General features: G+C 36.6%; 9 protein-coding genes, 2 non-coding genes and 2 pseudogenes across 16 annotated transcripts; 7 read left to right on the forward strand and 6 right to left on the reverse strand.

The window, feature by feature from the left end:
* Positions 1–4596: 4596 nt before the first annotated feature.
* Positions 4597–7333, reverse strand: LOC125219099 (uncharacterized). Of its 3 annotated transcripts, XM_048120969.2 has the most exons (7): positions 6976–7332; positions 6644–6685; positions 6438–6575; positions 6122–6380; positions 5244–5423; positions 5005–5160; positions 4597–4926 (listed from the first exon to the last, which is right to left on the reverse strand). In XM_048120969.2, the coding sequence occupies exons 3-7, from the start codon at positions 6518–6520 to the stop codon at positions 4747–4749; spliced, it is 858 nt and encodes a 285-aa protein (XP_047976926.1). In that variant the 5' UTR covers positions 6521–6575; positions 6644–6685; positions 6976–7332; the 3' UTR covers positions 4597–4746. The 3 variants fall into 3 exon arrangements, with proteins under 3 accessions (XP_047976926.1, XP_047976924.1, XP_047976927.1); XM_048120967.2 differs by having other exon boundaries at positions 6438–6685; positions 6976–7333; XM_048120970.2 differs by lacking the exon at positions 6644–6685.
* Positions 7334–13668: 6335 nt separating this feature from the next.
* Positions 13669–14630, forward strand: LOC125185594 (cyclin-dependent kinase inhibitor 1-like). Its single transcript, XM_048082157.2, has 4 exons — positions 13669–13921; positions 13988–14037; positions 14110–14235; positions 14413–14630. Exons 1-4 carry the CDS (start codon positions 13832–13834, stop codon positions 14489–14491), a joined length of 345 nt encoding a protein of 114 aa, XP_047938114.1. The 5' UTR covers positions 13669–13831; the 3' UTR covers positions 14492–14630.
* Positions 14631–22280: 7650 nt separating this feature from the next.
* Positions 22281–25232, forward strand: LOC125219275 (B3 domain-containing protein Os01g0234100-like). Its single transcript, XM_048121205.2, has 8 exons — positions 22281–22510; positions 22611–22649; positions 22740–22823; positions 23299–23336; positions 23413–23575; positions 23652–23858; positions 24196–24280; positions 24358–25232. Exons 1-8 carry the CDS (start codon positions 22463–22465, stop codon positions 25065–25067), a joined length of 1374 nt encoding a protein of 457 aa, XP_047977162.1. The 5' UTR covers positions 22281–22462; the 3' UTR covers positions 25068–25232.
* Positions 25233–25236: 4 nt separating this feature from the next.
* Positions 25237–25821, reverse strand: LOC125221259 (uncharacterized). The gene has a single exon (XM_048123385.2). It carries the CDS (start codon positions 25782–25784, stop codon positions 25368–25370), a length of 417 nt encoding a protein of 138 aa, XP_047979342.2. The 5' UTR covers positions 25785–25821; the 3' UTR covers positions 25237–25367.
* A 1972-nt stretch (positions 25822–27793) lies between these two features.
* Positions 27794–27866, forward strand: TRNAR-CCU (transfer RNA arginine (anticodon CCU)). The gene has a single exon. It is a non-coding gene; the product is annotated as a tRNA-Arg (tRNA).
* A 406-nt stretch (positions 27867–28272) lies between these two features.
* LOC125223585 (EKC/KEOPS complex subunit tprkb-like protein) lies at positions 28273–30067 on the forward strand. The gene is made up of 6 exons (XM_048126789.2): positions 28273–28463; positions 29018–29084; positions 29179–29301; positions 29370–29453; positions 29537–29623; positions 29739–30067. The coding sequence occupies exons 1-6, from the start codon at positions 28390–28392 to the stop codon at positions 29823–29825; spliced, it is 522 nt and encodes a 173-aa protein (XP_047982746.1). The 5' UTR covers positions 28273–28389; the 3' UTR covers positions 29826–30067.
* Positions 30068–31696: 1629 nt separating this feature from the next.
* LOC125217885 (disease resistance protein RGA2-like) lies at positions 31697–37367 on the forward strand (annotated as a pseudogene). The gene is made up of 3 exons (XR_007175833.2): positions 31697–35291; positions 35417–35525; positions 36753–37367. The product of XR_007175833.2 is annotated as a disease resistance protein RGA2-like (transcript).
* Positions 37368–41843: 4476 nt separating this feature from the next.
* On the reverse strand, positions 41844–43895 carry LOC125219713 (cold-regulated protein 28-like). The gene is made up of 4 exons (XM_048121758.2): positions 43678–43895; positions 43005–43151; positions 42702–42900; positions 41844–42350 (listed from the first exon to the last, which is right to left on the reverse strand). The coding sequence occupies exons 2-4, from the start codon at positions 43137–43139 to the stop codon at positions 42253–42255; spliced, it is 432 nt and encodes a 143-aa protein (XP_047977715.1). The 5' UTR covers positions 43140–43151; positions 43678–43895; the 3' UTR covers positions 41844–42252.
* A 4187-nt stretch (positions 43896–48082) lies between these two features.
* DJ1C (Class I glutamine amidotransferase-like superfamily protein) lies at positions 48083–51203 on the reverse strand. 2 transcript variants are annotated; one of them, XM_048119503.2, is made up of 8 exons: positions 50931–51203; positions 50630–50830; positions 50333–50482; positions 50073–50252; positions 49662–49739; positions 49327–49527; positions 48949–49086; positions 48083–48676 (listed from the first exon to the last, which is right to left on the reverse strand). In XM_048119503.2, the coding sequence occupies exons 1-8, from the start codon at positions 51150–51152 to the stop codon at positions 48470–48472; spliced, it is 1377 nt and encodes a 458-aa protein (XP_047975460.1). In that variant the 5' UTR covers positions 51153–51203; the 3' UTR covers positions 48083–48469. The 2 variants fall into 2 exon arrangements, with proteins under 2 accessions (XP_047975460.1, XP_047975461.1); XM_048119504.2 differs by lacking the exon at positions 50073–50252.
* Positions 51204–51266: 63 nt separating this feature from the next.
* Positions 51267–51339, forward strand: TRNAR-UCU (transfer RNA arginine (anticodon UCU)). The gene has a single exon. It is a non-coding gene; the product is annotated as a tRNA-Arg (tRNA).
* A 3173-nt stretch (positions 51340–54512) lies between these two features.
* On the reverse strand, positions 54513–55723 carry LOC125220123 (transcription factor bHLH95-like). Its single transcript, XM_048122260.1, has 3 exons — positions 55442–55723; positions 54803–55159; positions 54513–54614 (listed from the first exon to the last, which is right to left on the reverse strand). Exons 1-3 carry the CDS (start codon positions 55721–55723, stop codon positions 54513–54515), a joined length of 741 nt encoding a protein of 246 aa, XP_047978217.1.
* A 4985-nt stretch (positions 55724–60708) lies between these two features.
* LOC125218675 (E3 ubiquitin-protein ligase MBR1-like) lies at positions 60709–65797 on the reverse strand. Of its 2 annotated transcripts, none has more exons than XM_048120395.2 (6): positions 65614–65797; positions 62873–64561; positions 61848–61904; positions 61534–61617; positions 61298–61435; positions 60709–61029 (listed from the first exon to the last, which is right to left on the reverse strand). In XM_048120395.2, exons 2-6 carry the CDS (start codon positions 64535–64537, stop codon positions 60898–60900), a joined length of 2076 nt encoding a protein of 691 aa, XP_047976352.2. In that variant the 5' UTR covers positions 64538–64561; positions 65614–65797; the 3' UTR covers positions 60709–60897. The 2 variants fall into 2 exon arrangements, with proteins under 2 accessions (XP_047976352.2, XP_047976354.2); XM_048120397.2 differs by lacking the exon at positions 65614–65797 and adding an exon at positions 65287–65561.
* A 1964-nt stretch (positions 65798–67761) lies between these two features.
* The window catches only part of LOC125217554 (small ribosomal subunit protein uS9-like), a 3726-nt pseudogene continuing 2636 nt past the window's right edge, over positions 67762–68851 (forward strand).

Raw genomic sequence — 68851 nt, forward strand, 5'->3', positions numbered from 1 at the left:
CTTCTCTTCATCCTTATTCTGTCCTCTGTCTTGAATAAGTTTTGGGGGGTTTCTAACGTGGATTGGTTGCCCTCTTTCTCCACTTGCTAATGATGTGTACTTGTGTTCTTGAGACTATTTCTTTTTTGTGTTTTATTTGGTGTCATTTGGTGTAAGTCCCGCCTGTGGGACTCAAATTCGAATATGGATGAATGTAAGATAATTGATGCTAAGTACGGGGTTGATGGCTTATGATGATAATTGTTTTTGTCTTAAAAATTGGGGTTAGAATGGTTAGGGACTGCGTGATCATTTCATGATTTAATTGCGAGTGAAGTGCTTGTTTGCTTGGTCAATGCTAATCCCGGTGAGATTTGAGCCATACTTTGTTCATGTGTGATTTGATTGGGTACTTGCTTTTGTTTCTAGAACTTGCTCCTCGTCATGTCGAATCTATATAGTGGTTGTGAACTTAAGGGATGAAGTTAGACATTCTTTGATCATATGCTTATAAAATCCCTAGTTAGCCTTCATAGCCAAAAATGTGTTTGATAGTTGAAAGAGAATGTTCGAAAAACCTATAAGAGGGGAGAAAAACACAATGTTACAAAGGATGGGAAGATATATATAAAAAAAAAAGAAGAAAAAAATATATATTTGGAGGTATAAGCTAGATGAAGTCTAGAAGAAAAAAAAAAGAAGAGAAAAGTATTGTAAATAAATAAAAAGTGTGATGGGGGCGTTGAATAAGGGGGTCTTGGAAGGAAGCTTGATAAAGCCAAGTATTGAGAATCATTTTGGGGAATGGTTGTTGTGGAGATGTGTGCTTCAATTATATTCTTTAGTCACTATAGCCTAAATTCACCCTACCGTCCAAAGAGCCTACATTACAACCCAAATAAAGACCTTTCTGATCTTAGGTTCACTTTCACATCAGAACAGAGGAGACGTTTGACGTTGAGCAAGCCTATGGTAAGCATTACATGTTACTTGATTTGAGTGCTTATGGTACCTCTTATACACTTGAGTGAGAGAGAGAATAAAAGGGAGAAAATCACACTTCCTAAACCTTGTGAGAGCATTGATACCAGGTGATATACGAGACAGTAGCTTCAATTAATGTTTGGTTGATTCTTGTATATATCCTACATTCGAACTTGTTTGAAAAAATTTCTGAAGCAAAACATCAATCCCACCTCTATGCATGAGCTTGTTCTTCATGATTTCTTATTCTTATTTGAGGACAAATAAGAGTCTAAGTTTGGGGGAGTTGACAAACTCGTATTTTAGTGTCGTGATCGGTGTGTTGATATGCTTAATTATTGAGTTTTTATGCTCAAAATGGTTATTTCCAGCCAATTACTATATGTTTTGGAGTTCATGTGTTTGTTGAGTGTTTTAGGCAAAATAGGCAAAAAAAATGGGGCGAAACAGGGTCTACCCGACCGGGTGAGGTTATTGTGCAGAAATGACACCCGGCCGGGTGGCGTTTAGATGCCTTGGAGAGTCCAGAGAGCTCGGAAGAAGACCCACCCTGCCGGGTGATTTTCTAGTACAACAACTATACCCGGCCGGGTGGAGTAATTAAGCCTTGGCGAGTCCAGAGAGTGCCGAAGAAGTCCCACCCGGCCGGGTACGTCATTCTAGCAATTTTCTTATTGCAAACGCGATTTTTTGAAGAGGGGAATAAGAAGGAAGGTCTAGGGCAACTCTACTCATTCAATACTGCCGTAAAACACACAACCCATCTCTCTCAAGCACTCTTGAAAGAAGATTGAAGATTCAAGCTTCAATTCCTCCGCCAATTGTACTTTGTATCATATTTTCCATTGTTTTATTTAGTTTAGACTTGTTTTCTTCCATGAACATGAGTAGCTAAACATCTTTCATGTAGAATTCTTGGTGAAGATGCATTGACTCATAGTTTTAATCCAATTGATTTCGTTTTTATCTTCCTCTTGCAATTGTTTGAATTAGTCTTGTGCTTTTTCCTAACAATTGCTTGATCACCAATTGGGAGTGTAGGGTTTCTTAGAATAATCGAGAGATGAAATATTTAACCTTGAAAGAAGAATAATTCACACCTTAATTCAATAAAATTCGGGAGAGTTGAGGTTTTGAGTGGGATCTTTAATCTAATTGAACTATTAGGAGTTAGGTCTAAGAATTAGAAGGGGACTTCAATTATTACACCTAATCTACGGATTTCTCATCTCGGGAGGGGGTTTAATCTATATTTGTGATTGATTCAACAATTCTGGAGACTACAAATGGTAAATCGGTTTCAATTGGGTTAGGCTATGAGTTGTGCATCGGATCCTTGAATTCTGCATATTTCTCTATCATTTTTCTACAACTTGATTAATTGTTTTCTTGTTTAAGTGCTTATTTTAATCTTTGATTTATATGCTTTTAGTAGTGTTAGTTTCAAACCCAAAATTTCGATCGTCTGGATAGTAGTTGAAATTTGTTCGTGGTACTTAGGTTTACACTAAATTGTCTCTGTGGGATACGATATACTCTTACTTGTTGTTTGCTACGATAACCTCGTACACTTGCGGGTATTAATTGGGTAAAATAAAGTTGAGTCACCTAACAATGCTTTAATTACTTTTTCTTTCTACATCTCTCTTACTTTACCAATTTTACATTAAAATTCGTGTCGAATCCAAAGTGCATATTCATTATAAAAGGATGGAGTATTTGAGTTTATCTTATCAAGTTTGTTATGAACTTTTACTATAAAAATTTGAATACACTTTTAAAATATAAATCAATTACTTTGAATGATATTATTTCATCCCCCTAAAATTACTTGAATCGTATTTTATTTCGAATTATTTTAAATTATTTGAATTATTTCTTTCTATGATAAAAATACTAATACTATATTTAATTTCTCTTACTTTATTTTGTCATATGTTTTATTCTTCTCATCTCTTAATCGATGTAATCACGATACTATCAAAGGAAAGGAAAAGAAAGGTAGGTCACAAAGATTTATTGAGAGTTGGTGCGATTGGGGAGAGGGATAGGTGTATTGGGATTTAGTGCGATCGAGAGATAAAGAGTGACAGAGTGAGAATTATTCTAATGTGATTTGGAGAGAAAGACATGACAATTTGGGAAAGAGTGAATATTTTCTCATATAACATAGGCCACCTAGACGCCTCTTTCGAGCCGAGACAACTCTCATATTAACTTTAGTATCAAACAATCCTTATTTGCTTTGATGGAGATTGAACTCTAAAAACACCATTCTCACCATGCTCGACCATCTCAAATGGAATCAACCATTCAGTTTTGATTATAATTGTTTTCTTGGATAACAATGATTAAATAATCTATTTTGAAAAAAATGAATAAGAAAAAATTTGTAGAATGCGTGACCACTTTTTCATACTTTAGTTTCTCTTTTATCTATTGTACTTTTTCTCATCTCCTACTTTATTAATAATATCATTTTTCTTAAATCTCATTCCTAAAAGAAATCAATTACTTGGAGATGACATAATATATAGTTTAATAGGAGTGTGTTATATTGCTAACTACAACTAAATGATAGACATTAAATTTTTAAATTAAAGGTGGAGATCATTCAACCCTTGAGTATTAATATCATGCACAAAAAATATCAATAGGGTATTAATGTCAATTAACTACAAAATTAGTTATAATTAACTTTTAAAAGAAATCCCAAAACTTTAAATTCATACTATAACATATATCAAATTAAAGATAATTTTATAAGGATTCCAAGGATATCCTACATGCATATGTTCCGAGGTTAAAATTTGAAAAAAATTTCGAAAATTTTAAATTTTTTCATACAACAGAAATGTCAACATACTATATAAAATATGTCAATATAATACATGTAGAATGTCCATATAAGCAATGAGTTAACATTATCAAAGCATTGTGTTGATATTTTCGAAACACTATATTGACATTTTCATCCAAAACCCTAATTTGGAGTTTTTTTTTATTTTTTTCGATTTAATTAATAAAAACAAAAATTACACGTGGCAAATTGTAGACCACACGTTTTTTAAAATCCTATGACCTTAAATTAGTTGTAGTTAACAATTAAATGATGAGTTAGCAATTGATCACTCCCCTAGTTTTATAATCCATTAGAATGTGAGAGAGGGGGAGTGTTAGGGTGCCACCACCTCTTAAAATAACACCATACCACCATTCCTAGCCAATCAGTACACGTGGACGAATAAAAAGCTGCCACGTGGCAAAAAAAATCTGAAAAATACGGTCAGCAATATGTTGTACACTATACAACAATTTTTCTTGGCCAGCAATATCCAACACGCTATACAACAATCTATAGATTACTGTGTAACGTTTATAATATTGTTGTGTATCGTTTATAATATTGCTGTATAAGTGGTGTCACGGTGTTACTTTAAGAGGGGTTGTCATTTTAACACAAACATATGAGAGAGTTTTTATTTTTAGCATACCATGCTGAAAATTTTGGACTGAATAAGTAATATTCTAATTTACCAAATCTCCAATTGTTTTGTAAATTTGTCAAGATAAAGCTTAAAATTTTAAAATGATCAGTTTTAGCCAAACCAAATCATACCTGTCCAGGGAAAGGAAGACAAGTAGAAGCAATAAAACAATGGCCAAAATTTTGTCAATGGGAGAAGCCCTGGTGCTACCTTATATTATATGCCTATCTGAATCAATCAACAAATAAATAAAGCTAAGCTAAACGCGCTATACATTCATACATTGCACCTCACATTACATATCTACCTTGTAATCGTCTTCTAGGAAATGTTCATAACGCGTTCCCTTCAATGTCCTCTCAACCTCCTCCCAGTTTTCAATCTGAGAGGATAAAGCTCCTTTGTGTATCTTCACTTGTCGACTACTTAGGTTTCGTTGTGGAACCTTCAAGAACTCTTGAACATCCACCAGTTTCTGAAAAAAAGAAAAGGAATTGAAGCAAGCATTCGAAACATAGGAAATACAATGCAAATTTTTAACCACAAGCCTTACTGTTTGGTTGTTTCTTATGTTCTCGTAGTAGAGGATTATATGTCGAGTGCTGTTAAAATACTGCAATGATCTCGTAACCAGGTCTTCCACTTGCTCGAGATCAGGTATAAGCAGCTTTGTATCTATAGTTGGTTTGTATCTAGCCAGTATCTCAGCCTGCACCAGTTTAAATATATTTAGGATCTACAATACCCCTTCGATTTATTACTAGGAAGAGACAAAGAGGGGGAGAGACGGACCTCCTGGGTCGAGTGCACATGAGATTTATGTGTCCCATTCAGAGGCTTGGCTTTCTGGTCATATGAATTTCCAAGTATGGAAACCATACGACGTAAGAAATTCCTCCTGAAAAGAAAAATTGTTGAGACACCTTTGGAGTTGAAGTAGTCAGCTATTTCTTCATGATGCTGCATCAATCCCTGCAACAAGCCTTACAACGTCAGAAATATGTTGTTTGCTTCGTTCTTCTGTACGCTGGAAATCATTACAGAGTGTAGGAACATGAATAAGTGTAGTTTATTTGCTAGACACATAAACGGAGTCATTTCCAGGCAAAAAATACAGTCCTAACAGGCCAAGACCTAAGCAAAACTGCATAGCAAATTGTAAAAAAACAAGAGATGAAACAGAGTGCAGTGAATTGGATTAGTCGTAATGTACAAGCATCACTTCGTTGAGGTGATTGTTTTGTCTCTAAGGAAAATCCTTTGGATTCACTCATCAGTGAAGACACTAGGTTTCTTACTAACGCAATCATGAATCTTGAAAGCCTCTAGTTCAGATTCTTCATTCATCAGTCTTGATGCATACGAGTCACATGACTAACCTCTCGCACCCACCGTCCAAATAATATAAACATAAACAGACAAACTATAAGGCCAAGAGCCATTGAAGCGAAAATGTCAAATACACATGATGCTGATTATGATGTCTAATTGAGTGATTTGGTACAGAAAGAGGGTAGCAAGTCCTTGTCATTGAATCATTAATATGAGAGGTAATCATAATTATGTTTATAATCTATAATAGGCACCAACTCTAACTGTAGTTTGTACACAGCTAAAGACAAAAATATGAGATGCAGCATTGTTAGTTTAGACAATAAAAGCAGCCTAACCTGGTTGAGCATCCACTTGAGCCCAACAGCAGCTGTACATTCATTCTTTGATGCACTCGAATGCCAGTCAAGATTATAAACTCGGTCCAAAGTCTCTAGAATTGTCGATATGTTACTCCTCCGGACCTTCACTGAGAATATCTCCCCATTGGAGCTTATGTTGACATGGCTGTTCAACAGCGTCTCAAACCACCCGCTCCCAGACCTCTGAGTGGACAGAATTGCAAAGTATCGAACAGGATTGCACGCACATTCCTCCCTATCAATCAAAAACAGTTACAGATGTCCACCCGGATAAAACTACAATCAATCTAACCTGCTGAAAGTGTTTGGTTTGGGGAAATGAACATAAGGCTTCTCAGAAGGGAGGATATGATCATTGGCTTCTTCACACGACATCTGTACGACTCGAATACTCGGAGAAGAACTTCCAGCTGAACGTCCACCAATTTGCCTAAGACAGATTGAGCATATGTAAATACTAGATGCCACTGCGATAATCAAAACCACCATCCTCAATACCAGGGGTTTTTTCTTAGAAGGTCTGATAATCATCAAGCTATCCTGAAATTTTAGGAATTTATTCAATATCAAATAGAGTCTAATCCACAGCTAAAAGTAATGAGGCCACAAATTAGACATTTTGACAAAATTAGGTCACAAATTCAGCAGCAGAAAATTGTATTAACAGCAAAAAAGAGCCCCATTTATATGAAATGAAATTACATCACGCAGAGATCCAAAACGAGACACATACATTTAGATAATTGATGATAACATTTACTTAAAATACAGAATCTTGAGTGTGGTCAAAAACAGAGGAAACAAAAATAGGGGGAAATAGAACATCATACCAGGGCGTCTGCCATTAGTTTTGCGTTTACGGCATAAAAAGGGCAGCTCAGATTGAATCAGCACCATTTTCCTATAAGCATATTCATACTGCGCTTTCTTCTTGCTCCACTAACTCTCGGCATGCAACAGCACATATATAATTACAGATTGACATGTGTATCTATAGGTAGAGAGAGAAGGGCAGAGCAGAGGTGTGGACTTTTTCTCGTGAAAATCACAATGATGATGTGCTTGTAATTATAAAGACCGTTGCCACGCTCCCTTTTCGATTCCCAAAAGTCTGAATATACGCTAATAAAGTACGATGGCGATGACGGAAGGAGGATTGGGTCGGTGCATATCCACACTCCACCCGACTCTCAAACCTAAAATGATGTATATATATGGAATTTTACTTTTATTTTTTAGGGGATTTTGTACTGTATATAGAGATTTAACTTGGCTACAAATGTGAAAGCTACTTACCACAACTTTGGAAGAATGGCATGAATGAAAATTAGTTTCAGTGATAAAATGGAGACACTGTAAAACTCATTTTAGTGAAAGTTTTCAGTTTAATCAAGGTGTTGTACATGGTAATTTTGTAAATAAAAAAAATTGAGGAAGAAAGATAGGGAAAATTATTTAATACTAGAACGTGAAATTTCATAATTAGACGTACTATTCCCTAAAATTACAATAAATCCTCTGGACAGTATAATCGGTTAAGTTAACTTGAAAAGGTTTAATTAGTTCATTTCGATTTTAGAGCTATCATCTTCAATAATAAAATGAAGAGGTTTGGCAATCAACAACAGCAATTAGGCATGGGTAGGTTTGACCTCGTAATTAAAAGGGACATGGAGAATTAAACACAACACTTATGTAGTCTACAGTAAAGCAAGTTCTCAACTATCATTTTCATCGTTTTAAATCTACTCAAAAATACCAGTTAAGTATAAGTTTGACCTTGTTGGGTAAAAAAACAACCTTGTAATCTTGTTAAATGCGAATAAATTTTTAATACTGTATAATCATCTTATGGTAGTATATGTTATGTGTAATCAACTGTAGTCGTATAAAAATAATTTCATGCATAAATTGCTCATCACAAAAAAAAAATATGGTCGTGAAAAGTATAATTCGTTAATTGAAATTTAAGTTTTAGCTATCCATCAAAAATAAAAACTAAAGTCCATTCTTGTCCAAATATTGTCCATTTTTGAAATTTTGATATGCATCAAAAATTTGACTCAAAAAGTGATATTTAGGTTCTAGATAGGCTTCGTCTATAAAATAGGTAAACCACTTTTGACGCTTATTTAATTTAATTTGAGGATCTGTATTTTTGTAAATTAACTATTGTCAAGTTGATGTACTAGCAAAGTCGCAATAATTACATTAAGCTCATGTGCTCCAAATCATTCAACGACTTAGTTTCAAATCTTAAATTTATAAATTCACACGATCACTCTTTTATGTTCAATTCACTTATAGATCTTGCATTACTCTAATCTCTTATCATTATCATTATAATCTAAAAAATTGCTGATGGTTGTATAACTTCAATCGGCTTTTCTTTACCAATAGGTTAAACATACGTCTAAAAATGCAACCGCACAAAGTAAATTAATCGAAAGCTAAAGAAGGACAAAGGAAAAAAAAATCTAATTTCAATTGATTGGCCTTTGGCCTTTCATAGTTGAAACTATGAACGACAAAATAAATCAAGTACTCCCTCCGTCCCGCTTTAGTAGTCCCTTTGGTTTCTATATTATTCTCTCTCTTAATTTATCATTTCTCTTCTTTTACTATTTTTTTTATCATTTTTACAAAAAGATGGCAGAAAAGTCAATGGGACTGCTAAAGCGGGACGGAGAAGTATATACTAGTATAATATAATAACGCCTACACATTTAAGAATTGAATGAGTTTACCTACCAAATCCATTTGAGTTAGAATTACACACAAATACAGGTCCATATAAAAAATACTTAAATTCAGTAGCTTGGTCCATAATATCATAAATATCATAAAATCAGTAGCTTGGTCCATAATATCATAAATTCGGAAGTTTCTAAAATTTGTTTTCCCTAACTCTTTTTTGACACGTGAAGATGTCTTATTTGCTTAAGCTGGTATTCGAATTGGGCAAATTGTCCATCAAGTTAAATAGAGGGATTCAATCCAACAAATAAAATCCCAAAATGATTAGCCAATAACCACGACGAAATGTTTAGGCCCAAACCCAATTAACAAACCAAAATAACTAGGCATCTACATTTGCAAGCAATTGTGGTTTTTGCATCTAATACGCTTTTCAGCCAACAAGAAAATTTGTAATCCGTTTTGTGTCACATATAAAATTGATTAAATTGGACTACGTTTTCGTGATTACCCCGTCCTCTCAAACACTTAACAAATTTCTACTTAGAAAAAGCCATATTAGAACATTTTGATTTTTACTATAATATAATCATAAATTTCGAAAAATACTACTCCATATGCTTAGGATTTTCAAGTAATTCTCGTAAATCAGTACGCAAGCATGAGATTTTATGTGGGGATAAATAAAGTAAGGGTGCTTTCAATCCATTGTTGCTTCAAAACTTTTGTCGATATTTTGGTACCCCCTCCGTCCTATAGTAGATGTCGCACTTTCCTTTTTAGTTTGTTTCACAAAAAATATCACATTTCCATTTCCTGAAAAAGTTCTCTCTCATATGAATATAAAAATTATATTTCCTCTCTTCATTTAACACACAAAACAAAACCTCCTAAAATCCCGTGTCATCCCACAAGTATGACATCTTTTGTGGGACGGAGGGAGTACTATTTGCTAGATCCTCCGCGCAATAAAAATATGTGTACTTGAAATTACACAAAAATTAATGTATAATTGGTAAATTAAGATAGATTAGGAGAATGATAGTTAAAACAGTGTTAGTGGATAGTGAGACCCACATTATTATTAACTAGTATCAACCTCGTGCGTTGCACGGCCTATTGAATTTTCTCATATAAAATTGAAAATATAAATTAAATAAATTATGATAAAAAAATTAAATTATATAGAGTGTTTAATCACTAACAATATAAACCAATGATATTTAATTAAGAAACAATTTTGATTATGTTATTAATAATTTTTGGTAATGTTGAAAAATCAAAATAACTTCCCGTATTGTCTTGTGGATTTTTTTAATAATGTTGAAATTTTAGTTTAATACTTATGTTGGAATTAATTACAGTGTTCATCAATCCATTTAATTACCCATCATATAACATTCAATAATTTCACTAATAGAAAATCGATTAATAAAAAATAATAGATCAAAATGCAACCAAGAAATGAAAATTTCAAATCCAAAATCATTTATGCTCATGCCGCTATGCCCCATCGCCCATGGGCCCTCATCTATCTCCAATAGCTTTCATCTTTGCCGCTTATCGTTTCCAACACTTTCATCTGCGTCGACACCATCTTCTCAGTCTGGCCAGTTTGCTCCCATATGTAGATAAAAACTTCAAACATAGTCAACTATAGACCTCCCATATTGCAATTTCGAAAAATATTTTCATTAGTGAATAATGCGAACACAACTTATCATTTGCATTATAAAATTTCCTAAAATACTTACCAATTTCAAAACCAAAACCAAATTTGGCAAGATGAATGCGTCCATGATATCAACCTTTGATTGATAAAGTTATGGTAAATTGCTAATAGAGAAATTCCATTTCCATGGTTTCAACTATCCTCTCTGGTAAGAACATAACAATAAATATCAGTAACATAATAATTACACTTAAAGAATGTGTAAAATAGAGAAATATAAAAAGATACTAATAATAAAAGGCAAGAATCATACTTAAAACAAATTCGTTTCGTAGGAAACTCAGTGATGTAATAGATTATAGGTGAAGGTAATGAGAAAGTGAGTAATAAGCTAGTGAATGACACATATATATAGACAAAATATATAGAAAAGTTATACTGTGTTAAAAATTTACATTGAATTATTATTAATATAATTCCTAATAATGTGTAACAATGTGGCGGTTACAAAGTTACAAATCTTCTAATCCGTGTAACCCCAATTTCATAGCTAATCAATATGTAGTGCTTGAAATATTAATCAATATGTAGTGCTTGAAGATTAAGTTATAATTATTAAAAATTTATAACGTCCAAAAATTTATAAAACTTTATTAAGAACACTTCCAAGCCAAAAATTTATAACGGCCGACACTTAAATAGATGAATTTTGATCCAAATAGTTTTTATAATTGTTGATCAAATTTGTAACAGCCATATTTATAAATTGAATTAATTTTTTATTGGTCAACCAAAATATCTAAATTTTAGTAAACAATCTAAAACTTATAAATATTTGTAATTAAGGGCAAAACTCGCTTTTTATATATGTATAGATGTTAATTAGTATCATGGTGAGCCATAGTGAAATGGATTATATTGTAAGTAGATTGATGTATATGGGTAATGACTTTTAGCCAATTTTTCATAAATAGAAATGTCCATATTTTTATGACACAGAAATGGAAAGTGCACATAATTCAAATGAGAAAACAAAAAACACACCGATGTTTGGTAGACATGTTAATTTAACACAAGACAACTAATTAAAATGAGGCTTTAAGATAAGGATATGCTATCTCAATATTTTGGGCTGTTAAATAATCCACATTTTTGAACTACTCCCTCCGTCCGCTATTAGGAGTCTCATTTATGGACCACATGAGTTTTAAGAAATGTTAAGAAAAGTGGGTGGAAAAAAGTGAGTGGAATATGGGTTACACTTGTATATACTTCTATTAGTTTTAAATGAAATGTGAGTGGAATGAGTTAATGGAAGGTGAGGACCATTTATGGTAAAAGTGAACCGTGACTCCTATTCGCGGACGGACTAAAATAGAAAAACATGACTCCTATTTGCGGACAGATGGAGTAACTTGCTTCGGGCCTCAACAAGTCGAGATGGGCTTTGATAGCTTAACATGACCTTATTTTATCTACCAAAGAGCTAAGAGCATCCACAATAAGAATAGGTCAGCCACTCTCTCTCCCTGCTACGTCATCAGCACTAAAAATCCACCTGCCACATCAGCTTTTTACTCAAATAGGCTAGCCTTAGGCCAGCCATAGGCTAGCCGCAATAAAAATAATTCAAAAACAACTACATTTACGGAATACAATTTACGATTAAATTACGGAATTAAATTTACGACACATATACGGGAAAAAATTGTTAATTTTATTTAAATAAAAAAAGTACATTAACTAAAAATAAAAAAAATTACATAATAAAAAAAATCCGGGCTTCCACACACGAGCCACCGCCCACTCTACTCCTCACTAATTTATTAAAAAAATACATTAAAAAATGTTAGTATGCCTTGAATCCGTTATAGTTTGCTGCTAGCCGAACGGATGCAACGGATATAATGAAACTAAAATCGCGTTTATATAGTTTTTCAAAAATAAAAATAAAAAATTAAAAAATAGCGCTGGCCGATCGGCACGCCACAATGGCAGCCAACGCATCGGCCAATGCCCTCAAATCGGCTAGCCCACGCCGATTTCTTCGCCGATTTTGCGCTGGCCGATTCCATAATTCAGCTAGCCGACCGGCTAGCGACGCGAGTCGGCTAGCCGGTGGGCTAGCTGCTATTGTGGAGGCTCTAAATAACTCATTAACTCATATGTGCCAAACAAGCACGATGCTTTGGCATTATAATGTATAAATGAGCTTAATTTTCATTCTTAGCCTTCCTTCGTATTGAGTCTATCTAAATAAAATTATCTAGCATATTATGCTCATGACGTGATATCGATTTCTAAAATTTAGGAAGTGTATTTGCATTGACAATTTAAAATTGAACATAATAAGGTAGCAGTGACTGTACGATGATGAGAATAATGGAACAGCTTCGGCCCAGAGATAAAAATGGCTTCTCAAAGACATATTCGTGGGAGTAAATCCTGACACAAGTCACACAGCTATTTCTGGAGACTCACATCTCACTTTAATAATATTTTATCCGTCCCACAGGAATATGCATTCTTCTATTTCTAGTCCTTCCCACAAGAATATGCACTTTCTAATTATGAAAATTTTCTTCTTTGTATCGAGGGAAATTCATTCTCAATTAACAATACTTTAATTATTTTTTCTCTCTACTTTATCTTAGTTTATCAATTTTATATTAAAACTCATGTCGAACTCAAAGTGCATATTTTTTGGAGACGGAGAGAGTATCTCCTAATTTAATATACTAATTTTATTACTAGTAGTCTCTCGTGATATTTGTATTGTGTAGACATTATACCGTGTTATAAAATTTACGGAAAATTGAAAAAGTAATGCAACTCCATTACGGTTGCGATTTGAGAAACTGTATTGTCATTCCTTGTAAAGGCATCTTTATGACCATGTGGCTGTCACCCTAACGGAGTGAGGACCACCACATGCCCCAACGTTACCGTCTCCGCATTCTTTCCTATTTCCCAATTTACCCCTGCCCATCTTAGCCCAACAACTGAAGTACTACTGCTACTAGCATTTGTTTTATTTATTTCCACAAAAAGATGGAAATATAAAAAACATTAAAAAATAAAATGTTACTAGTATGGTTTAATCTATCCGACGTTGATTTTATTTACAAAGAGGAAAGGTAAATTAAGAAAGAAGGTAATATAATAAATAGAGGCAAAAGAAGGCAAATTAAATTGAGGTTTGATGGTTGGCATGATCAGCACATAATATTCACATAGTATAAACGAATAAGGTTGTGTCAGAATACACATACACATACACATACACATACACGTATGTTTGTGTAGGTGGGGTTGAAATGCGGAAGAGCATACCTAGGGAAGATATGCAAATAAGCTTGTACTGCGTGTTCGGGGATGCAGAATTGGCATCGTCTCCAGATCTGGAGGTATGCTTTTGAATTTCAAATTCAAATAACTACTTATTGATTTCTAAAACAATGCTGGTTTTTCAGGCTGCGCGGTCCGGAAGGGAGATTTCCACGTCCGCCTGCGTTAATTTTAGGTAAATAATTTAAATTCTGATACCCAAATTCACCGTTTCATCTTCTGTCTGCAACTTGATTATGCAACGCAGTGAGGCAACAAGGCAAGTTGTGGTGAAAGAGAAGCTAAAATCAGTGGGAAAAACGCCATCGGCGGCTGAGCTGGAGGACTTCTTTACGGAGGCAGAAGACTACGTCCAGAGGCGATTTGCTCAAAAGTGAGTAGTGCATGTTCGAATTAGTCTTTTCAAATATGTTATGTTCCTCACTTTTCCATCTCAAAATTAAACAAATTTCTTTTTCTTTTTACTAATTTCAATAGCATTACACATGTGCATGCTTAATTTGGTCGATGGTGTATTGCATAAAATTAGGCGTTTTACGGTTGTTTTCAGGTACAACTATGACATAGTGAAGGATGCTCCAATACAGGGAGGGAGGTACCAGTGGGTTCCTAATCCTACTCACATTTAGTGCTGATAATTAGTACTACTTTAAAAGCTATACATAATTTGTTTGCGGTGGCGAAAATGGAGTGTTAAATGTTTTATTTGTCTTGAATGTTGTGTGTCGCATCAAGAGAGTTTAATCGATCGCTGGTGTCTATTTTTCATTTTTGTTTCTTTGCATGTGTTTATGTGGTAGGATTGAAAACTTTGTCTCTTGCATTTAAATGAGTAGGTGAAGACACCATGAGAAGAAAAGTACATGTAGATCGCGAACATTCATACAAATCGACAAATTCATTTTATTCGACTCTTTGTAAGTTTAAATGTATACTCCGATGAATTCACGATCTTCTTAAGGAGTAGAGCTAGAAGAGTATTTTTTTCATCTGATAATTTAGTGGGAGGTAGTGCACGTGGTGTGATGCAGTAGCTGTCAACTGAGCTCCATGTGCTTTGGATCTGATGCAAAATTACTTTTTATCCTAAAATTACAGTCACAGAATGTTCCTGCTTCAAAAATGTTGCTTTCCCGCCTTTTTCTTTTTCTGCTCTTCTTCCTAAACCAGATCGATTTCTTTTTTATGTGGTAAATGTAAATGAAATACTCTACTACTCCATATTGCCCAACGTAGCTCTTGCAATTCTTTTTTACTGTGGATACGAAAATGATCCCATTTTCATTATCCTAACTCTTACCGCATGCACGACGTTGTATTATACATTTATACTCCTTCCATTCTCTCGCAGTTGAGTCATTTTTTCATTTTAGAAAAAAAATTTCATAGTTGAATCATTACATATATAGTATTCCCTCCGTTCCATTTTGCCATTTTAGAATGTTCACAAAAAATAGTCTCTTTCCAAAAATGAAAACTTTTACTTACACTTTATTAGAGCATTAGCAATGGGAGCCGATCAACCGAGCCCATGATCGGCTTTCCCATCGGCCCTCCCCCATGCAAACACCCCAAAGAGCCGTTGTATCGGCCTTGGCAGATCCCATAGGGCCTTTGATCTGCCATCCATTGTGAAGATAGGGCCGATGATCAGCCCTATGATCGATTTTTCATTTTTTTTAATTCATTTTTTTACCTTCTATATGTACCTCCATACCTCATTCTTACATTTCACCTCATTCTTCTCACTCTATACTTCTTTTCCTCTCTTTACAAAATGATTTTCGACAACATTCTTATTTATTTATTTGTCTTGAATTTTTTTTAATTAAGAACGTTTTTCATAATTTATTTGTCTTGAATTTATTACTCCATCCGTTCCGCGATAGTTGAGTCATTTTATTTCATGCACTTGATTTTAAAAATAAAATGATAATAAATAGTTAAATAGTAGAAAAGGTAAAGTAAGAGAGATAATAATGTAGATATGACTCTTATTTACCTTATTTTGTCACTTATTTTACTTTCTCTTCATTTTAACTATTTATTACTCCTTCCGTCCCATTCAAGATGACCATTTTTCCTTTTTTGTTTGTCCCAATCAAGATGACCATTTTCCAATTTTAGAAATATCATCCTCTCTCCTCTCTCCTCTCTCCTCATTAAAATATTCAACTACCTTTTTTCACTTTACTTTATTCCACCTTATAACATTTCCTAAAATCCCGTGCCACTTAAGAATGTGGTCATCTTGAGTGGGACGGAGGGAGTATCATTTTTCTAAAACGAGTGCAGAAAATGAAATGACTCAACTACCGCGGAACGGATAGAACATTATTTATCATATTTTATTTGATACCAACAATGAAAAATGAAATATACAAATGTTGATGATGTGGAAATAAAATGAAAAGTGAGATAGGCCATTCAGTTACTAGAAGATAAACCCTTAATAATAAGTGAGAGTAAAATGCTTATGTGGAAATAATAAAAAAAGAAGGGCCATTTAGGATGACCCTTCCATTGCTAAGAGTATCCACAATAGCGGCTAGCCGAACCATTGCAACCGGCCAGCCGTTAATCGGCGAGAAAATCGGCATGGGCAAGCCGATTCGCGTGCGCTGGCCGATGCGCTGGCCGCCATTGTGGCGTGCCGATCGGCCAACGCCAATTTTCGTTTTTTTTTAAAAAAAAATTTGAAAACTTATATATACGCGATTTTAGTTTCATTTTCATTTGCACCACTTGTTTTAACGAGTTTTCTCTCTCTCTAAATTTCTGTACAAGAGCAACATCGAGCGATGGACAACAACAACGAGTCCAGTCCGGCGACGAGCAGCTCTCATACTCCCACGGTACCCGTGGGATCTGGATGGGACCAGATGGGCGGGCAGATGGGCCTAGGGTTTAACGTCCCTTGGCAACAGTTGATGGGGATGATGGCTGGAGCACCGGGGGGGGGGATGCAGGGGGGGAACAAGAGGGGGATGCCGGGCGGGATGCAGGCGAGCGGCGGGGTGGGGAGGTATGCCCCAGATGCAGCAGCAGATGATGCAGCAGATGATGGGGATGATGTGGCAGGGAGGGATGCAGGGGCCACCGGGGGGGGACACGGTCTATCGTCCCTCTCTTGATTTTTTGACGGCTTCGTCTCACACGTCGACCCTAGTGGAGACGCAGTTCACTGGCGATGACCTTTTGTCATTGCAGCCCGCTGTTGATGACACCCCCACGTGGAGGAAGTGGACGGAGGATGAGTACGCCGGCGTGGCCAAGGGGTGGTTGTCGGTTTGCGACGATCCGCTGGTTGCGAACAACCAGCGGGTCGTCAACATGTGGGCGAAGATTAGAGCAGCCTACAGGAGGAACTGCCCGCATAGGAAGGACTACAGCGGGGAGGAGTGCCGGAAGGGGTGGGAGCGGATCAGGGCCGCGATTGGCCGATTTTCGGGGTTGTACGCCAACGCCCTCCGCCAGCTGACTAGTGGGCAGAATGAGGAGGACGCCCGGAGGATAGCGGAGAGTCAGTTTCCCTTGCCGGAGAAGTATAAGGAGTTCACCTTCTGGGAATGCTATGTGTTGCTGAAGGACTCCGAGAAGTTCCGGGCGGGGTGCGATGCTGGATGGTCGAAGAAGCAGAGGCTGAACTATTCCGGCGACTACAGCGGCAGCAGCGGCGGATCCCACGACTTCCCTTCAGATTCTGAGGAGTTTCCGTCCCCTCCATCCTCTACTCGTCGCCCTCGCCCGGTTGGCCAAAGGCGGGCGCAACGGGCAGCGAGGGGAGGATCCCCCCTATCGCCCCAGGAGGTCATCTCGGCACCCCCCCCCCCCCCGCACGTACACCTTATTCTCGCGTGCAAAAACGGAGGAACGGATGTTCGCGGTCTTCCAAGAGTGGAAGGCCGCAACCGACCCCACGGAGAAGAGGTTTCTCTACTCGATGCTCGAGAACATGCGGGTGGATTTGGATGCCTCGAGGACACTGGTGGGGGGTTCAGACGCGGGCTCAGATACCCCGGGTGGCGGCGGCGGCGACGAGGAGTAGAGAGTGGCGGAGCTCGTGTGTGGAAGCCCTTTTTTTAAAAAAAAAAATCATGTATTTTTTTTATCTTTGTACTTTTTTTTTAATGAAATGAATGAATTTTCTCGTATATGTCTCGTAAATTTAATTCCGTAATTTAATCGTAAATTTAATTCCGTAAATGTAGTTGTTTTTGAATTATTTTTATTGCGGCTGACCTATGGCTGACCTATTTGAGTAAATGCTGACGTGACATGTGGATTTTTAGTGCTGTTGACGTGGCAGGGAGAGAGAGTGGCTGGCCTATGGCTGACTTATTCTTATTGTGAATGCTCTAATGCTCTTATCCACTACTTCTCCTTGTTTCTCTTACGGAGTACTCCCTCCGTTCTCCATTAAGAGTTCCATTTGAATGCGGCACGAGTTTCAAGAAATATTAAGAAAAGTGAGAGAAAAAATAGTGGAATGTGGGACCCATTTATATATATTAGTTTTATAATAGAAAGTGAGGTGTACCTACTATTTATAGTAAAAGTGAATCGGGACTCCTAATAGCGAACAGACTAAAATGGTAAATCGGGACGGAGGGAGTACTACTTTTTATCCCCTCTCTCATATACCCATTTTTTCTCCCTTTCTCTCTTAATTTACCAATTTATTATTAAAACATGTGTCATCCAAAAATTGAGATATTTTTCTCTCCTAAGTTACTACTCCCTCTATCCCATAATAGATGACATAGTTGGAGAATGACACGGGATTTTAGGAGATATTGTTTTATGTGTTAGGTGGAGAGAAAAAATAGTATATTTATATTAATGTGAGAGAGAACTTTTTCTAAAAAAAGAAATGTGACATCTTTTGTATGACAAACTAAAAAGGAAAGTGTGACATCTATTATAGGACGGAGGAAATACTCTTTTCCACTAAAAATGAAATGTTTTTCTTTTTGGGTAAACTCATTATAACGTTACCTAAAAATGGAAACAACATTATCTCTACCGTTTATCCTTTCTTATTTTACTCTTTCTCCAAAATATCTAGGGAGTATTTCTTAAATCTGATGTTCAAAAGAACTGTCTCATTTATGATTGAAAGGAAGAAGTAGTAATTATGATTGGAAACGATTTTGTAATGCATTAGAATTAAAACAATAATTTTGAATATTTCGCTTTTTTGTTATTTTATTTACCAATAAAAACTGCAAAATGTAAGGAAAATTAGGATTTGAACTTGTGGTTCCCTCCGTCCGCGAATAAGAGTCCCGTTTTACCATTTTAGGTCGTCCGCGAATAAGAATTCCGGTTCACTTTTGTCATAAATGGTAATAACGTCTCACCTTCCACTAACTCATTCCACTCACATTTCATTTAAAACTAATATATACAAGTTAGACCCCTATTCCACTAATTTTTTTCTATCCACTTTTCTTATCATTTCTTAAAACTCGTATCGCCCATGAATGAGACTATTAATGGCGGACGGAGGGAGTATATAGATACATGCATTGCATCATGGCGTTGACCGATGAGAACACAAAAGTATAGAACTATATTCGAAGTTGGCATTGTTCAGTGAACGTGCCAGGCACAGTTCATAAATCAAATTTATTTATATTGATGTAGTACAACAACGTTTAGGAATGAAACTTCAAATTAAATTTGTCAAGTCACGTTAATCTGGTCAAATTAATTGACGTTACTCCCTCCGTCCCTGATTATGTGTCTTAATTTTTCATTTTGGTATATCTCATATTAGTTATTTCACTTAGAGATGCCCAAGGTTTTCGGTTCGGGTGGTTAACCGTGGAATCGGAACCGTGAGATTTAAATCGAACCGAAACTGTCACTTTTGGAACCGTGGTTCGGTTCAAGTTCCAAAATTCAGGAACCAAAACCAAGCCGGAAGCACCGGTTCTGGGCCGGACGCGAAAAATCGCCGAAAAACCGTGAAACTGAGCCGAACCGCCGGTTTTCGGCGGTTCGGAATTGTGAAAACCTGTAAAAAAATCGGCAGAAACCCGGTGATTCCAAACCATAACCGCCGGTTCCAGAACTGGGGCATCTCTAATTTAGCTTCATTTTTACACTTTTAGTATTTCACTTCCTATTACTCCCTCCATCCAAAGGAAGATGACCCCTTTCTTGGACGATACAAAATTTGTATGTAGTTTTATTTCGTGTGTTAGATGAAGAAAATAAAATAAGAGAGAAAATAAGTAAAAATAAATGAGCTTTTACTTTTAGTACCGAGTCATCTTAGATGACACAGATTAAAAAAAAAAAAAGTAAGTCATCTTCGGAAAACAAAAAGAGTATATTTTTTAAAATTTGTCGAGTCAAAGTGGACACATGTTAAGGAGATGGAGGGATTAAACTTAATAGTCGTCTTATATTGAGATATTTATACAGTAACGAAAATAATGCGAGGAAATAAGATGAGAATCCACATAGCCAAAACCTCCCACGTGTGGACTGACGTGGCAAGCTCATGAGATTAAAAATGGTTTTGTTATCGATTAGTACCCCCTCGATGATAAACTATTACTAGTATTTCTTGTTGAAATGGTTCTATTTTAAATGAATCATTTTTTCAAAAATAATTATTTTTCTTATTTTATTTATTTATTATTTTTTTTTTTACTTTTTCTTCTCTCGTACGTTACTCTCTTTATTTTAATTCTTTAAATATCAATTTCTTAAATGTTGTATTAAAAGAAATACTTCACTTATCTCGGGATATATCTTGGGACGGAGGGAGTATTTATTAATTAAGAAATCTATCTATCTATAAGTATATAAAAGGGGAGTTTTGGTGATATTTACAATAATGCCATTTTAATAATAAATTTATTTATTAATTAAAACTAATTTTTTTTAAGTAGCTTATGGTTTGAAACGTCAAAAATAATAGACATTTATTATTGATATAATTTGTAACAAATGACATTAAACTTGATATTAAATGTCTTTTTAATAAAAAAGTTATTTATTGGTTAAAATAGTTTGGCTTTCCACATTCCAAAAACCACCGTGACCTTTAATTAGCATTTCTTCTCTAAGCATTTCACCTACAAATATTAAATTTTACGTAAATTTTAGTAAACGTTTCATATGTAAATATTAAAATTATGTTGAAGATGGTGGATACTAAAAGGTCTTTTGCTCATGAATTGTGGATCTTTTGCTCCCGAACCTTGTCGACGCGGAGGACACATCGATGCAGATGGCGATCGACTATTTCATGTATGTGGCAGCGATAGAGCCATAGATCTAAGGGGTATTTTTTATGTTGTTTTACGTGATTTCACCATTAGGGTAGTTATATTCGAGCTGTCTATAGTTGCTCGGTTAGGTGCTTGACACTGATAGAGTATCTGTATTTTGTGCATGGTAGTAAAGGCATGACAAATTTAGGATTTGAATCTATATCTTTTCGCGGAGTCTCTCAATAAAACAGTTGTATGTACATTAAAATAAGGTAGAAGGATGATGGAATAGGGAAGAAGGAAGGTTTAGGCTTTTTCGGTATTTGAATTATTAGTGTGATTACTGATTAGTCGTAGTCTTTAGTTGATTAGATTTATTCTTTTAGGTGGTGTTCGGTTTGCAAGATAAAATAACACAAAGATACAACCTAGGATTGAGTTGTGAGATTATTTTAGTCATAGGGGGTTAGCTATGACTAATTATCCCATGATTATCCATCTAGGATTGAGTCATGGGGTTGAATCTCATGAACCAAACACACTACAAATTTAATCCCGGATACAATCTTGTCAACCGAACACCCCCTTAGTTAATTGGGTACTAAACTATTTGACTAATTAAGTACTCATTTTCGTTCCATAGTAATGAAGACGTTTCTTTTCAGCATAGAGATTAAGAAAAATTGTGTGTGAGTTAAGTAAAGAGAGAATACAGTAGAAAATGAAAAAGGTTGAGAGATGAAGAGAAAAAAAAGTAAGAGAAAATAAAGTAGGTGTAGAAAAATGTGTTGACTTTATTAAAAAGAGAAATGACTCTGTTACTATGGAACGTACTAAAATGACAAAATGACTCTATTACTATGGAACGAAGGAAGTATTTTTTTATTGTAATGAAGTCTGTACTAATTTGTATATCCACCATTTTAGTTAATTTAAATCACGGTAATTATATTACTCTTGTGTACTTTACGTTTGTTAGTTTAAATATTTTTTTTATTGCGTTGCAATTCGTACTAATTTATATAACCACCATTTTGGTGAATTTAAATGAGAGTAATTATATGTTAATATGTGTTATTTGAAAATATCTTAATCCATGTATAATACGGGTGTAATAGTAGCCAGTATAGGAGTATACTCTATAACACTAAATACAGTATAATGATTAAAACCTAGTGTCTAGAGATTGAACTGAATACCAATTTACCATTTCCCTTTGTCTCTCACATTGTCCCAGAAATGATGGTCTGACTGACACATTGTCAAAATCCCATTACTCAAACTAGCAACCTATTTTGAAATCAACGGCACGATGATCAGCAACTCTGTATAACACTATCGATTTTTCAAAACACAAAACAACCAACTATGGCCGTCTCTCCCGTCCATGATTCTACTGGAGCTATTATTTGCAAGGTCACCGCCTCTCTCTCTCGCTATAAATTGTTGATTATTCATCATATTCTCTCAAGGGCTTTTATTTTTTTTATCTGATTTGTGTGTGAATGTTATGCAGAAGCTTAAGCGGAAAATTGCTACACCGGAGGAGTCCAAGGTGATTCTCTCTTTTCTTAAAATTGATGATCATTTCAACTGTATTCTATTTTTCTAATTGGGTTTTGGACTTTTGTTTTACTGAATGTAGGCTAAGCACAATAATGCTATATGGGAGAACAAGAGAAGGCTGGTGGAGCAGAGGCTTATGAACCTTGACCATACACACCAAACTGTAAGATTGTTTTTTTTTTTCTTCCTGATTTTTCACTATTTATAAATGTGTTAAGCAGTGGTGAGATCGTGCTACTTTCTATTCCTATTTGATTTGTTTCTCTTCTGTTGAGGGTTGTGTTTTTGGGCCTTGCTAAAATTACTTTACCAATTAGGTGCAGAAGAACAATAGTAGTCCACAGCAAATTGCTCAAATAATGTTGCAGTGCACTTCTTAAACACTCTGTTCAATTGCATAAGCACACAAATCATTTTTATCTGAGCAATGGTTTGACTTCTTCTTGTAGTATCACTCCACCACCCTCAATAAAGTATTACTACTATAATTTGGAAGCATTACCACATTCTTACAACTTGTTGTACAATTGATATTTGCTCATCTTTTCCAAAATATCAATGAATTCTTGATATACTCTGTTGGTATTATTATGTTTTTTTCGTAATTGGCTAAATAGAAATTCATTTTATTACTCCAGCAGGAAGAGTCCATCCCCGACGAAACAGCTATTGTAGTGTAAGTGATTGATGCTGCATATTCTTACAAAGACTACATTCACCCTTTTTAAATGACTATTTTTTTAATCTTATAGTCACAGACCCAAAGATAGTCCTACTAATGATGTTAACACAAGTGTTGGAGTCTCGAGCTCTGCAATGGAACGAGCTCAAGAGGTTAAAGCGAATCTGTCACGGAAATACCCTAGTTTTATAAAGCTAATGCTCAAGTCTCATGTATCTGGTGGATTCTGGTTGGTGAGTTGAATTCAATAAGGCAAATATACTTGTGTAGGGTACATAAAATGCATTAAGTATACTCTTTGAAATGCAGGGCCTACCAAAGAACTTTTGTGTTGCACATCTACCGAAACAGGATGAGATAGTAGTTTTGGTAGGTGAAAATGAATATGAATACAGTACAAGGTACTTGATGGAGAAAACTGGTCTAAGTGGTGGATGGAGAACCTTCTCGATTGCACATAAGTTGCTTGCTGGAGATGTTTTAGTTTATCAACTGATTGAGCCGCGCAAGTTAAAGGTAATTTTGTAAGGCTAATCTTGGTTCACAGCGTTTTATATTTGTTTTTCCATTTTCTTGTCGGAGTTTGCATCTATGTAATGTTAGCAAAGTCTAGACCACTTCGCATTTGAGAAGCAGACTATTGTTTCTTCAATTATATTCTAGCACATTATCACATGGTAATAGAAACATGATCCTAACCTTGGTCAATTGTGGACATTGGATCTGCATCGTGATGCGCATGGAAGTACGGCATATTCCTCTTGTACTATGCTAACATTTTGTCTGGTTTGAAGTGTAAGACCATTTGGTTAGAACTCACATCTGACTCTCTCTACCCTTTGCTTTTCTCAAGGTACATATTGTGAGAGAAAGTACAGAAAATGTTGGAGTAGCAAGCCTTCCAAATCTAAGTTTGAATGCAGAGCCAATCAAAGAAGGTATCCTAATTCAACCTTAATCTTAATTTGTTGCATCCTAAAACTTATCATTTACATGATCACTGCAAATGATCTAGTGAAACAGGAAGAAGAAGTGTTGATCACCAAAACTGCAAGGAAATGTCTGAAGCTCATTTGTGCTGAAAATGGTAATAAAATTAATGATATTCATCCTAGTGAGGGTGCATCCGTAGATGACAATGATTATTCAAGTACAGAAAGCATGAATGCCATCAGATTCTCAGAATCTGTTGTTAGTTTCAAAGAAATAAAGGGCTTCGCAGATTTCAGTATCCACGTTGATGGCCTAATGATTGACTCGGAGATACCTTTACATCTCAGAACTAAGTATTACGAGATCTGTCGCAGCCAAAACAAGTTTCTTCATGAGAATCTCATGAAGGGGTTCAACGCGAAACTAGCTGCTGGTATGATATCCGAGACAATCAACATAGCCGGTGCCATCAGAGCAGCCACAGATGCTGCTGCTGACCACTTACATAACTGGGATACGACTCTGAAAGCTTTTGAGGATTTAGGCATGGAGGTGGGATTCCTTCGTGCCCGTATAGACAAGTTGCTTTCTATTTCTCGCGAAGCCCAAGCTGCGATTAAGCTGAAGAGGCAGGAAAGAGCTGAAGCCAAGGAAGAAACTCGCCGCCTCAACATAAAGCTCTTGGATGTCAAGGTGCGGATACAGAATCTTGATGCTGAGATCGATGGTCTTGTAAAGAAAAACGAAGAGCAGAGCTATATTTTTGGAGAGGTTGCTGCTGCTCCATGGTGAAAAAGGCCCTCTTCTCTTATCCCGTAGTATTTATGTTTTGCTAATCTCGTTATGAGAATCGCTAGGCCCGTTTTGTGTTTCAGTCTCGTGTTTTAGTGACTGTTGAACAATTCTACATGGTGATGTTGAAATATGAAATATATAAATATTGGAATCAGTAAGAAACATAGGATTCAAATTGTTAGATTAGAGAAAAAGAGATCAACATCTACATCGACTTTTCGAACTCGAGCAGCAGCAACATTCAAAAACTCAAAGCTTTACAGCCAAACAAAAATCAGACTACTTTTACAAAATGCATTATTTCTTCCTGGCAAAAGCACCAATATCTGAGGCCTTCATCTCATCTATACTTCCCAAACTCTTTTTAGGCACCACATTGTGTGATTTCTTCAGCCCAAACCTCTCCCTCCATCGGCTTGCACCCTTCACCAGCCTTAGCGATGAGACATCCTCATAATCATCGTCACCAGCAAGGAGCTCATCTCTGAGAGTTTTCGTCTTGGTGAAGCTCTCCCTCGATGGCAGCATTTTGCCATTGGAGAAAACCTCATCTGCAGAGATCATAGAGTAGTTCCGGACAGAGAACTCGAAATCGGAGGAAACAGGAGCTTCTCTGTAGCTCTTATCTAGCTTGACGGGCTCGAGAAAATCATTTGAAAATGAGATTCTTGGACCTGTGATTGTGTTGTACAAGGCTTGATCGTTACTTGGCATGTTTAAGATGCCATTGCAGAATAGAGCAAGAGCAAAACTACATGTATTTCTTTCTTTTGCTTAATTTACTGTTGGAGTTGGAATGCAATGTGTCTTTATATAGGGCTTCTTCAAATTTTTTTGAGTAGGTATTAAAAAATGAAACTGCCCCTTTATGGCGATGAAGAAATGGTATTTACTTGTTCAAGACAAATGGCCTCAATCATGGCGTTGTTTTTGAGCTAGAAACGTGATAAACATATAATAATGTTTACATAGATCTGTCTATATCAATATTCAATCTTATAGGATGCCAAGTTTTATGTCTTTTTCTCTTTATTTTTCTATGCTTTCTCACTAGTAAAAGCTGGCTAGTATATATACATTGTGGTGAAACGAGCCCAAGGGTTACAGGAGCATCTTAATCTTGGAATAAGCTATAACTATAACCCTACTAATGTTGAAGGAATCATAATATTCATCCATTCATATAGGGTATTCTTGACCACATGGTAAATCACTAAATCAGACAGATTTACTGTTTTCAAAGGTGGACATGCCTTTCTCATGTGAAGTTTCAGATTCATTTTAACTTATTATTCACTTTAACTATTTATTCTTATATTTTTAAACACGTGCAAAAAAGAAATGTTTCATTTTTAATGGAACATGAGTCCAATAACCACACTTAATCTTTTTTAAAACTAAGTAACTTCATATCATAAGGGACAACTGCAGAGGTCCTTTGTATGCCTGAAAGGTAAGAAAAGAAAAAAAAAATACTAACAATTATCGATAACATGCATGGTGTTATTTAAATTGAGTTATTCTTCAGAGTTCATATTGCTCATTTTAGGTGCAAGTGCATGTGATATTATTATTATCTTTGTGTGTGGGAAGACGAAATTGATCATAATAGTGATTAAAACAATCAGCTCATAGCACATAATTAGACTTCACCACATATCATGTGTGCATGGACACCAAAACGGGCAACAAGCCTCATGACATTTTCACATGGGAGTTAATTTATTTTTAGTTTTGAATCTTGACTATAAATAAAATAAAAATCTTTTTCCCCTTTTTCTTCTCTAGTAAGTACATAAACAAGGTGAAAAAGATTCTCATTCAAATGAGTGACCACAAGTGAGCCTCACATGATTAGTCCTTAATTAATATTCTACTAATTTGGATTAGTCAAATTATGGGTTGTTCATAGAGACTTGATTCCCCGTAGTGTAGACTTGCTAAAAACAAATCACAAGGCAAAAAATGGACAAGAAATCGTCAAGAAAAAGTGGAGGAAAAATAGGTTTGTGTCTCTTTGGTCTCCTATTAAGTAAACAGCCATTGTTTTTTAACTCCTACATCTGTTTGTCTTCTCTTTGTTCATGTAATCTTTTAAGACAGTTTAATTTTTAATTTAGTTCCTTTTATCCTCTATCCTTTATTACCCATAAATAATACTCACGGACTTTGTCCAATTATTGCTTGAGAAGTGGGAATTTGCATTGTTAATAATGGATGTAATTTGGTTCAAATATGCATGCAATCTACAAAATTTTAAATTGCAATGCTCATTCTTTGCGTTAATCAACTATAGTTTGGCACTGTAGCAGTCTAGCAGTGTATCATAACTGACTAAAAATACTAAATTCGTCTAAAAGGGAGGGAACCTAGAACACCACACATCAAGAATGTGAGAAATTTGAAATAAATATTTGCAACTTATATTGAAGTTGTGACTGAACAAATTAATCTATGAGAAGAATGAATTACCCGGATACAGAAATCGGGAGAAGGGACTGTCCATGTATTTAGGTAAGTGAATGAGATAGAAATGAAGATTATCAATTTTACTGAAGCACTATAACATGTGCAAGGGTTTATGTATTTTAATTTAGAAAAAATTAGAGTAATATCCTGTGAGCTAGTTAAAAATAAACCAAATTATTCATTACTTTAAATTTAATTACAGAGCGATCTTCAACTGTTGTTCATATTAAAATAACATCAAATTCAAACAAGAAGCGCCTGTAGCTCAGTGGATAGAGCGTCTGTTTCCTAAGCAGAAAGTCGTAGGTTCGACCCCTACCTGGCGCGCGATGTAATGCTTTTATTGGTTGTATTTAAGATTTTCTCATTCAAATTATTTTTAAATTTTGTTATTGTTTTATTTTACTACTAGTATGTAATTTTCCCACATTTTTGTACCACTTTTATTTATGATTTTCTCATTCAAGTTTGTATTAATTTTTATTTTGATATGATTATATGACCATACATTTTTGTACCATTCTCTTATTCAAATATTATTTGCTTATATTTAATCATTTAATTTATGTATTTCGTTGTCATTGAGTTTCTGTTTTGTTAAATTTATATTATTTTCCCACAGCGACTTTGACAAAAAAAATGTCTTATTTAATTTCCATCATTTCCCCCTACAATTTTGGTACCAGTAGTGGAGTATAGTTTTTTTATTGTTATATTAATATGATTTTCTCATTCAAATTTGAACTGCCCATTTAATAGAAACCCTAGCACAGTGAAGCTCGTCGTTGAAATCGTCTCCTAAAACCCCAAACCCCAAATCCACTATAATTCTTCGCTTACGAACGCATAAATGAAGAGCTTCGAGATCGGGATCGGTGGTGTCTCTCTTTCTCTCGCTCTCTTCGTCGATGTTACTAATTCCAAGTACGTTACTCCATTTTATCTTTCCTCCTAATTTCATTAATTTGCTTCTCAATCTATTAGAGATACTTAATTTGGCATCTTTTTTGTTTGCATATAACTTCCATAGAGAAGAAGATAGAAATTTGCTGTTGTTTCTAGCCAATACCTGACTGCTTCTGAGATAATTCGAAGATAGAATTTTGCTGTTGTTTCTAGCCAATACCTGACTGCTTCTGAGAGAATTCGAAGATAGAAATTAACTGGTGTTTCTAGCCAATACCTGACTGCTTCTGAGAGAATTCGAAGATAGAAATTAACTGGTGTTTCTAGCCAATACCTGGTTCTCAGATAATTCATTGATTAGCCAGTTTCTGGTTCTGAGATAATAATGACTGAGTGTGTATAAATTTCTAATTGGACATAATGTCATCCATTAATTTGGTTAGAAAGGTTTATGAAACTCCAAGACATATAGTGAGAGATTGTTTGAATCTGCCATTTGAATTTTTTATTGAGGAGATGCAGATTCTAGCTGCTGGTAACAGGTAATGATGAAACTTGGTTTTCGTGTGCAGAGAGCTTCTTGAGTTGATGCAAGCAGGGACTTTGGAACCAGAAGTAGCATTTCTGAATGCTTCACTTGTAAGTACAGATTGTTGTATTATTGATACTTGTGGACTTGTGGACTTGTGGACTTGTGGAATATCTGTGATATTCATGACTTGCAATTGGACAGGTGCCCGATGTTTTCCCTGTTCTTGCTGCTGCATACAAGACGCTTGTAGCAAAATCACGAGAGTCTCTCACTACCCGCACTCTTCATTCGGAGCTTGTCTACAATTACTCGGGCTCCAAACATGTAAGAATGCTGTGCTTCTTTGTGTTAGTCTTCTGGAACTCCGCTTGAGTTATTTTCTTTTGAACCAGATATCAGAGTCCTTGAAGAGGTGCGGCATATCAGACAGCACCACGTACATCCTCGCAGCTCGCTTTGGTGCTTCATCTGATGAGGTGAGACCATTGGAATGAAAATTAATGGATCTTCAAACTGTCATTCTCTTTTCTTTGTTAAATGATAGCTGTTGTTTTGGCAGATGACAGCCATAAATGGACTTATAAAAGGGACAGAAATAGGGTTGGAGGAATTGGAAACACGAGCTGACCGAGCTCAGATACACAAGGTTTGTTCATCACATCTGCTCATCACATCTTAGTTTCCATAATTTATTGCTCCAGAAAACATGATTGTTTAAACATGTTGTATTGTTGTTGCTCATATGCTGGTTTTGATCTCAGCACTACAAAATATCAGTGCCGGAGTTGGGGATATCTTCAGTGTCGGATGCTATTGTATGCAGGATCTCTGCGCGTGATGCTTTGTAAGAAAAGCGCTCAGTTTGTTCTGTGATTGTAACATTTTCTTCCTTCCATTGACACTCAATTTGTAACAAGATTACAAATGTAAGTTATATTGTTTCTCTCCCCAGATTTACTGGTTTCTATAGCATATTGTGGAAGAACAATTACGTAATGTGTTTCCTGATGATATAGTATCTGGTAGTGCCACATTACTTGGATTTGTTAACCAAATTTTGATATAGTTATTAATTTCATGTCATTTTTAATTTTTTATGTTTTAAAAGTTGAAGAGAAAGAAAGATGATTTGATATAAAGTGATTGGAAAAGTGAAGTAAAAAATTTCATCTCAGACTCTTTTGTTTACTGTAGTTTGCATTTGAATATTTGGATTTTGTGAATATCTATGCAAGTTTGTTTTGGTTTAGAAAAGAGTTTAATATATAAAAGTGAGACTGATGCTCTAGTAGTAACATTTTCTATCTAATTTCCTTCACATTTCTTAAAACTTGTGCCGATCAAATGTTAATATATTTCATGGATAGTAACATTTTCTATCTAATTTCCTTCACATTTCTTAAAACTTGTGCCGATCAAATGTTAATATATTTCATGGATGTAGGGAGCATATATATGCATATGTGAATTTAAAACTGTAATGAATTCCCTATCTTTTTTTCTTCCTATATATTCCATTAAATTTTTCTCAATCTTCTAACTTCTTTTCTCCTACAAATTTTCTTGACTTTCTCCACTAAATTTGTCTAATGGTTTGCATAACTTTGTATAGACACTGAAACAACGATTCCTATGTTTAGAGGCTGTAAGAGCTCACGATGTTCGTGTATAAGACCTTGATTGGGGTGGCTGAAGTCGCATTTTTCTAGAACATATATTGGATTTAAACTTTGATTAACTTCGTTTACGTTGCAGTCTTGAAGAATGATAACTCTCTGTGTTAGAGAAGTTGTATAACATTATTTGTATTTTTGTTTTTGGCAACAGGATGGCGTATATATTCAACTCATTGTTTTATCATGACAACATGTGTTATAAATAAAAGCCGTGTTATTTTTTTTATCACTAATTGAATAGATAAATCATTCTTAAATATTGGTACTCTTTTTGTCCATATCTTCTATCATGCATCTCACTCTTTATTACTATTATTTTTTTAAATAAACCTCATATTTCACTAATTATTTAAGTTTTATTATTTAAAAATAGAAGTCACATTCCATTAATTTGTTTTTATTTTTCATCTAATTTTGTATTTCTTAAAACTCGATAATCTCAAAATATTTTAGATAATTTCTTTTATATTTCTTGAAATTCATACAAATTAAACTGAAATATATATATTTATTTTATTTTAATCTAACTTACGAAATCGATAACATAGAACGAATTACTGCAAGTCGAACTAAATTAGTGGAACAGTTTTACTATTGAATCGAAACTTAAATTGGGCTTCAAGATAAGAATTGAAATATACTTAAACTGGAAAATGGAAAAGAAATCCCCGTGATCAAGGAAAATCAACACAAGAAAAGAATTAATTGATCACACTGTGTATAGAATATGCTACTCCAAAATTCTAACTTACTGTAGTAGTCTAGTCTAAAATTGTAATTTACCATAAGTAGCACATATTACACCTATAAGTGCATGTTAATCAGTAGCATTATCCATTCCGTAATAGTATATAGTATGGTACAATTCTCGATCCTTTTATGAACAAATTTTAAAAAAATGAGTTGTCGGCAAGAATTAAAATGATAGGAGTAGTATGAAAATGAAAGCAGAGTATCTTGAATGGAAGGCTACACGTAAAGTGTAAAGTATAAACTATACTGCAGCTCACCTCAATTATTCTTATAACTTTCAATTGCAGCTCTCTCTTTCTCTCTATACCAATTCATCCATTTCTCTTTGACTCTTTCTGAATCAGTTACAATCTCAAACAATGGAAGGAGAAGCTGTCGCCGCAGTCATTAAAGTTTTAGTTCAAAACCTCATCGACCATTCTAAGAAAGAAATCTCACTAGTCCGAGGTCTCGAAAAAGATGCAGCAAAGCTAGCTGGGAGTTTAGATACGATCCAGCAATTGTTGAACGATGCTGAGAGCCGTACTATTCCCGGTGGGGCTGTCAAAAGCTGGCTGAGGAAGCTCGAAGACGTGGCCTTCGATGCTGACAATGTTTTGGATGAACTCAACTATCATCTTCTCTCCAAACAAATCAAGTCCATTAAGCCCATGAAAGAAAAGGTACTCTCATGCTTCTCATCCTTGAGTCATATTGAGCATCCCAGAAATATAGCTCTTAAAATCCAAGAAATCAAATGAGAATTTGGAGTATGTTCGAAAAGAGGGAGCTGAGCTTGGCCTCAAAGAGAGGCTTGCCAACGATGTGCCAAAATTGCCTCATGCTGCTTTTGAAACCGATTCCTTCTCACATGATCCAATTTTCATTGGAAGAGATGAGTTGGTGTCAGAAATAGTTGAGGTTATTAACACTCGTATCACAACTGATGAACGTATAATTTCTATCATTGCCATTGTGGGAATGGGAGGATTGGGGCAGACAACCTTGACTAGGAATGTCTTCCATCATCCAAAGATAAAAACTCACTTTGGTTCACATATTTGGGTGCATGTTTCTCAAATTTTTGATTCAATCACTCTTTTCAAGAAAATCCTTAAATGCTTAATTTCTACTGATAAAGTTGAAGTTGAGAGTAGGGCAGATATTATGAAAAAGCTTTTAGAAGCTTTGAAAGACAAAATTTATCTTCTCATTCTTGATGACATATGGAATCAAGATCGTCCAAAATGGGATGATTTTATCAATTCTTTGGTTGGCGTCACTTCTACCAAGAGGAATGCAATTGTTATTACCACTAGAAATATGGAAGTCGCTTCAACTGTGCAATCACTTCATACACATGAGCTCAAAGGGTTATCACATGAAGATTGTTGGTCGATAATCAAAGCAAAAACTTTTGGAAAAGTGGATATTCCGTTAGAGTTTGAGGCTATAGGGAGGAAGATTGCAACAAGATGGCAAGGTTTGCTATTAGCGGCCAATGTAGTTGGTGGAGCACTATGCAATAAATCTGAAGGAGAATGGATCTTGATCGAAGAGAAATGACTTTCGTACAATGAAGGGGATCATATCACAAAGATTTTGAAGTTGAGCTTTGATAATTTGTCTCTGCCGTCACTCAAGAAATGTTTTGCATTTTGTTCAATTTTTCCTAAAGGTCGCAAAATCAAAAGTGAGGAACTGATTGAGTTTTGGATGGCAGAAGGATTTCTTGAACCTAATGGAACCAATGAGATAGAGTTCTTCTGAACAACTCTCTACTACAAGTTGCAAAATTAGATGATTATGGAAATGTAGAGAGTTGTGTGATGCACGATCTTGTGCATGATCTCGCATGTTCAATTTCAGGTTCTTCTAATAATACAGAAGGCGGGAGCCGAGTGAGATACATGATTCATGATGAAGAAAGTCGTATTACAAAAGAAGTGGCAAAATATTTGCGTACGTTATTGTTCGAGGGACACATTTATCGTAACAAGTTTGTAGATTTCGAGCGTCTACATACTTTAGTTCTTGCAGATGATTGGTGTACTAAGTTGCCAAGTTCGATAAGGAAGTTGATACATTTAAGGAAACTTGATATTTCGTCGACGAGTATCAATTATTTGCCAGACTGGAACTGGATTGGAGAACTCCATCAGATGCAAACAATAAACGCAAATTTAAGAGGATTGGAACTGCCTAGTGCTCTGAAGTACTTGATTAATTTAAGGCATCTTTATATCGATTCCTTTGCAAAGTTGCCTGCTGAGATTGGGAGTTTAACTTCTCTCCAGACGCTAGAGTATTTTAGAGTTGGCGACAAGAATGGATGGAAAATCAAAGAGATCGGGAGTTTGAATGATCTCAAGGGGAAACTGAAAATTTTTAGCCTTGAAAAGGTTGAAAACAAGGAAGAGGCTGAGAAAGCAAGTCAATCTAACAAGTCAAAATTATTGAAGTTGCATTTGTCATGGAACATGTATGGAGGTGGTGATACTCCAAATGATAAGAATGTGTTGGAAGGTCTTCAACCACACTCAAATCTAAAAAAGTTAGCGATTGAAGGATTCAATGGAAAAAAATTTCCATCATGGACCCAGAAGATGGCAGTTGAAAATGTACCTCAAGGTTGTTGGGTACCACTTAACAAGTTGATTGAGATAAAACTCTACGAGTGCTCAAAATGTGAAGAAATCCCAATGTTTGGGCATTTGCCAAATCTCAAGTCTCTCTGGTTAGAAGGATTGACAAATTTGAAGTTCATAAATTCTTCTTTCTATGGATTAGTGAATGAGGAGACACATATTGTTTTTCTAGCTCTAGAAAAACTCGTATTGCATAACATGCCTAATCTTGCAGAGTGGGCAGAAGTAGAATCTCCATGTGCAACTGATGTCACGGTATTTCCTAACCTTCAACACTTACAGATCTCTTGGTGCAAGCAATTGACGAGTTTTCCTAATCAATCAGAGTCATGCCTCAAAAGTTTGGTAGTCAGGGAGACTGGGAGCATGCCATTAACATGCATATTCAAGACAAAATTAAAGTTACTAATAGAGCTTTGCATAGAAAGAATATATGGTCTAGAATATCTCCCAAATTGGTTATTCTATAACAATCCCAATCTCTTGGAGTTAACTATAAGAAGGTGTTCCAATTTGAGAGAATTACCAGATGGTCTAGGCACCCTCAATTCTTTGGAGATGTTGAGTATAAGCGACTGTCCAAATTTGGAACGAATAGCAAATATTGGTGCACAACATTCACAAGGAAGCCTCACATGCCTTCAAAGGATGAAGATTTATGAATGCGAAGCTTTGCTGTATTTTCCATGGGAAATGGTAGGATCCTTGCTTGAGGTACTGGAGTTTGAGAATTTAAGTAGCCTAAAGAATTTACCCGAAATAATTGACTGGCTGCCGAAATTGCCTCGTCTATCACATTTAGATATTATTGGTGTTTCTCAATTTATGGCCAAATTTTCTTGTAATAGGTTAACAATAGATGTTAGTATGGGGGGATCTGTGGAGACCGTTGATGGCTTATTGCAAATATGCAACTTCCACTCAACTGAGGAATTAGAATTGAAAGGGAGGGAAGCTTGGGGAAATTTGCCAGAATCAATTCAACATCTCACCTCTACTGGTTGGTTAGAGATAGAGAATTATGGAATGGAAGAGTTGCCTGAATGGTTGGGGAACCTCTCATCTCTATGGAGATTGCATATATTTAATTGCAAGAAGTTAAGGTGTCTACATGCGCTGCGGGGCCTCACATCACTTGTTTTCTTATATATTAAGGGTTGCCCTGAAATAAGTTATGAACAACAAAGTGATGCAGATGATTCCCAATGGCCCAACATTTCCCATATTTACTACATTGAGATTGATGGACACAACATAGGTGAGTATGAATACATTTTCTTGTTTCATTTTATATAAACAGTTGCATTTCTATCTCCTCATCACCACATTATATTGACATATTGATTTAACCTTTTCTCCATTAAATCTTGTTGTGTTTGATAGTTGAAGAGAGAATACTTGAAGAGAGAAGGAGAAAATATACTCAGAGTTTGATGAGTAGGTGCCTCTAAAGTGTCCATTTGAATTGCTCAACCTTTCTTCATGTTTACTGGTAAGAAACCTCACAGTGCAATGTGTATCAACATTTCTGCTCATTTTCAGTTGTGGCAATAAGAGGAGTTATCCATTGCTCGATTTTGCTGCATTGCTCTGCTCCCACTACTATCTATATGCTAGAAGAATATACTGATTTATGAAAAGAAAAATATTATTATATATGTTTCTTAAAAATATAAACTTTTTCCTTTTCAGTACAAATGAGTAAATCATTAAGCCAGAAATTGAAGCTAGCTTTTTCCCATATAAAAAATGAAGGCAGCACGATTTGAAACATTATACATGGGTATTACAGCGATTCAAGCACACCTAAAACCTCAGACATTTTTGGTGTTAATCCTTCAACTATACTCAGACATAGCAGAGCTTGTAACAATCCACATTGTAAAGATAAACTAAATGAGAGCTTGTAACAATCCACATCGTAAAGATAAACTCACGAATTGTTACGGATATGTGCATATTTTATTGATGCCATTTATCGAAAAACAAGAATCAAAGGGCCGTCTACCATACAGGTTTGAGAGCAAACATGATTGGATACTTTTATCTTCCCCACTAAGATTTTTGTGCAATGTTGCCCCTTCCCAGAGAAATTAGAATACAAATGAAGCTATGGGCCGGGTGTGTGTTGGCCAAGCTGTAGAGAGTAATGCTTGAGGCCAAAGGTCCCGAGTTCAATTCCACCGAGGCACGGTCTTTAAATTTATGTTTGTTACCCATGAAAAAAATAGAACACAGATCAAGCAAGTAATCACAAATTATGAGAATCATCAAGAGGCTTATCATATCCCAGAGTTTCAATCCATCTTATTAAACGATGGATTAGCTTTATACTCCATCTGTCCCTTTAGCGTTGTTATATTTTCCTTTTTTGAGTTTTCCCATTAAATTTGGCTAATTTTCTTACTCATTTAATATTTAATAAGAAAAATGGCTAGATGTTAAGGAAGTAAGCTGAGTATGCCAAATTTACTTGTGAACAAGTGGTTGTCCAAGCTTCCTTTGCGCATGAACTCATATACCGAAATCCTGTTGTCTGCGTTGCAGCTATATTCAACAAGTTTGATCAAATTCGGGTGAAAAATCGTAATGGATAAAAAGTAGATACAATAGTAATCATATTTTTATGTTTTGTTTTATGGAGTATTATAGTATTCATCATGTTTTATGTTTTATACAGGAATTGCATCTCATTAGTATCATCTCTTGTGTTATACAGGGATTCCGTTGACAGAACTACGTAGATTGCTGAATTCAAGTAACCCTGCTCTTCTTATCTTTTATATTCTAGCTTTGTTCTCTTTGGTTTATGGTAGATACATAATTTTGTATGTAAATTCCTGGTCCAATATTATCTAGGACTCCTTTGGCTCTGGCAATGATATTTAGGATTGTGATTATGAAGAAATAAATATGCAGGTTTTTTGTGTTGTGATTGGAAACACCAAAGAATATGTTAGAATTCAAATTTCAAGTTAAAAGTCAAATAGATATGAACATGCAATGTTTGGATTTAATTGCAATTTTGGTGCTAGTCATTTTTAGTAGACCAATTTGCAAGACTTAAGTTGCACACAGTTATACCTAAATGGTTAACTGAACGCTGTACACAATGTTTTCGTGTTTCATTTTGATTAAGAAGAAGAAGAAGAAGCTAGAGAAGAAGCATCAGCTAAATAAGAAGAAGAAAGTAAAAGGGGAAAGAATTTGTGTTTAAGTTTGAGGTGCTTCCAAAGAGCGAGAAGATGAAGAAGGAATTATTGTCCATTAAACATTTCTTCATATTCACACTAGTAAGATTCATGTTTGACATATGATTGTAGAGAATGTGGATATATACATTTTGTTTGAGACATCATCATTATGTTTTCCTTTACTTCTTCAGACTTTAAATTGCATATTTAAATTTCCCAACAGGTTTGGCATTTATTTATGTTGTGTGTATTCTTATACTGCAAAGTGGTAGCAGAAGAAGATGAAGCAAAGAAGTATGTTAGAGCATCGTCAAAATTCGTATACCAAGAGAGTTTGACAGTTGTACTAATTTTATTCATGATTATTGCTTGAAAATTGTAAGATGTATTTAACAAGTTTGGATTGATTTTGTTGTTGTATTTTATTGAACAAGCTCCTATGTTTTGTTGTTAATGTTGGTCCTTTGTCTGTCTAACTATTAGATTATGCTCTCCTGCAGGCTGATTGAGGTCAAAAAATTTACGCCCTGATATTAATTGAAGCAAAACAGCTTCAAAATCATACACATTGCATATCGTGGTCAAGTGACCGGTTCATAAAAAAACAGAAGCCTTGAAAAGGACAGCCGGAGCTGTATCTAAACATGGTAACTAAGTAGGTTTAGAGAAGTAACTGAAGCTCAGAAAATAATTGAGCTGAGTTTGTGCACAAGGTGTAGAGTAAAAGTGAGTTACAACTTGGTGTTAAAAGTCCTGGAATCCTCAATCAAAACCAAAATTTAGTGTAAGCAATCTAAAAGAATGTACTTACTCTTAATATCTTGATGTATGACTGGTATTTCCAAGTCATGCAAGAAGGCAATATATAGCTCTTGCAGCACCTATAGCCACTCTGACTCTTGTAGCCCAATTGAGGGAGTTATTCCCTCCTACCAAAACACAAGAATTGACATTTATGAACATCAAAATCCACATTTTAAAGAGCAACTCCTAAATCGCAACGGATAAGTGCATATTTTGTTGAGACAGAGGAAGCACTATTTTATCTACTAGGCTGTGTTCTAGAGGAACATCTCCCAACAACCAAATAATCCTTCCCCCGACAGCATGTCTGGGTGAAAGTTTTTAGTATCTTTTATTAAATTGACAATCTTCCATGAGACTGGAGGTTTGACATTGGCAAAACACTTGATTCTTAGAAGTGCCGATTATAATTTATGACCACATCTTCAATTTATTTTCGATTTTAGGGCTGAAACTCAAGTCACTCAACATCTGAAAGTTTTGATCTGCCAAAACCAATCAACACCACTCAAATTAAACTAAACACACACACACACACACACACTAAACACACACAAAGGGTAAAGCCCAATTCAAAAAACTTTGATCGATTAAACAATAGTAAACTAGTAAAAATTGTAGGGGTTGGCAGCGGAAGCGCTCACATAAATCAATTACAAATAATTCAGATCTATTTAGCGGATTATTTAGACAAATTCTATTCGCGTAATTATCTCACGTATCATGCTCATAACTCAAATAATAACATGCTTTAAATTAATTGAAACCTAAAACATGCTTTTCTAAGGTTCAACCATTATACCTTGATGATTCTTCAAAGAATCGAAGATAGCTAGCGCCTTCTCCACATGAAGAACTTTAGTACAAAACCACAGATCTTCTGACTGGTTCCCGGACTGTGAACTGATATCAGGGTGGGCTGATCTCACCAGTGCACTAGGACTTAAATAGAGAAGACAGAAATCCTTTCCCACGGAGGAGAAGAATTCGACCACTCCTAGGAATAGGGGGGGCCGAAAATTTTGAATGAAAATTAAGTATATTTTCTGTCTCCTTTATCCTCCTATTTATAATAAGTCACATATTGACCCAGTCAGGGATCTATGGAAGACTTTGGATATGGGCTCTTCCAATTAGCTTTTTACTAATTAAATTAAACCCAATTTAATATAAGCTTAAAATTGGAATATTACGAGCAGCCACTACAGAAGTAATATTGCACTCCCCATCCAAATCCGAAATTATAAGTACTTCGGGTTTCCATTAGTTTATATTTATTTCCCGCGCTTAAGATAGAAACATCAATTAATTAATTATTGTCTGCTATGGACTTAATTAATTAATATCTTATTTATTCCAAGAGAGGACTAAGCAAGAAAATCTTATTTATTATTCATAGAGTAATTAAACTCCAACTAGCTAGGTTCCGAATAATAAAACCTTATTTCAAGCTTCTCTTGAGGATGTTATCAAACGAGACTCACCTCGCGCATGATTCAACATAATAGCAATCCTAGCACCGCTAGATATTAATCACCACTACCCAATATACCAGGCTTATTGGGTTGCGAAAAACCCGCACCATTTGGTAAGTCAAAGTAGTGCATAATCAATACCGTATGCTCAATGCTAACGTACATTGATTGAGAAATAATTTACGAGACCTCGTCTTTCAGTAGATAGCATAAAGACTGTCTCGCTGTTAGATCCATTCAGTGCTATACCACACCAATGTCATCTTATTTCAGTAAGGCTTAGAAATAATCGGTCTGACATTGCAACCTTTCACGATAGGTAGTCTAAGCCTATCTAGGCTGTGAAATTATTCTTTTTCTTTGTTTAGAACTGACCGTGTTACCTTAAAGTGAACGACGCCCACAACCGGTCTACTAAAACAAAGACTTAGACTTTGTTAAGTTACTTATACATTTAAATATGCAATAAACATCCATTAAATGTAAAATATAACAATATTATGACAAAAATAATCTGTTTATTCATTTGGAAATTAAAATAAGAGTTTTAACAGTATTCAATCACTCGAAAGGTGATTTCCAGTATACAAACTCTAACAAAAATTGCAGTGGAGATCAGCACAACGCAGATATGAACAAAACAATACAGAATTTATAAAAATAAAAATAAAAAATTGCTTAGGATTAAAGCTGAAAGTGAAACGAGAAGTGACATCAGTTGAACTACTTGAGCTGCTGAAGCTTTCACGTAGGGAAGTTAGCGATCTTCATCGACATTATATTTTCCCTCTCTTTTTTGTTTACATTACGTGATCATGATGTGCTTATTTATTTGTGTTTTTTTAAAGGCATTAATGACCGTAATTTAATTGTTTTGGCGCTACTTTGGTTGCCAGTCTAGGATATTAGATGCTATACTCTGTTTGTGTGTTAATTCACTTTTCTGTTTTGTTTGGAAAATAACCACGAAAATGTTATAATTTGAATGATTTAAGGATTTGCTTGAGATTAATCAAAAATTATTTACTTAAATTATGATGTGACTTTATAGGCATGGGGATCCCACTTCGAAACTACTTCGGCTTGCCTAAAATAGAAGAAAAGTAAATGAGATATTCTTTTACGGACATATTGAGTAGTAGTATATTAGTATAAGAGAGCCCCTATCGAAAATCTTTTCTGCGTCCACCTTTGAATATATTAAACGACAAGTTTATTTCATAACTTGAGAGATATAAAAATTGATAATCTTCCATGAGAATGCGAATTAAGACACTTTCTTTTCCAATTTCATGGGTCTTCATACAAAATTTAAAGTTATGATGATCATTTCTAATTTCAATCATAACCAAAATGCCATTATAAACATTTAATTAAAATTTGGAAAGTGAAAAGGCTCTGAGAGAAATAATATAAATGCTATTTCCTCCGTCTATTGTTCACATTTTCATTTTGGGTTATCCAGAGAATGTTGTCCACATTTACTTTTTTAACTCATGCTCAACTACTTTGTTAAATTCACATTTTGATATAAAACTAATACTCCCTTCGTCCCATAAAAATATGTCATATTTCCTTTTTCGCCCGCCCCATAGAAATAGTCCATATCCATTTATGAAAACATTTTTCTCCTTCTTTTTCCTTTATCATTTATGGGTCCTACAAATCCACTATACAATTTCAACTATTTTTTCTCATTCCCTCTTAATTTACCAATTACTTCATCCGTCCGTCATTAGGAGTCTCATTTCTTGGCTACACAGATTTTAAGAAATGTTAAGAAAAATGAGTGAAAAAAAAGTTAGTGGAATAAGGGTCCCACTTGTATATATTAGTTTTAAATGAAATGTGAGTGAAGGTGGGACCCTATTATCATTTATATTAAAAGTGAAACGGAATTCCTATTCGCGGACGGATTAAAATGGAAAAACGGGACTCCTAATCGCGGATGGAGAGAGTATACATTAAAACTCGTGCCGATCATAAATGACCTATTTCTATGAGACGGAGGGAGTATAAAAGTAGAAGCGTGGAACCCTACACTCTACTAGTAACTTTTTTATTCCAATTTCCTTCATATTTTTAAAACTCGTGCCTATCAAATGTAGACAATATTTCATGGACGATGGGAGTAATGCTGATTCTAGCTGCTGGCAACAAGCCAACAAGCAATGCTGAAACTTAGTTTTTGTGTGCAGAGAGCTTCTTGAGTTGATGCAAGCAGGGACTTTCTTGCTTTTTTTGATAATTATCAGAAACATAAAATGGTGACGTTCTTGAAAGAACGAAACACAAAACTAGATAATACTAGTACATCACAATTCTCACTAGCAAGAATCGGAAGAAAGGGCTAACATATTAGCCATTTCACATTAAAATATAATCTGTCCACCGATGAAGGGCAGTATAAATATATACATGACTCTTCGCCATGCACATATACAAATATTACCTACAAACAAATCTTACTTTTACACCAAATCTCGTCAAATAAACGAATCGATGTCGGAAGCCAAGATTATGGTATATCACATTACGCAAAACTTTTAAACAAACCAAACCTGGATCTGACTCCTAAATTTGGGCAAGACGAATATCAAAGAATAGCTGGCTAGTGGCAACCACTCTTGCGTAGTTGTCATCTTTCAAAAGCAGCAAATTTCAAGTTGGAAGGATGATGATGATCTCAAAGGTTAGCCTACAAGATTAGAGCTGTCATTTTTCTCTATAGAAAGAAAGAATTACTTCACTTATCCGCTAACATAATCTTCGTTCTTTTCACACGATATTCAGTATCTGAGTTTGACTGATTGTCTTCATCAACAAAATTCTGACCTGTACCCTCTGCAAGAATCCAATAACTTAAATCATATTTCTGCCGTTAAAGTAAAAAGAAAATAGACCAGGGCAAGATTCTGAATGACTCAATACAACACAAACTAGAAAGTGATAGTACATTTTAGAGCATGATTTGCACTGGACTCAACTCAACAGCACATCTTGTTCTTATGTATCAGTACATTGTTGTTATTAAAGCATGTATAGTCTTGTGCTCCCTAAAACTACAAAGTATGCATGAGATAGCAAACTGCCATATCACTCACACAGCAACAAACACTTCAAGAATTTATAAACTCCTTATTTGACTCAATATAGAAAAAGCCAATCTCATTGACAAGAATGAGTTCAAATCACCTCTATGGGAGTCATGCAAATCACAGTTAGGCTTAACAACTTCCCCAACATTCTCTGCTTTACAAAGCGTCCAAGGTTCTGGTGCATGAGCTGATATAGTAGGACGTTTATTATGGCCAATGGAATCAACTGAAACATGGGAAAGAGGATAACCCCTATTGCACTTAATCTTCCAACATCCATGCAACCGACCAGCCAACTGGAACACATAAATATCATCAAAAGAATTGCATATGCAATCATAGTAACAAAATGAAATGCTCCAGTATCATTAAATGTGTGCTTAGAAGTAATATTATGCACATTTATTTGATCTATTAGGGTAGTGCTTTTTTCTTCCCCGTCCTGATCAAGCAAACTAATTGACTGGTGCAGTTGTTTAACAAATGAGAGTTCCAAATGTTGGAGAAATAAGTTGTGCTTCTGATCAGTCCACATCGTGTTGACTTCCTGCAGGAACAATGATCATTCTTTACATAATTATGAGAGAGAGCATTTCAAAATAGTACTCCAATAAAATTCCTTCAGTTCCGTGTGCAATAAAGAGATTAGAACAAAGCGTAAAGCAAATCTTCCACATCTCTACGACCTGAATCTGAAACTCCCAAATCTCTTCTTCCACTATAAAATTTCGATATTATTCCAGATTAGGAGGAACCATCCATCAACTAGTCTCATTTACTAGTATTATACAAAATTCCTTCGCCCTGCTCCGCCTCTCCGAATCAACAGATAAATTTTGGATTTCATTCCAGATTGCAGATACAAGACTTGTTTTTCCCACACAACAGCACATGATAAAATCTGGCGGCAAACTCAGAAATCTACTATGAAACTATTGAAGTACTCCACATACTAAACATAAACTTCACCATAGAATAATCCTTCCCAATTTCTCACAGGAAATCAAAAGAATAAGTAAAAAACAAAGACCATCGCGAAGGGACGAAAATCGAGAGGGAAGAAACGCAATTACCGAGAATCGGTGCAAAATATGTTTGGAAATCTGAGTAGTCAAAGTGGAATAAGCACAAGAAATATCCAGCGTTGGCGGCGGAGAGCACTAGACTCAGTTTGTTTTGCTTTGCATATAAAAGTGCACAGCCAAAAGGGCGATCGTATTTGTAAATCGTCACACGGAAAGGGAAGAGAATTATAAGGGGGGAGAGAGAGGAGGTCGGTAGTTCCACATAGAGAAGACACTTGCGCGTAAAAGAAGGTAGGGTGCCACGTCAGATTTAAATATCTTCGGCAGTTGTGAGCCAGATGGAATATTTAGAGCATCTCCAATAGCGGCTAGCCCATCGGCTAGCCGATTCGCGTCGCTAGCTAGTCGGCTAGTTGAACTATTGGAAACGGCCAGCCGCATTTCGGCGAAGAAACCGGCAAGCGCACGCCGATTTGATGGCGTTGGCTGCCATTGTGGCGTGTCGATCGGCCAGCGCCCATTTTTCATTTTTTTTAATTTTTTTTTGAAAAACTAAATATACGCGATTTTAGTTTCATTTTCATTTGCACCACTTGTTTTAACGAGTTTTCTCTCTCTCTAAATTTTTTTACAAGAGCAACATCGAGCGATGGACAACAACAACGAGTCCAGTCCGACGACGAGCGGATCTCAGACTCCCACGGTACCCGTGGGATCTGGATGGGGCCAGATGGGCGGGCAGATGAGTCAAGGGTTTAACCTCCCTTGGCAACAGTTGATGAGGATGATGGCGGGAGCGCAGGGGAGATGCAGTGGGGGATGTCGGGCGGGGGGCAGGCAACGCCAGGGTGGGGAGGTATGCCCCAGATGCAGCAGCAGATGCTGCAATAGATGATGGGGATGATGCCGGTATGGCAGGGAGGGATGCATCCCGGTATGCATCCCCGGGATGCAGGGGTCACCGGGAGGGGACATGGTCTATCGTCCCTCTCTTGATTTTTTGACGGCTTCGTCTCACACGTTGACCCAAGTGGAGACGCAGTTCACTGGGGATGACCTTTTGTCATTGCATGAGATGTGATCGATATCGGGGAGGCGGACACTCCTGTTCCAGCGGGTCGGGCCGCGGCGAAGAAGAAGAAGAAGACCAAGGGGAAGAGCAAGGTAGTCGGCGAGTCGTCGCGGCCCGCTATTCACGACACCCCCACGCGGAGGAAGTGGACGGATGATGAGTACGTCGGCGTGGCCAAGGCGTGGTTGTCGATTTGCGACGATCCGCTGGTTGGGGGAAGAGCAAGGTGGTCGGCGAGTCGTCGCAGCCCGCTGTTCACGACACCCCCACGCGGAGGAAGTGGACGGAGGATGAGTACGTCGGCGTGGCTAAGGCGTGGTAACGCATCGGAAGGAACTGCTCGCACGGAAAGGACTACAGCAGGGAGAAGTGCCGGAAGGGGTGGGAACGCATCAGGGCCGCGGTAGGGGACTTATAAGGAGTTCACCTTCTGGGAATGCTATCAGGTGCTGAAGGACTCCGAGAAGTTCCGGGCGGGGTGCGACGCTGGGTGGCCGAAGAAGCAGAGGCTGAACTATTCCGGCGATTATAGCGGCAGCAGCGGCGGATCTCACGACCTCCCCCTGGATGCTGGATGCTGAGGAGTTTCCGTCCCCTCCATCCTTTGCTCGTCGCCCTCGCCCGGTTGGCCAAAAGCGGGCGCAACAGGCAGCGAAGGGAGGATCCCCCTATTGCCCCAGGAGGTCATCTCGGCACACCCCCCCCACGCGCGTACACCTTATTCTCGCGTCAAAAAACGGAGGAACGGATGTACAATGTCTTCCAAGAGTGGAGGGCCGCAACTGACCCACGTAGAAGGGGTTTCTTCAATCGATGCTCGAGAACATGCAGGTGGATTTGGATGCCACGAGGGCACTAGTGGGGGGCTCAGACGTGGGCGCAGATACCCCGGGTGGCGGCGGTGAGGACGGCGGCGACGATAAGGAGTAGAAAACGGCAGGGCTCGTGTGTGGAAGCCCGTTTTTTTCTTTAAAAAAAATCATTTATTTTTTTTTATCTATATACCTTTTTTTTAATGAAATGAGTAAATTTTTCCGTATATGTCTCGTAAATTTAATTCCGTAATTTTCATAAATTTAATTCCGTAAATGTAGTTGGTTTTGAATTATTTTTATTGCGGCTAGCCTGTGGCTGGCCTCAAGCTAGCCTATTTGATTAAAATGCTGATGTGACAGGTGGAATTTTAGTGCTGATGACGTGGCAGAGAGAGTGTGGCTGGCATATTGTCACTGGAGATGCTCTTAGTCCCATGAATTTCGATTCATAATTACTACAAATGGTGGTAAAGAGATCTACATTCCACCAACTCACCCCACTTATATATTATGTAAAACTAGTAACGTTCATATATCATTAACTTTCTCCTAAACTCTTTTTTTAATATTTCTTAAAACTAATATCGGTTCATATATCATTAACTTTCTCCTAAACTCTTTTTTTTAAATATTTTTTAAAATTAATATCGGATAGGAATGAAACTCCTATTTATAATTGGGTGCGTTATTGCGTATGAGACGGTTGTTGGTACTGATGTGATGAGGCTATGAGGGGCCCTTTTCGAACTTTTCATATCATCTTTAATACACATAATCATTTCTATCGGCCAACATTATATTTTATACGTTGATATTTTCCTTTCAATAATATACTTTATAAAGAAAGAAAGAAAAAGACGTAAAAAAAAAATGCAAAATTGGTTTATCTTCTTCAGTTGAATTGTATCTCAATTCGTAAGAACATTAATTAACTCTTTATCAGCAAATTAAGTCAACTATACCTGGACTAACAATAAAATCACGAGGGTGTTCGGTTTACAAGATTGTACGTTGAAATAAATATATAATGTGTTAGGTTAATGAGATTCAATCTCACAATTCAATCATAAATGGATAATCATACAATAATTAGTCATAGCTTACTCTCCGTGACTAAAATAATCTCACAACTCAATCCTAAATTATATCTTAGTATTATTTTATCTAAGAAACCGTACACCACCATAATATATGAAACAAGCTGTTGGAGACAGCGAGGTAGACGACAGCTTTGGATCGAATTCGAAGGATGGTTCTTCCGGCGGTTAGTCCAGGCCTCGTCGCGAAGGATGTCCGGGGCAGGGACCACGAATTCTGCTTGTAGAGGGCCGAGGGGGCTCCACGGCGGAGGCGTGGTGGCGCTGACTGGGACATGGAGCAATAACTTTTAATTGGTGGGATGAGTTGTGTGGGTGCTGGACCCGTTTCGTCCGACGTGGCGTTTCTAACCGTTTTATGACTTTATCCACTCGCCTCGTATTGCCCAGATCCGGCAACGCTAGAATACTAGAGGTGTTCACTTTTCTAAATAATCAAATGATAATTATGTAGTACTATATCTGATAATAATAATAATTATGATTTTTAAGTCATTAGATTTATTGACCAATAATGTCAATATAAATTATATAATATCACATTTAATCCCGATTGACATTTTTATGAACCAAGTTAAAATATACAATAATCTCAGTTGACATCAATAATAGTATATTTTAATCTTGGTGGCTTATTCTCCGTATTCAGTCATTCATATTAGGCAGTATTAGTTGTTATCCACCAATATAGTGATACTAGTATTTTAGTATGACCCTTTACGTTAATCATTTATAATTTTTTCGGGAGTCTTAGGCTTAATAAATATTTTAGTATTTTAATTTCATTATTTTAAGAAAATTCAATCATTTTAATTTCTTTTATTTCTTTTTAGTTTTGTAGTATGACTTAATAAATATAAATGGTAAAATAAGAAAGAGAATAATATTCCCCCTCTTACTTTACTATTTCTTCAATCTGTGACCAGGACTCCTAATGGCGAACAGATGAAATAATATTTTTCTTCACTCTCGTGCTGAAAATAAATATCTCAACTAAATGAGTAATATGCATGATCCACATTAAAAGAGATATATTTACATCTCATTTTAGAGGGATAAAAAAGACACACCCTCATTATTTGGATGTATTTATCATAATGATCACAATTCAAATACAAATTGGATGTAATTATGTGATTACATTCTATGTCCATAACAATGTTTTTAATTTTCTTCTTTGATCGTCTATAAAAATCAGTCATTTTAACCTTTTATGCTTTTTCTGTCATAAATCATTTTGAAAGAATCTTTTTTTCACGATTTTTTTTTTGAAAGATAAGAATGCTCATTTCTATAGAAACTTTTTCGAACCATTCCCCCATGCCATGGAATATTTTTATTTCTTCTTTCGATAAAACTATCTCTATTAGTTGTTGTTTTTTTTTGAGAAATTAACCCCCCTTAACATAAATCAATCTCTAAGGAAATAATTCATTCGCAATATTCAGAAACTAAAGTATGCCTCAAGATGGAAGATGTAAATCATACTACTAGACAAATTATGTGAATCATACATCGTCGAAACTAATAAGGAAACTAATTCCAGAAAGGCCCCTTTTGGATTGCTTTCTATAGTAGACCATAAATCTAAGCAAGGATACCAACAAAGGTAGCAAAAAATAGAGCCAAATGAAGGAAAACAGACCGACTGATATATCCGACAATACTTCCATTTCCGGTGAGCATTGCTTCACACACGACAGGATGAGGGTACACCGCACCATAAGATCATCACTAGGGTCTAGGGCCGATCCGCTGATTCTTTAAATCCAGCATTTACACAGAACCCGAGCTTTCTCCACCCAAGAAGAAATAATGAGATGCTCATCATGAGTTTTGGATCATCTGGCGTCATCTCATCTAGGGTACTCAAAAACGAGACCCTCTGCCACACTCCTTGCTCTTGCTGACCCGAAAAGCTTACCTACAATAGCGAGTCCGAAATCCGTTGCAGTGGCAAGTCCCCTGCCAGTGATTACCTTGCCATCAATAACTACTCGGACACCACTCACAGCATCGTCAAGCATGCTCATGACGGAGGGATGAGCTGTTGCTTTCTTACCCTGTATAAGTTGAGCAAGTATTATAGTTTGACGTGTATTAGAAATTTAGCAGAAAACAAATCATGAAAGCAGAGAAGAAAACATACGAACGGATTGTCTACCCACCTTGTCACCATGTGTGCCGATTCAGACAGGGATTTTCATTAATATTTTTTACTTATCAAATACAATTACATGGAGATTAGGCAGCTATTCATATTAGCCATTCAACCCTAAGCCAACTCTTATAAGGATACAGCTGAAAGATAGAAATTGATTAAAGTGACTATTACCATTAGCAGTCCTTGTTTCTGAAGAATGGTAGGCGAAGAACAGATAGCTCCTAATATTCTTCCAGATAGTTGTTGTTCTTTCAACATTTTCTTTACAATTCTAGACCTCTGTAGCCGCTCAACCCCCAAAGTTCCTCCCTGAAATTGACAAGCGAGCATTGACTTAGGAAACACAAAAACAAGGCCAGAAGCAAATAATTCTTCTTTCATGTAGCTTGGGGAGGATTGAACATAAATAATGTAAACATGCAAAAGATTGAGTTGCACGATTCCTGGCCATGCTCCAACAGCAGATAAATATGAAGATGCAAAAGAAGCTAAGACATAGTTGAAATCACATGAATGAAGAAAAGGGTGGTATGAATTTTGAAACCTTACAGGCAGGATTATCAGATCATGAACTGAATCTGCAGCAGCGCTAATCGCCTTGTCTGCCATTATTTTTGTTCCACTGGATGCTACAACCTGCAACGATTTTTCCACTGAAGCAACTACAACATTTGCTTTTGCTCGTCGTAGAATATCTACAACGGTCACCACTTCAATTTCTTCACAACCATTAGCAATCGGAATCAGAACCTACAACATTTTCCAAAACCAACATTTGAAGTTCTTTAAATGCTAAATAAATCGATGAGAAAGTTAAATGATAAAAAGATTCAAGTAGTGATTGCAGAAGATATTAGGGTATCATAGGTAGCTAAAATTCTTACCTGAGGAGGGTGATCAGAAGACCACGAAACTTCGTTAAACTCTTCCTTCCTAGAGTTACCATCAGCAGCATTCAATAGCTGTCCAACAAGACAAGAAAAATATTATCTCAAGCTGATAATGCTGAAAGCAAAAATACAATTTTATGAACTAGCCAGAAAACAAAATAAAATTTCCAGGACAAGAAAACTTTAGCAGCTCTTCACCTAAATTCTATTTGGTTGTTGATAATTGCAGTATATCCAGCTCTGAGGTGAAATACAACATTCAATTTTGAACTACATCATAATTAGACACATACTTAAAGAATCACATTTAAGATGTCCTTAAAAAAGTAGCTAGGCTATTATAATGCTTATGACATGCATATGTTTCAGTTATTATCTAAACGAAGGTGATTCAGATACTCTTACCAAAGTGGCAGCAATTTCCTCGGTCACCAAGGCACCGAATAGCTGTTCCACTAGCGACAGAGAAAACTCAAAACAAGTGCCAGGGCCTCGACTAGTTGTCAGCTCTCCCGAAATTTGTAAATTTGATTTAACGGACCAAAAGGTGGGTAGTTTGTCCATAAACGCAGGGTGACAAGTTGTCTAACCACATATACTATGAGCTCAAACGTACAAAGAGAAAGAATATAAGTAAGAGTTGGCCATCAAACAATTGGAATTACCTGTTTCCTCTTAAGTAGACCCCAGGGCAAAAGTGCAACCGCTGGAGCAGCACAAATTGCAGCATATAACCTCTTTGCCTCCGCCTGTTTTGTTGTTATATCCCGAAGAAGTTGGCAGTCCCTTAAGCGTGCAGAGCCTGGCATTCCTCCCTAATCACACACAACAAAGTCTAGTGACAACCAGGAACTTCAAATATTGTATACCAATTAGAACAAAACCAAAGCTATATAACCAATAAAGCTCAAATGAAAAAATCAATTTCAAACAGATAAACAAAAGTCAGTATATAAACACACCGGCAGGGCAACAAGATCGAAGGTCTGATCAGAGCAAGCAGAGATAAAGGCGTCAGCGAGCAGTCTGGTGCCACCAGCAGCCTCAACCTCCAGCTGCTCCTCGACGGAAGCCACCGTGACATGGGCTCCTGACCGCCGCAAAACATCAATCATTATCACCGCTTCCATCTCTTCCGTTCCGAACCCAATTGGGACCAGAACCTATCACATAGCATGTCTCCTTACAAGGGGCTGAACAATTATAGTGTAAAAGACAACCAAACTAGCAGTAAGAAACTTTAAAATCTTAGTCAAATGGCACCTTCTTCAGAGGAGCTGGAGACAAGGTCTCGGGAGTTGGTGAGATAATTCCGGTGGGTTTTTTGGAGCGTTGTTTAACGACGGGTTTCTCCTGCGTTTGACAGTTCCGTATTGATCCATAAACCGACAAGGTTGATGATATTACTGCGGCATAGACGGCTACCGGCTTCTTCGGAGCCGCCACCGGAGAAAGAGGCGGTAGTGTTAGTGACCTCAGCGCCATTTTTTTTTGGTTATCTTTGCTGAAATTGCTAATCTATCTATTCTTCTATTTTTCCCTTTTAGGGGACACATATTTTATAACTTTGTAGGATAACAAGTAAATTGATGGACAGTAGCGCCCGTGGCCTAATGGATAAGGCGTCTGACTTCTAATCAGGCGATTGTGGGTTCGAGTCCCACCGGGCGTGATCTATTTTTACTCAAAACCGGAAATAATTGTAGGGAGGTCATCCCCACCGTGACTTGGTCGGATTTGGCCGGCGGCTCCTAGTCGCTGGCCACCAAATGTGAGGAAGACCGAGCCAACCACCGTCCTCGGGCGCGGCAGGCTCGTCAGCCAAAGCTGCCGCTACACGACAAGGTCGGCAGCCTGGCACCAGCCTGCGCCTGATCCGCCTTGTCTCGACATGCTTTGTCTCGACTTGCCGGTCAATGCCAGCACGTGCCTCGGAAGGCACGAGAGTGCAGGATCGGCGTGGACCACACGTGCCCTAGTCCACGCGCCAACAAACTTGGGGCAGTGTGCGCACGCGCTTAGTCCTAGTCACGCGCGTGGCAGACCGCGTGGCTTTTCCATCCCGTACTGGCCTGCTTCGCCCGACCATGATGCGGAGATGGCTTGGTCAAGGCCGTAACAAACCAAGGGTCTTTCGACACCTTGAGTTCACCACCTACCCCCTCGGTGTATACACGTCATATGGACGGGGCCATGTGCTAGACGACACCCCTGCCCGAGGTCAACCAAGTACTTCCCTACACACACCGTGGCGATGTCAAGGCCCACTCGTGGGATTCCCCGTCAAGAGTTCCGACCGCAGCCAACCTTGCTTGGTCCTGCTCAAGGTTGATATTAGGGCATGATCCAACTCCGGTATGGAGTTTTTTGTAATAGTTAGACTAGATGTTAGGCTAGTCGACCATGGGCTTGTCCATGGCTTTCCCGCACCTAGATTCCATGTATAGGGTTAGGTGTGTGCGGATCCAACCACGAGGCCACTGCCTTCGTGTGACTTCTTGTACCCCCATTTCCTTGCACTTTTAATTTTACCTATTGAAACACCAAAAAAAAAAAAAATGAAAGGGAAAAACAATTGATATCTACGTTTGTAATTTGTATTCAAATAAATCTAAGTTTATCACCACCCAACCATCCACTTTTTTAATATTTAATTCATTTTTATTTTTTTTACATCATCAATATTCATCCAACCTAATCAAATATAATTTCATGGTTTATTAATGACCACCCAACCACCCTATTATATATTTATTTTTTCATAATATTATTATTACATGAAATACTTATTATTGTAAATATGAAATTTTATCAATAAAGGAATCTAAAAAATATGAAATTTTATCAAACAAGGATTATAGGAGGAGAAAAGATGATATATTTTTTGTATGCAAAACTATAGCAAATATGGTCTCTATTTATAAAGGAAGAAAAATCATGAATTTTGATATAATTTTTTATATTTTTTAATATAATATACTCCATCCGTCCCCGATTAAGAGTCACACTTGCATTTCTGCACTCGTTTCGTAAAAATGATAATAAATAGTTAAAGTGGAAAAACGGTAAAGTAAGAGAGAGAATAATGTAAAGAGGACTCTTCTCCACCTTATTCTCTATCTTATGTTACTATTTATCGACTTTAACTATTTATTACTCCCTCCGTCCCCGATTAGGAGTCATAGTTTGACCGGGCACGGGTATTAAGAAATGTAAATAAAAGTTGGTTGAAAAGTTAGTGGAACGTGGGACCCACCTTTTTATATTGGTTTTATAATAAAATGTGAGTGAAGTGAGTTAGTGGAATGTGAGACCTACTTACCATTTATGGTAAAAATGAAGTGTGACTCTTAATTGGGGACGGACCGAAATAGAAAAGTGTGACTCTTAATGGGGGACGGAGGGAGTATTATTTTTACAAAACGAGTGCAGAAATGCAAGTGTGACTCTTAATCGGGGACGGAGAGAGTATTAAAGATATATAAATTATAAAAAAAAAAATATCTAAATTTGGCACAATCTCATTGAATGAAGGGATGAAGACCAGGCAGTTGCTGGATTGGGGTGAAGGAGGCCACGGTCTTGGAGAGAGGGGGACCGCTCCATTCAATGTTTTTTTAATTCAAAGTGAGGTGGCGGTCGACCAACCAAACCGATAAACATAGTCTAATGGGTAGTGACTTGTGAGTCCATTTTGTAAATTGAAAGTTTCTGTAAGAAATGGTTCAAAAATGAAAGAATTTCTATTTCTAGTAAATTGATGGAATAACTTTAATTATATTATACTCTTCTGTCCCAATGCAGTTGGATCGTATTCTTTTTTTGGATTGTTTCAAGGTAGTTGAGTTATTTATTCTTTTGACGAAAAATTTATTGCTCTCATACTTTATTCTTTTTTCATCTCTCTGACTTTATTCTCTCTTCACTTTAACATTTAACACATCAATTTCTTAAATCCCATGTTCAAAAGAAATGCTTCAACTATCTTAAGACGTAAGGAATATAATACATACATAGGAAAAAAATTATATCATAAAAAAAATCATATACACTAGTCCAACCCATCATAAATTTAATACAGATAAAGGAATTAAGTAAGGAAGTGAATTACGTGAGAAGTACTTGAAAAGTAGAAAATATCTCTGTTATGCATTTTAGCTATATTTGAAGTAAATTTAATTGCAACATAGCAAAAGGAATCAAGGAAGTTTTCATTGGTCAAAATTTATAACTTCGATAAATTTCATAATCAATTTTATTTTATAAGAAAACATTAATTGGAGCTCAAAACGGTTACTTTTTAAATGTGACTCCATTCTCAAAATATGTGCAGCCCCTTCACATCATTCAATTCCAGCAATTTAGTCTTCAATTACATTGGTTTGGGAAGGGCTCAAATCTGTTATCATTAATATTCAAAAACTTTACAAATAGAAAAAATATGAAAAAAAAATCTTGTTTGGGAAGGCTTAAGCACTTCCATCCCTCAACCTGTGTCCGCCTCCGAAGTTTTCTTCTAATTGTGTTTAAATTTAATTTGGAGCCCAAGCTGCTATCCTATTCTCATTATAATTTGTGTGTTGGCTGTTGCATCCATTCAAAAACGGATTTTCTAATACTAATACATCTTGTTTATAGTAAAGTAGGCGTATTTCTACTTTTGGCGAACTATAAGATGGAAACTTGAAGCTTCTTTGGCCAACATATATATAAGTAATTCATAGAATTTAAAAATAGAACTTGAACTAAGAGATTCATTACATAATTAAAATAAAATCATGAACGATAGTCGAGATAACCTCTCAACAAACATGAAATGAACCTAAGGAACAGATATTCCTTTATTTAGGAATTAATCCAAAGCATGAGCTCATCTGCAACTTGCTTGTAGGTTTCTTCCACAAGAAATGGTGCCGCCTCTGGGAACTGCTGCGGAACTCCATTTGCCTGTTTCATTCATCAATCAATTTAACTAAATGCAATCACACAAAAATAAACACTTTCATGAACAAGAATTGCCAGATGACTTTGTAAATATTCTCGTTCGCAACATCAAAAACCCTAATTCAATCATGATATGGTTATACTATTGTTTAGCAGATGTATGTACGGGGCAAGAAAATATAATGTCTTACACGGACGTGAAGCATGTAGATGCCGGAGGAGACGTGAGCAGAGACAAGGTCGAGGTTGTACTTGTCGATGAGAAAGACAAGATAAGTGATTGTCCTGGGCTTTGTAGGGCTGCAAACAACATTGATATGGGCATCAATCCCACACACACTCACCACTACATTTGGATAACTCAATGTTGTGAAACTAGCATTCAGATTTGCTACTAGAGGCCTTTGCTGGCTTGTCGATGATTGGGCGCTGAGATTAGCATTTCCGCCTTTCAGTTTCTTCTCCTTGTGCTTTTCCAGATCCTCCACAACTCCCCGCAGATGCTTGATGTACTCCACTGCTTCATCAACTATGCTCGTTTTGTCTGCCTGCATCCATCCAAATTGATTTCTTATATATATGTACCTATCCACTTAATCTGTTGGTGTTGATTGTTCTAATTAATTGATTCCTAGATCTAAAAATCATAAATTGAATGAAATTGATGATGGCATAACATTGCCAAATTAAGCAAACAATAATCCAGTATTTATGTTGGATTGTTGATATTTGGCAGACAACTTGAGTTAGAAGATTCTTCCTTGAACCATAAACAGTTTAGCTAGAGTCTTAAACAATCATTGGAGTAATTTAAATGAGTTTAAGTTTACCCTGGGATGGAGGTGAGGCATCAAATCATGAAGGATAACAAACATATCTCTCATCTTCTTTCTCCTCTCTCTCTCGATCTGTATATGCAGGTCGTGATCATCAGAGACACTCACCCTCTTCTTCCCCTTGTCATTCACCCTCTGTTGCTCTTGCGCGGTCACTATCCTGCCGCTGTCAATCAGTACCTTCCCGCCGTTGTCTACAACGGGCAGAACTGGAAACGTCCACGATTGATCATCGTTCCACAACAAGCTGTTGTCATGCTTGCCTTCATCAGCCATGGCTCAAGTTTATGCAGTGATGAAGAATGGAGAATTAGGGAAGGGTATTTATAGAGGGAGAAAAGCCATGATTCGATGAGGACTCAATCATAACCCACATGCCATTACTGGCTTCAAAACAGCAAATATAGCTAAGCAACATCTTTCCCTCAATAATGTATTTTTACATTTCTTAACACTTGTGTGTGAATTCTAGAATCACATATTTTATTACTGTGGTATTTTATTAAGAAAGCTCCCAAATATTTAATTATGAAATCGATGATGTTTGTAATATAACATAACGAATTCAGTATAAATAAAAGAGAGTATAATGTAGAGTTCAAAATTCACCACTTCTTTCTATTACTGAAAAACGAAAATTACAAATAAAAACACCATAAAAAGAGGAAAAGCCTAAATTCATATTTAAAAATGAAAAATTACTTTTTCGAGAAATATTTTGTGCAGTTGCTAAAATTCTATAATAATACTACTTACCATTATAAGTTTATTTTGTACTTTATGCTCTAATTCGTAATTGCTGAGGTGTCTGAAACACGAGATTTACGTTTTATTTCATACTATAAAGTACTATTTCTATATTCCATTCAAGTGACACGAGATTTAAGGTAGACTAAAGAGAGAAATTTATATCTAAATATAGAGAGTGAACAGATAAACTAAAAAGAAAAAATAGACATATTGAATAGGATGGCAGAGTACAATTTTAGATTTAAAAGTAATACTTCCTCCGTTCCATAGAAATAGGTCATTTGAGATCAACATGAGTTTTAATGTATAATTGGGAAAGTAAGAGAGAAGGAGAAAAGTAGTTTGAATTGTGGGGAGCATAAATAAATATGGACTATTTCTATGTGACGGGCAAAAAAGAAAATATGACCTATTTATATGGGACTGATGGAGTATCACTGTGTCAATTCTAAACTATGCTTTAGGTTTTATAGAAATAGACATTTACTGCAAAAAAATGCCGTTCACCGAGCAGGTACCGTAATAGTTGGTAAATAAGCTCTATAATACGATCATCACTAACTTACCGATACCTGAGTAACAAAATTATGGAGCATGTCATTGTGCTCGGGAAAATAACGACCACTTTCAGATGAATAAGTGAAGACAACTTACTAAGCACCAATATACCTAGTTAAATAATTTTTGTTTTTTAACATAGTACTCCATTTATTATCAACCTATTGATAAGTCAAAATACTAATATATATGCAATATTGTATTCTCAATGTTATCTATAAAGCCTACCATTATCAAATCACTTAATTATAGTATTAATTGATATTTCGAGGCTATCGTTTCAAACTATATCTTTAAACATGATATGCATGTGTATATATCGAAATTACATGCATATATGGAGTAAGTTTTTATAACAAAAATGAATAAAACCCCTCGGTTTTGGTTTATTTAAATCAAATTGGGAAGCTAAATTTACAGGTCGTATCATTGAATGAACAAAAAGTGTTATGAAATGATTAAGTTATTATTTCTTATAATAATTAGCTAGGGTATTCATATTATTTGTTTTATATATTGTGTGTGTAGTGACATATAGAGATGATGGAATTTGGATGATAGGGATAATCCGCAAAGCGATTCTGTTTGACTTAGAGTGTTTTATGGCTAATGTTTGTGTTTCTGCAATCATTAAATTTTGTCCATTTTCGTGTCTATATTTGTCACTAATCTAAGTACTAACCCTAATCAATCACTTGCCTAATACAACCTCTATAGATATTACGCGTTTCATAATCTAAGCTAGAGTGGATGCATAATATTTTTTTGATAAAGAGTACTGTATTTTTTAAATTTTATTTGAAAATATATTTATAAGTAATTTAAATTTTTTATAAAGACTTTTTCATTTAACAAACAAAAAAAATGAAAAAATTAATCATGGCAGGGCTTCAGCAGATGTATTAGTAGATGTTTGAAGTGATCGACCGAGAAGCACCTGCACGATATTTCTTTGAGTCCGCCGATAAATTAACTATGTGATACACCAGGTATATATGTTTTTGGTAAATACACCATTCATATAAATTATTTCACCTTTGTTTTATATTACTACAAAATTTGAAGTTTACATAGATCATATAAAAAGTTTCATTCGTGTTTCAGTTTAGTACATTCTTTTTTTTTGTTTAAACGGTGTTAGCTCTTTGTCTCGTGAAGTACAAATATGGTGTTGATTTAATTGGTGCTGATTTAAACGGCACGACATTAACTCTTTGTGAATACAAATATGGTGCTGATTTAAACAGCGTTAGGCTCTTTGTCTTGTTTAAACGGCATTAGCTCTTTATAGTTGTAACTGAACTAGTATATTATATCATGCTGTCTAATAAATAAAAAATGTGGGATATGAGAAGATATATAAAACAAGATAAGAAATACGAGTTTCATGTCAAGATATGCAGAGATATGATTTTATCGGTGTTGTTTGATAGAAAAGAAATTATTTAAATTTGTATAGTAGTATTAAATAACAATGGCTTAACTTGACAAATTGGTGGTTACATAAACATGGTTAGAGTTATAATTTTGGCAAGATTGAGGCGGGTTCTTATCTTAGGGCATCCGCAATGGGGCGGACGATGCATCGTCCGCCACTGCAGCATCGCGGACGATGGGTTAACCATCGTCCGCGGATGATGCACGGAGGATACCCATCGTCCATCGCATCGTCCGCCACTGTGGACGACGCGGACGATGGGCACGCGTTTCTAATTTTTTTTTGAATTTTTTCAAAATTATTTTCTTATTTAAACTCTACTATTCACTACCATTTCACACACTCCAATTTCACATCTATTCAATTTCTCTTCAATTATTCTCTCTCATCGACTCAAAAATGAATCCCGACGACTACGATTTGAGTGCATCGGATGGCTGCAGACAGGCCTTGACTCGAGCCTTGTTCGATGCCGTTAATGAAGCCAAGGCGGAATGCTTGGCACAAATGCAGCGGGAGCAGGCAGCGGCGGAGGCGCGGGTCCCTCGCCCGATACGACGTCGGACGTTTGTCTCCCGCGAGCACGACGTAGCGCACGAACGTCTGTTCGCAGATTATTTTGCCGAGAATCCAAGGTGGGGCCCGAATGTTTTTCACCGACGTTTTAGAATGAGCCGAGATCTTTTTCTCCGCATTGTGCACACGTTGGAGGGACGTGATGAGTACTTCCAGTATCGGGAAGACGGGATCGGCAGACCCGGACTTACGCCGTTGCAGAAGTGCACGGTTGCGATCCGCCAGTTGGCCTACGGCACAACAGCGGATATGTTCGACGAGCACCTTCACGTCGGGGATACAACTGGCCGCGAATGTCTCAAGACTTTTTGTAAGTTAGTTGTGGAGGCTTTTGGCGACACATATTTGCGACGCCCGACTGCTGACGATTGCCAGAGCCTGATGCGGATGCACGAGACGGTGCACGGCTTCCCTGGGATGCTAGGGAGCATCGACTGTATGCACTGGCAGTGGAAGAACTGCCCGACGGCCTGGAGAGGCCAATTTACTAGCGGCTACAAGGGCAGCCACCCGACGATGATCCTAGAAGCCGTCGCTGACCACCGCCTCTGGATCTGGCATGCCTACTTTGGTGTAGCCGGGTCGAACAACGACATCAACGTCCTCAACTCGTCCACCCTATTCGTCGATCAATGCAGGGGTCGCGGTCCGGCCATTCAGTTCACTGCCAACGGCCGCACACATCATATGGGGTACTACTTGGCCGATGGCATATACCCTAGGTGGCCTGTTTTTTTGAAGATGATCAGCTGCCCAATTGGTGAGAGGAGAGTCTTGTTTGCGGCAAAGCAGGAGTCCGCGCAGAAGGATGTGGAGCGGGCTTTTGGGGTGCTCCAATCGCGGTGGGCAATCGTGAAAGGTCCGGCGCGTTTCTGGTACAAGAACGTCATCGCCGACGTCATGTATGCGTGCATCATCATGCATAACATGATAGTCGAACAAGAACGTGGCCATGTCACCAATTGGGTGGATGATGAAGCCGGATCTAGCTCCAGCACGGCGACCTCGCTGGTCACTCGAGGATTACCGACTGGCTTCGGTGCGGTTCTACAGCGACAGGTCTCAATGCGCAACCAACAAGACCATGCTCAGCTCATGACCGACATGATTGTAGAAGTTTGGACCCACAACCGCCGCCGTTGAGAAATTGTAGTTTTTTTTTATTCCGTATTGTAATGTTTGAATTTTAATGAAATGAAGTTAGTTTTCCAAATTTTGAAGTATTTAAATATTCAAATAATAGAAAAATGCTTAGGGCGTCGCTTAGGGCGGGCTATAGTCCGCTCCACTGCAGGTGGAATATGAGAAGGATAAAATGCTGACGTGGCGGTGCATAGGGCGTCGCTTAGAGCGTCCCATTGTGGATGCCCTTATGTAACGCTTTGTATTAAGCTTAAATATGATATGACATAATTAGAAATGTCCGCATATAGTACTATTTTATCAAACCCCCAAGTATGAGAATCTACTGTATTGATTTAGGCACTTTAAAACTCAAGGATTCAAAAGAATGGTGGAACTAATTTAATGATAGATGTAAGCGTAAGCAAGTTTCAAATTTTATCATATTCAATTTAGAGAAAATTAATTTAAGGGGAAACCATAGAAAAACTCCAGGTTCATGTATTTAGATTTAAAAATAATAGTTAGAAGTAAAATATTAAAAAATATTTAAAAAATGTGTATTTAAAATAAAATAACTCTTTAAAAAAACTATCAACTTGAAATTAAAATAACTGTAGTCAGAATTCGTAACGCTTTCATGCGCAAACAAACGCATAAATTCGACTAAACTTTACCTTTATTTACAAATATTTTAAATTGCACCCAGTTCATATAATCAAATCTGTATTTAGTTTTTAATGAATTGGCTAAAATAACAAATTTCAGCAAATGCTAGCAAGGTTAATCTGACTGTTATGCCTTCAAAACACTTCAATAACACATTAATCAATATATTTAATTATTAGTAAATTGAGATCAAAACGTCTACCAAATAACAGTAATAGATAACGCTCGCCCTTCCATTCCAGGGCAATGCCACCAAGTGAAGGGTTTCATAAAGCATACTGGCCCGGGTTCGACTGTTCTTCATCGGCCGACAATCTAGAAAAAAAGTACTCTCCTTTCAAGTTCCCAAGGCCGTGTTTTTGCAGATTGGACATATGTTCTTCAGTATCAACCATTGCTTGATGCAACTTGTATGGAACTCGTGCTGGCAATCCAATATCCCAATATCATCTCCAGCAACATAATCCTCCTGATCAATGACAAAAAATAATGCTAGCCATTTAGAAGAAGTTAACAGCAGAATAATACGTGATTCTTCACAAAAATAACAGTTTTATGTGTGTTGCACATATTTTCCGTGCACACCCAAAAATGGCAAAATGAGATTATTTGTCGTGGATGGAGGTAGTATTATTTAGGTCCAAACTTAATTTGTGGTGAAATACTCAAACAAAATAATAGAAAGAATATTACGGATTTTGTGGGGGTTGTTTCGAGATTATAGACATGGCTCTAACCTGACAGATGCAGCATGGTTCCATCACCTGCGAGGCTTTAACTACTCCATGCTTCCGCTTTTTCAAAGAGTCTCGAATCTTTTTCTCACTCAGTCCAGTACTCACATTGCCTATTTGCTCCTGCAGAGCGAGTAATTCCTGTTGCACGACACAGATTTGGTGATAATTATGCACCAAATTTGATTTTGTTGATTGAAGACTAAGAATTTGAACATCCAGGATACTAAAAAATTCACCTCATAAGACATATTGTCAACATCAAGCCTCATATCTATGTTTTCAGCAAATTCATTGACAGAAGGATCAATAAGCATATAGTCCTGAAATAAAAAGGCGAGCGAATTCTGTAATGTGTCAATTAGATGCGATCACATCTCCAAATAAGATCAAGAGAATAATAAAATAAAATAGCAAGTATAGACTGGTCGCAAGATACTGAATTCCAGAACTAAAAAAAATGGTTCTAACTCGCAAAGAATCGTCATCCTATGGTAGAATCATTCATTGAGTAAATGGAAGGATGGGCTGTGAAGTAAGAAATAGAACAAACCTCATCTCCCAAGGAAACACCCCTTCGCATCGAACTCATATGCAAGACCTGACGAATCTGTTAAAAAAATAAGAAACAATAATCAAATAGGTGGTAGAACGAAAATTAGATGATAATTTCACATCGCTAACAGCTATACTCTTTCTCCTCTAATCCTCTTATATGTATACTCTCCAAGCAAAGATAGAAGTTGACGTCCTTGCAAAATGTTATCGAAGAGTTGACTATGGGATGGCATTATACGAGTAGATAACATAGTCCAGGTCCTCTCCATCCATTAATCATAAACTTCAATGGAAGCCTAGTACCTTCTGAATCTCCAACTTATATAGAAGCCAAGATATTTGAAGGTCATAAAGTTAATTCATAAGTCTCCGGTCCCCACCCAATCCCAACAAATATAATGATATATAAACTTCATTCAACGATCAGTATATTAAGTTATTAACTAGAGAATAAATAAAACAAACATTAGAGGATTTGAAACTTCTAACGCAGATAACCATACTGCGACCGTGAAGAGACATTTAAGCTAGCTCACAATAGTTAAGGTCCAAAATCACATTATAAAAAAGGAGAAGAAATAATATGAAAGCAATTTACTGATCACAAGAATGGAGGGTATGTTCCTTGTAGATACTAGATAGATATCTAGCAAGCCACTAATCATAACTATACTCTTGTACCAAATATTCAATAGTTTTGCCAAAGCAAAACCAGTTCAAGTACAGGTTAACAATCACCAAATAATTTAAGTTGAAAGTTCATATCTCAATATCACAGTTCCTGATCCAAGTCTATGAGCTAATTAGCTGGTATTTCAAAAATATTACAGATTCTTTCACAGTGGAACTTGAGGCCAACAGTGTATTCATTAATGGTTAATTAATAGATATGCTTACAAAGTAAGTGCCTGAAAACATCTTGTCCTTAGACAGGTTTCCATAAGCTGACAATCTATGACATACATTTAATCAGGGTTAACACTAAAATATGTAATAGGAAGTTCAAAGAAGGCTGCTTACCAGTCTGTGTCTGCCCTCAACAGCTGCTAAAACATTACGGCCATTAGTAGTACCACCTCGTGCATCCCTCAAGAATGATGATTGTCTTCGATCTGACTGATGCCTTGCCTGACTAAGTCTTGCCCTCTCACCGGATGATGCTGAGGCCTGAGGCAAAGGTGCAACTAGACTTCTCTGGTTCCCAGAAACAGATTCAATGCTTGGGAAAGGAATCCTATGAGCAGATTCTATCGATCTTTGAGGATTTTGTAGTGTCTGGTTTCCATGAGCCAACCGTGTAGCAGAAGGCAACTGCCCACCAGAATAACTTCTGGAAGATGCTGATGTTCCGGGAGTAAAACTCCCATCAATATGGTTTCGAAAGATATTTATTGCATCTGAAGCAGGACCAATCGCGAGGTACTCTGGCATATTTGAAACCGAGCTTCTAAGATTCTCTTCTTCACGTGCTCGGTAACCTCTTTCTCTAGGGAGCAACAAAGAACCAGATAAACTGCCATGTCGAGAACTGAGGGATTCATTCCATGGGTGATGATGTGTATGACCAGACTCATTTACATTAACAAAAGGTTCGTTTAGGGCATTGTTCAGATTCAACGGCAGCGCCATTGGTGACATCAGCTCCAAAGCATTAAGGTTTGAGATATGTTCCGACTGTGTTTGTGACGCATTCAAAGTCGAATGTCCAACAGAAGGGCCTCTAGGTGCATGAAATGGAATCGGCTCCCCAAGTCTAGGTCTTGACCGTGAAGCAAAGTTTCTGACCGGACTTTGTGTGATTCCTTGAACACTTGATGAAGTGAAACGTCCGGAGCATACACTACCAGTACCAACTCCCCTACTTGAATTCAGCTGTTCCAATCGATCAGTATTAAATGAACTTGTTGATGTAATTAAATTTCTTGAGGCAGTGCCACGGCCAGGAACAGGATGCTGCACTACACTCTCCTTTGGCTGGTTGGAGTTAGAGCATCCACCAGGGTGAAAGTGTCGTGAACTACCTTCAAGCGCCTTCCTCTTACAAGATGAACCCCAAGTACCAAGTGACGGAGCTGGTGCGTCATTATTTTCTATAGAAGGACTAGAAATAAACGAAGAAGAATCTAAATTACTGGAAGAATCATAACGGACCAGAGTCTCCTCTGCCCCAACGCGCCCAGATTCGTAAAGAATGCGAGGTCTCCCTCCCACTAGACCACTAGGGGAATTACTATTCTCCCTCAAATGCCTGTGGTTTGGTCTAAAAGTCAGTAGATGGGATGTGTCAGTCACTTGATTTCCAACATAACCAGGATTGATAGCACTAGAAGGTACGGGAGGCCCATCTTCTGGACTGATATCAGCCACAGAAGAAGTACCGGAAAAGGAATACCATGCCAACCTCATTTTTGAATCATCATCCAATATTTTCTCTTGCACATTATTTCCAGTAGAGCTGGACTCACCGTGGTCCCAGCCTCTGCTTGTCAGAACACGATTGCAAGGGGTACTCATGTGTCCAATACTTCCATCATGGGGAGCAAGCATGTGCTGCGACGATCTACTCTCAGCTGGACTGAGCCTGTTACCAAGAGAAGCTAATCGATCCACATAACTGTTAGGGGGCCCTTGCTGTGCGCCAAATGCTCCACAAAAAGAACCATTCTGATTTGTTTGCCCTTCCATAGCAGGAATCTCAAGACTTTGATACTGCGTTCAGGCCAACACACATGAGAAAACGTGTTAGAGGTTCAGTAAAGGATTGAGGTAACAAAATCACTCAAAAACGTAAAAAACTGCAAAGTTGCAATTACTTGAGAAAGTTAATCACACCATAACTTTTTCATTCTACAACCACTCTCTTAGCAATGAAGAACCGTAATGAAAATGTATACTTTTATCAACAACACATAATCCTATAAAACAAACCCTTAATGATGGTTTAACTTTGATTTGTTTCACAATCTTAAATTTCCAACGATGAGCTTGGTCCTTGAGGCAGGAGTCACAATGTGCTATAGTTTTGAAATCTATAATATAGTACACATTTAACTAGTACGCCATACGACAATAAAGCACCAAAAATTCAAGAAATCTACAATGCAGCTACAATACTCTACTATTGGAGATTTAACAAGCAAGGTGACAAAGGGACTATGAACATAAAGACCTGCATAATTACTTGAAAAAACAAATTCAGGCTACGGCAAACTACTAAGTGAAATATACAGGAAAAAGGTAGACTGGCGTTATAGATTACTACAATTTGAGGATCACAGAATCCAAATAAAATTACAAGTTTACAACTCAAAACTAAACGTTTCCAATCGCATACGATTTCCTAAACAAAAAAAAACAAGCAACCCCACGATATCAAATGAATAATTTACCAAACACCGTCCACTGAATTGAAAAAAGAAGAAGAAAAGTAATACCAAGAAATTGGGCAGAAAATATTAACAGGATAAAGAGAACGATCGGCGGATTGTTTTCCTCTCCGTTTTCAAATTTTTGGCAAAAGAAATTAGAGTCGTTTGGAAAATATCGCCGCAATTTTTTCCTGTAAAGTGTGATTCCTTTTTCGGAAAAAATAAAAAAAGAAATTCTTATATACGGTTTCAGACAGTGACACAGATATCCTCAAGAGAAGATGAAGCACAGGGGTTCATTAAAAGAGAATAACAATTGAAAGAATAATAGTAGCAGTTGTTAACTTAAATGTATTAAACAAATAAAACTGTGGATGTATTCGATGCACATACGCCCAATTCATAAATGCGTGAAAGAGAGAGGAAGAGCGGTGGTGACAGCGGAGTAAAATGAATGAGGGCGTCTGCATCTGCACTTTTGCAGTGTGATTCCTGAAGGGGAAAGAAAAAGGAACACTGGATTCGAATTTGTTCGGGAATCTATTGTAGAGTGAAGACTGAAGAGGCATCGTTTTTTTAATTTGATATTTGTACCTCTATTTAAGATGCATCATCTTTATTTGAATTTGTTATTTGTACCCCCTAATAGGTTTACAAAAACTTCTATTCAATAACTTTTATTTGTACCTCTATTTAAGGAAAATAATTTTATCATAAATTTACCAAGTACTACCTATAAAAGGATGAAAGAAAAGTTTGAATTATAATCAGTGAAAATGAGATTAAAGAATCAAATTCATTATAGTACTAAATAAAAGGAAATTAATTTTAATCGATGGACCAAAATTTAAAATAAAAATATTTTTCGTGAATAAGATAGTAAAATGGTTAAACTAGTTAGTTAATTTAATCAAAGCGTTACTACTCCACAAACACTAAACAATACTTCAATAGGATATGTTTTGATACTACCTATAATGCATGAAAGAACATTTTCTAGTCAAATTTATAAAGTTTGTCTTATAAAAGATGTCATATTTTATTTTTTAGAAAAATTATCTCTCATGTTAATATAAATATATTATTTCCTCTTTCTATTTAATACACAAAAGCGAGGCTCGTTGAAGCCTAAGCTTCTATTCACTTAGTTACTTTTTTTGCCTTATTCACATTGATTAAACTCTGTCTCGGTGAATGTATCCAAATAAACAAACACAGTTTCCTTCTTTCCCATCATTTCATTGTCTATAGTGTTAATTATAGAGTTGGATCCCATGTTGTGCTCCAACCACAGCAAGGGTTGTTGTGCACACACAAACATATATTTTATTAAATATTAAAATATTGCGATGGTGAGGCACAACAGCCCCTGCTGTGGTTGGAGCACAACAGGGATCCAACTCCGTTAATTACCTTGGAATTTCTCATCTCTTTTATTCAAATTGGTGTTTAGAGAGATTCCTTGTGGAGGTCATGTTTTATGATTTGATGAATTTGCCATCATAAGCATAGAGAGCTCCCTTGTGGAACGTCACCCATTTTAATTGCTCACTAAATTGGAAGGATTATGAACTGAATTTTGTACGGCAATGAAGCTTGTTCACCTTTCGATAAACATAGGAATCGTATTAGGTTTGAGCAATTATCCGTGATTTGCACAAAAGATCTATATGAATCGTCGTTGCAATAAGAATACAAATCTAACCTCTCCGCGGTCTTTGTAGGTTGCACTCAACAGCAAATTCAAATAGAACGAGAGGAAAAGGAAGTGAGTCCAGTAGCTACTATACAAAAATGAAAAGAGATCAAAGATAAAAGTTGAAATAGAAACATTAGATGAGGGTGTTAACACTCACCATCAAACGTAAAAGAAAAATACTACTCCCTCCGTTCCATAGTAATGGAGGCAAAACTTTTCGGCACGGAGATTAAAAAAAATTATGTTAGATGAGTTAAGTAAAGAGAGAATAAAGTGGAAAATGAAAAAGGTAGAGAGATGAAGAGAGAAAAAAAGTAGTAAAAGAGAGTAAAGTAGGTGTGGAAAAATGTGCTGACTTTTACTAAAAAGAGAAATGACTCTATTACTATGGAACGGACGGAAATGGAAAAACGTCCCTATTACTATGGCACGGAGGGAGTATGTGCCAAAACATTGATGTATCAAACTCATAAAAATCAGAAGAAAGAAAAACACATGTTTTTTCTTAGTCAGTCTTAATTTGTCGAACTTGATTTATTGTTCAAACAAGTTTTATGCATAATTTTATAATTTTAATCAGCCACACTTCTTTTAAACACGAAATGGCAAAATATATACTAGGGAAAAGTAGAGAGAGTGATGTTTCCATTTTAGGAAATGTTGCATTTTTAATGGGACAATCCAAAAAGGAAAACGTTGCATTTCTAATGGGATAAAAGGATATACAATGACCCAATGTATTTGATGGTAAAAAGCCCAAAAAGGCACCACATATGTATATCCGGCCCATATTAAAGCAAAACCTAATTACCATAGCTATCATTAGGTAAGCACATTCAAGCATGGCGACCCCAACCACGGAATCCGTCCAATGCTTTGGCCGCAAGGAGACGGCGGTTTCCGTGACTCACTGTCAAAATCAACGGTGTTCCAATCGAGCTGATTCAACCTGAAATCCTCCGCTACAAGGCATTCTAGCCTGTCCTCCTTCTCGGCCGCGCGTGGATATGCGTATCCGCGTGAAAGGAGGATCTACGCCATTCGCCAGTCCATTGCTAAGGCGCTCGTCGCCTTCTACCAGAAGTACGTTGACGAGCAGTCCAAGAAGGAGATGAAAGACATTCTCGTCACCTACGATCGTACTTTGCTCGTGGCTGATCCCCGTCGTTGCAGATTCCAGAAATCCTACCGTTAAAATGTTTGATTGGGATTTTCTGCTTTTTCCCCATAAACGATTTCAATTAATGTAAGTGGTAAATTATGACTATTGAGTCTCATTGCACGAGTTTTAAGAAATGTTAAAAAAAGTAGACAGAAAAAAGTGAGTGGAATATGGATCACCACTTGTATATATTAGTTTTAAATGAAATGTGAGTAGAATGAGTTAGTGAAAATATGAGTGAAATGAGTTAGTGGAAGGTGAGATCCTATTACCATTTATGGTAAAAGTGAACCGAGACTCCTATTCGCGGACGGACTAAAATAAAAAAAACAGGACTCCTATTCGCGGACAGAGGGAGTAAGTGGTAAATTATGACTATTGAGCTTGCTCACGATGTTTTAAGCTTTAGAGTTAAGAGCACGGAGGTGGACCCGGCTCCACTTTTACTCCTTGTCCTTAGGGAAGAGCACAACACCCACATCAGTGCTCTTCCGTAAAGACAAGCTCAAGGGTTCCACTATTCTAATATTCAATTTAACTTTAAATGCTTCAATTACTAAAAACATTTCTACAATATAAAAATACATTAAAATATAAAAATTATATAATTAAATCCTACAAAATAAAATTTACATAATTAAAATCGTAAAAAATAAAAATACATAAAAAGTGAATTTTGGGGGGGACAATTGAAAAATAAATTAAAAGTGTATAGAAAACGGATATAATTTATTGAGAAGTGGGAAAATATTTTTTTTATTAAAAAATGA

This window comes from Salvia hispanica, chromosome 1, assembly GCF_029641045.1.
Source record: "Salvia hispanica isolate PSC_SH4W2 chromosome 1, Shi_PSC_v1, whole genome shotgun sequence".
Classification (NCBI taxonomy): domain Eukaryota; kingdom Viridiplantae; phylum Streptophyta; class Magnoliopsida; order Lamiales; family Lamiaceae; genus Salvia; species Salvia hispanica.

What these genes read in the sequence shown, in the direction of transcription:
- LOC125219099 (XM_048120967.2), bottom strand. An exon ending in AAACCAAACACTTTCAGCAG is followed by an intron (nt 6,381 to 6,437) that starts GTTAGATTGATT and finishes TTTGATTGATAG; the next exon opens with GGAGGAATGTGCGTGCAATC. An exon ending in ACATAAGAAACAACCAAACA is followed by an intron (nt 4,927 to 5,004) that starts GTAAGGCTTGTG and finishes TCTTTTTTTCAG; the next exon opens with AAACTGGTGGATGTTCAAGA.
- LOC125185594 (XM_048082157.2), top strand. Translation starts at nt 13,832, where the DNA reads ATGCGGAAGAGCATACCTAGGGAAGATATGCAAATAAGCTTGTACTGC. An exon ending in CATCGTCTCCAGATCTGGAG is followed by an intron (nt 13,922 to 13,987) that starts GTATGCTTTTGA and finishes CTGGTTTTTCAG; the next exon opens with GCTGCGCGGTCCGGAAGGGA. An exon ending in CAGAGGCGATTTGCTCAAAA is followed by an intron (nt 14,236 to 14,412) that starts GTGAGTAGTGCA and finishes GGTTGTTTTCAG; the next exon opens with GTACAACTATGACATAGTGA.
- LOC125219275 (XM_048121205.2), top strand. Translation starts at nt 22,463, where the DNA reads ATGGCCGTCTCTCCCGTCCATGATTCTACTGGAGCTATTATTTGCAAG. An exon ending in GACGAAACAGCTATTGTAGT is followed by an intron (nt 23,337 to 23,412) that starts GTAAGTGATTGA and finishes TTAATCTTATAG; the next exon opens with TCACAGACCCAAAGATAGTC. An exon ending in TTGAGCCGCGCAAGTTAAAG is followed by an intron (nt 23,859 to 24,195) that starts GTAATTTTGTAA and finishes GCTTTTCTCAAG; the next exon opens with GTACATATTGTGAGAGAAAG.
- LOC125221259 (XM_048123385.2), bottom strand. Translation starts at nt 25,784, where the DNA reads ATGCCAAGTAACGATCAAGCCTTGTACAACACAATCACAGGTCCAAGA.
- LOC125223585 (XM_048126789.2), top strand. Translation starts at nt 28,390, where the DNA reads ATGAAGAGCTTCGAGATCGGGATCGGTGGTGTCTCTCTTTCTCTCGCT. An exon ending in GTCGATGTTACTAATTCCAA is followed by an intron (nt 28,464 to 29,017) that starts GTACGTTACTCC and finishes TTTCGTGTGCAG; the next exon opens with AGAGCTTCTTGAGTTGATGC. An exon ending in CATTTCTGAATGCTTCACTT is followed by an intron (nt 29,085 to 29,178) that starts GTAAGTACAGAT and finishes GCAATTGGACAG; the next exon opens with GTGCCCGATGTTTTCCCTGT.
- LOC125219713 (XM_048121758.2), bottom strand. Translation starts at nt 43,139, where the DNA reads ATGTGGACTGATCAGAAGCACAACTTATTTCTCCAACATTTGGAACTC. An exon ending in CCCTAATAGATCAAATAAAT is followed by an intron (nt 42,901 to 43,004) that starts GTGCATAATATT and finishes TATGTGTTCCAG; the next exon opens with TTGGCTGGTCGGTTGCATGG. An exon ending in TTTGCATGACTCCCATAGAG is followed by an intron (nt 42,351 to 42,701) that starts GTGATTTGAACT and finishes GGATTCTTGCAG; the next exon opens with AGGGTACAGGTCAGAATTTT.
- DJ1C (XM_048119503.2), bottom strand. Translation starts at nt 51,152, where the DNA reads ATGGCGCTGAGGTCACTAACACTACCGCCTCTTTCTCCGGTGGCGGCT. An exon ending in TCGATCTTGTTGCCCTGCCG is followed by an intron (nt 50,483 to 50,629) that starts GTGTGTTTATAT and finishes GTGTGTGATTAG; the next exon opens with GGAGGAATGCCAGGCTCTGC. An exon ending in CTTCTGATCACCCTCCTCAG is followed by an intron (nt 49,528 to 49,661) that starts GTAAGAATTTTA and finishes AAAATGTTGTAG; the next exon opens with GTTCTGATTCCGATTGCTAA.
- LOC125220123 (XM_048122260.1), bottom strand. Translation starts at nt 55,723, where the DNA reads ATGGCTGATGAAGGCAAGCATGACAACAGCTTGTTGTGGAACGATGAT. An exon ending in TGCCTCACCTCCATCCCAGG is followed by an intron (nt 55,160 to 55,441) that starts GTAAACTTAAAC and finishes GGATGGATGCAG; the next exon opens with GCAGACAAAACGAGCATAGT. An exon ending in TCTACATGCTTCACGTCCGT is followed by an intron (nt 54,615 to 54,802) that starts GTAAGACATTAT and finishes TGAATGAAACAG; the next exon opens with GCAAATGGAGTTCCGCAGCA.
- LOC125218675 (XM_048120395.2), bottom strand. Translation starts at nt 64,537, where the DNA reads ATGGAAGGGCAAACAAATCAGAATGGTTCTTTTTGTGGAGCATTTGGC. An exon ending in TTGAGGGCAGACACAGACTG is followed by an intron (nt 61,905 to 62,872) that starts GTAAGCAGCCTT and finishes TTTTTTTAACAG; the next exon opens with ATTCGTCAGGTCTTGCATAT. An exon ending in GTGTTTCCTTGGGAGATGAG is followed by an intron (nt 61,618 to 61,847) that starts GTTTGTTCTATT and finishes TTTTTATTTCAG; the next exon opens with GACTATATGCTTATTGATCC.